Source organism: Cinclus cinclus, chromosome 24, assembly GCF_963662255.1.
Source record: "Cinclus cinclus chromosome 24, bCinCin1.1, whole genome shotgun sequence".
Taxonomy (NCBI): Eukaryota; Metazoa; Chordata; class Aves; order Passeriformes; family Cinclidae; genus Cinclus; species Cinclus cinclus.
The window spans coordinates 1,572,832-1,629,259 of NC_085069.1; the positions used below are offsets into that span (position 1 = coordinate 1,572,832).

At 59.8% G+C, this 56,428-nt stretch overlaps 4 protein-coding genes across 11 annotated transcripts; all 4 read right to left on the reverse strand.

The window, feature by feature from the left end:
* Positions 1 to 1,580: 1,580 nt before the first annotated feature.
* On the reverse strand, positions 1,581 to 20,501 carry FMNL1 (formin like 1). Of its 2 annotated transcripts, none has more exons than XM_062507900.1 (26): positions 19,298 to 20,501; positions 13,486 to 13,569; positions 13,151 to 13,234; positions 12,989 to 13,062; positions 12,364 to 12,447; positions 12,011 to 12,142; positions 10,702 to 10,810; positions 10,402 to 10,478; positions 10,208 to 10,301; positions 9,793 to 9,867; positions 9,207 to 9,317; positions 8,984 to 9,133; positions 8,791 to 8,892; positions 8,447 to 8,684; positions 7,934 to 8,239; positions 7,697 to 7,818; positions 7,038 to 7,240; positions 6,255 to 6,489; positions 6,104 to 6,172; positions 5,912 to 5,992; positions 5,186 to 5,315; positions 4,935 to 5,098; positions 4,600 to 4,701; positions 4,243 to 4,335; positions 3,944 to 4,067; positions 1,581 to 2,974 (listed from the first exon to the last, which is right to left on the reverse strand). In XM_062507900.1, exons 1-26 carry the CDS (start codon positions 19,460 to 19,462, stop codon positions 2,871 to 2,873), a joined length of 3,312 nt encoding a protein of 1,103 aa, XP_062363884.1. In that variant the 5' UTR covers positions 19,463 to 20,501; the 3' UTR covers positions 1,581 to 2,870. The 2 variants fall into 2 exon arrangements, with proteins under 2 accessions (XP_062363884.1, XP_062363883.1); XM_062507899.1 differs by having other exon boundaries at positions 4,237 to 4,335.
* A 1,431-nt stretch (positions 20,502 to 21,932) lies between these two features.
* LOC134053418 (myosin light chain kinase, smooth muscle-like) lies at positions 21,933 to 32,277 on the reverse strand. The gene is made up of 14 exons (XM_062508441.1): positions 32,064 to 32,277; positions 31,559 to 31,708; positions 31,347 to 31,391; positions 31,114 to 31,204; positions 30,789 to 30,992; positions 30,338 to 30,555; positions 29,820 to 29,943; positions 29,589 to 29,741; positions 29,313 to 29,433; positions 29,197 to 29,240; positions 25,321 to 25,375; positions 24,805 to 24,909; positions 23,110 to 23,219; positions 21,933 to 22,068 (listed from the first exon to the last, which is right to left on the reverse strand). Exons 2-14 carry the CDS (start codon positions 31,572 to 31,574, stop codon positions 21,933 to 21,935), a joined length of 1,422 nt encoding a protein of 473 aa, XP_062364425.1. The 5' UTR covers positions 31,575 to 31,708; positions 32,064 to 32,277.
* A 10,082-nt stretch (positions 32,278 to 42,359) lies between these two features.
* On the reverse strand, positions 42,360 to 43,883 carry HEXIM1 (HEXIM P-TEFb complex subunit 1). The gene has a single exon (XM_062508006.1). The coding sequence runs from the start codon at positions 43,704 to 43,706 to the stop codon at positions 42,792 to 42,794; it is 915 nt and encodes a 304-aa protein (XP_062363990.1). The 5' UTR covers positions 43,707 to 43,883; the 3' UTR covers positions 42,360 to 42,791.
* A 1,450-nt stretch (positions 43,884 to 45,333) lies between these two features.
* Positions 45,334 to 52,506, reverse strand: ACBD4 (acyl-CoA binding domain containing 4). Of its 7 annotated transcripts, none has more exons than XM_062508161.1 (10): positions 52,389 to 52,506; positions 52,194 to 52,314; positions 52,018 to 52,102; positions 51,827 to 51,947; positions 49,572 to 49,685; positions 48,595 to 48,701; positions 47,863 to 48,013; positions 46,538 to 46,701; positions 46,130 to 46,409; positions 45,339 to 45,856 (listed from the first exon to the last, which is right to left on the reverse strand). In XM_062508161.1, the coding sequence occupies exons 1-10, from the start codon at positions 52,456 to 52,458 to the stop codon at positions 45,408 to 45,410; spliced, it is 1,662 nt and encodes a 553-aa protein (XP_062364145.1). In that variant the 5' UTR covers positions 52,459 to 52,506; the 3' UTR covers positions 45,339 to 45,407. The 7 variants fall into 7 exon arrangements, with proteins under 7 accessions (XP_062364146.1, XP_062364145.1, XP_062364150.1 ...); XM_062508166.1 differs by having other exon boundaries at positions 45,612 to 45,856; positions 46,130 to 46,174; XM_062508165.1 differs by having other exon boundaries at positions 45,684 to 45,987; positions 46,130 to 46,174.
* Positions 52,507 to 56,428: the final 3,922 nt, after the last annotated feature.

The window sequence follows — 56,428 nt, forward strand, 5'->3', positions numbered from 1 at the left end:
TCAGCTGGGGTTCTCCTCTGGGATGATCTCCAGGCTGTGCTGCCAGCCAGCCTGAGCTCTCCCTGGCTCTGTCCTGCTGCCAGGACAGTTTCCTCTTCCCTTGGCTCGTCACTTGGCTGTGACAGGAACAAACAACCTGGCTTCCATATGAAGGCAATACTGACAGCAGAAAGTTGGGGAAGATTTGCATTATCCTCGTTCAAATTTGGCTGGAACTGTCAGGTTTCATAACGAGTGTTTAGGACAGAACCCCAGCTCAGGGAGGACAAGTAGGAGTGATAAACACAGATGGCTCTTGTCATGCAGCTCCTTCCGGAAGTCTGGAAAAATTGCTGCGGGTGAGGCGAGGTGGAGCTGAGGATCTCTTTGGGATGGGCAGTGGGGGAAGGTGCTGGAACGAGGAGCTTGCATGGAACAAATGACACTTTATAAAACTGTGATTTCTTGAAGTTTATGTTTTTGACCTGCATTTTCACAGGGAAAAAAAAATAAAGCTAAAAAGATTTTATTTGTAGTCGTTGCTGGTGGTTTGATATGTTGTTCCAGAGAACAAAATGATGATGCCAAATAAGACATTTTCCAGAAAGAGGAGCCTGGTCTGATTAAACTCTGCTACATAATAATTACCCTTGGGTTTGGGGGATGCAGGGGAAGGGGTTTTGGGCACTTCCCAGGCTCCCCAGGGAGTGGTCCCCAGCCCTGAGGCTGTCAGAGCTCCAGAAATGTTTGGACAGCTCTGCCAGGGATGCACAGGGTGGGATTGTTGGGGTGTCTGTGCAGGGCAGGAACTGGACTGGCTGATCCTTGAGGATTCCTTCCAGCCCAGGATATTCTAGGATTCTGTGATTTCTGGGGCTAAAGAGCACTAACTGATGGATCTAAGCCCAGGCTTTGCTGAATATCCTGGCATTTCTCTCCTTCCAAGCAGACAGTCCCTTGTCCTCCCTCTGTCCCATTGTAGGGGATTTTCTGCACTGGGAGCTGCTCAGTCTTGCCTTGGGAGGTGCAGGGGTGAGGCAGGTGGAGCTCTGGGGATCCCCCCACACCTCCCAGTGCTGCAGCCCCTCTGCTGCTGCAGGAGCCGTTTGCACGGAGCTGAATCCTTCTGGTAAATGAGCCCAAGAGGCTGGGGGGCTGTGGCCCGACTGCTGGGTGAGGACAGTTATCCTGAAACACTTTTTTGTGCTGTCATGCACCCACTTGTCTATGCTGTGAACAGACCTCAGATCTCTTGTCCTCAAAAAAATGATGGGTGGTTTATGCTAGAGTTCCAGAATGGTGTGTGTTGGAAGGGACCCTAAAGATCGTCTCGTTCCATCTTCTCACCTCCCATGGTCCCAGGTTGCTCCCACACCCCATCCAACCTGGCTGTGGATGTTACCAGGGATGGGGCAGCCACTCCTTCCATCTTTCCATCCCTCCCTTCATCTTCCCCCCTTCCTCCCCTCCTTCCTCCTTCCCTCTCTTCCTTCCTCCCTCTATCCTTCCCTCACTCCACCTTTCCTTCCTTTTTCTCCCTCCACGACAGCATCAAGCCCCCATGAAAACCCTTCTCCCAGACAAGTCCTTTATCTGCTGAGATATTTTATTACCAGTTCTGCTTTAGATTAAACAGGCCTTCAGTATATAAAAATAATGTATACAAATGAGCAGTTAATGGTTTACATTTCTGGCTTAAAGGCATTTATAAGTTACACATTCATTTCCCATCCCTCCCCGGACACGGAGCCGGCGCTGAAGCAGCTTAAATACAGCAGGAAGCAGCGGCTGCTCTGGCTAAAGCTGTGACGAGCGAGAAAGGACGGGAGAAGAGGGAGGAGCGTCCTCTCATCGCGACGAGCGGGGGCCGTTCGATGAAGTAAATGCACCGAGGTTTAATCGCGGCACGGCGGGGTCGGGGTTACTCAGCAGCAGCGGGGCAGGGCGGGGAGCGACGGTCGGGTCCGGTGCGGTACCGAGAGGCTCGTGCGGCTCTGCAGGGACCCCGCAGCCTTGGGATCGCGGGTGCTGCGGGGCTGTGGGCTGCCGGCATCTCCTGCGTGTCCCACCCCACAAAACGGGCTGTCAGTCCCGGTTTGTCCCAGGGGCTCTAGCCCCGACAGCGCAGGTGGATGCTGCGGATGCGGGTGGGCGGAGGTGCCACCACCTCGCAGAAATTTGTCCCTGCTGCTGATTGCCACAGCCTTGGGGACACCCTGTGTGGGGGCGTTCCAGTCCCTGCTGCCGCAGCACAGAGAAATTTGAAGGAAGACCTATAAAATCATGTAAAATAGCACCGCTGCCAGCCCCTGGCTCCGGGAGGTGCCCGGGGTGGGAGCTTTGCAGCAGCTCCTCGCTGGCTCTGCAGCGCAGGAGGACGCGGGTCTGGGGGGCTCTGCGGGGCCGGGGAAGGGAGAGGGGATGTGCGGGGAGCGCCGTGTCCCTGGCTGACACCTCCTCCCCTCCCGCAGCGGCAATCAAAGGCACCAGCAAGCTCAGGGGTGGCACACACCAGAGCGCAGGGCTGGCCTCGCGGCCAGTGTGCGACGGAGCAGCGCCGGGGTAGGGATGGGGCAGCCCCTCTTTTCCTTCCAGAACAAGCTGGGGCCCATTCTGTGCTTCCCCCTCCTGTCCGTAGCCAGGAGGGTCCCCCAGCCCTGCCAGCCTGGGGAGAGGAGCTCAAGGACGTGGCCAAGCTAGCGCCGGGGGTGCCCGTGCCCTGCCCCAGGCAGGCAAGACGGAGCTGGCACATTAAGCGGCTGGAGCAGCTCGGAGCGGGCACTGTCCCTCCACCACGCCGAGCCCCGGGCTGAGGGACTGACATCCTGCGGTCCCATCTGCGCCGGGAGGATGGTCGTGCCCCGGTGCTGGAGCTGCAGGGACGGCGCCGGTCACAGCGCGATGTCCGGCGTCGCCTGCAGGCTCTGCCCCGCCGCCCTTTTCTTGGCACTGCCGCGGGCCTTGTCTCCCCGCCGGTACGGTTTGTTCCGCAGATCTGCACCGGGGGAAGTGCAGGGGCCGCGTGAGCTTCACTGCCCACCCGGGACGGCCCGGGTCTGCCACCCACCACGTTAACATGGAATGGTTTGGGTTGAAGGGTCCTTAAAGACCATCCAGCGCCCCTCCTGCCAAGGGCAGGGACACCTTCCACTGTCCCAGGCTGCTCCAAGCCCTGTCCAGCCTGGCCTTGGGCACTGCCAGGGCTGGGGCAGCCACAGCTTCTCTGGCAAACTTGTGCCAGTGTTCACCCTCACAGGGATGAAGTTTTTCCGAACCTTCAACCTAAAACTCTCCTTCGTTCGTTTAAAACCCTTGCCCCTTGTCCTGTCTCTCTGGCCGGTGTCGCCCCTCAGGCTATGAGGACACTCAGGAGGAGCCAAGGGCCACCCACAAGGACGCGGGAGGAGCAGCAGCTACCAACTATCAGCCTGTGAGACTCCGACCGTCGGCTCTCGGAGCCCAGCACCGCATCGGGGGCTGATCCCGGGTGCCCCCGTGGTTGGGGTTCAGCGTGGGGCAAATCCGGCCACGGACCTGGAGAAGTCCCGGCGGGGAGGGGGGGGAAGCCCGGCAGCCCCCGCCCACCTGCACCGGCCCCGCTGCCCCACGTTACCTACAGAGGACTCTCCTCGTTGAAGCTCACGTCGCAGAAGAGCCGGGACGAGCGTTTGCCCGTCCGGGCCGTGAAAGGAACAGTTTTGAGAGCTGAGCAGAGCGATCCAGAGACAGCGAGGAGGAGCAGGAAGACGAGAGAGGAGGAAGAAGCAAAAGAGGAGGCAGAGATATGAGACAGGGGAGGGAGCACTCAGCAGCTTTGCCATGTGGTTTGTGAAGGTGCTTGCAGGTAGGTTTGGTCCCTGTGATGGGGCTTGGTGACCCTCCAGCTCCTGTGACAGCCCCTGCAGCCCCCAGCCCAGTCTGTGATGTGGGGACACCAGGGTGCTCACCTGAAATCATCTCTTACCTGAAATTATATCCTCAATGGCCCCATCTTTGCCTTCATAGATAAGTGGCTCTTTCACCATCTGCCTTTTCTTCAGCTCAGCAATCATGTCCATCTGCTGCCTCCTGGCCTTCTGGACAGGAAGCTGGGGAGGGGACAGGGTGCTTGAGTGGCCAGATCACACCCCAGAGGAGATGGGGTACCCTCACCTTCACCTCCCACACAGCTCTCCCTCCCCAGGACCTGTTTAGTCCTTCTCCACTCAGCCACTCAGGGCTGGGGCTGCGACCCCACCAGGACAGATATGAAGGCACCTTCACCTCGGGCTGCTGCTCACTGACAGGGGAGCAGGATTCCACCTCTTTGGCTGCAGCCTCTTGTTTCTTCCACAGCTCGATGTCCTGCTCTGCTTGCTTGGGAGAGGGGCAGGAAGAGTATGCTGAGCCAGAGGTGTCCAGGACTGCAGCCTCCTTCCTTTCTCCTCTCACAGCCCCCAGCTCACCCCAACACAGTTCCAAAATCTCTGACCATCCCAAAAGGTCATTCCTGAGCCCCAGGGCCTCCTGGACCCACAAGCCCCAGCCTTGCCTGTGACTTCTGGTGACTGCTCCAAAATGGGGTCAAGTGCCCCAAATCTCCCAGCCCTCAGAAACAGAGAACCTCAAGGCCCCTCCTACCTTGTAGGCTTTGATGAAGCGCATGAACATGGGGAAGAAGGTGGTGGGGGGACTGGTCTTGGGGTTCTCCCCGAAGTACTCCACAGCTGACTCATACGCTTCCTGTGGGCAGAGACACCTGATCTGGAGACTGGGGCTGAGCAGTGGTGCCCATTGCCCACCACCTCCTTCCAGCCTCTCCCACCTCCCCATCCTGCCCCATATCCCTCCTGCCTGTCCCACTGGAGCCACATCCCAAGTAGGAGCATCTCCAACAGGGCAGAGGTGTGAGCAGAGGGCACCCCAGGGTGTCCCTATGCAGAGGACTGTGCCCATGACCCCACCCCAGCACCCACCTTGGCAGTTTTGCTGTCAGCCTGCAGCTTCTCCATCACCTCTGAGTTGACCTTGAGGAAGTCCTTGAGCACGGGGCTGTCGTCCTGTCTCATGAACTCCCTGCGGGTCAGCTCCATGCCCTGCTGCAGGCTCCGCACGTCTTGCAGGACACCATCCAGGGACACTGCAGGAGGTGAGCAGTGCGGGCTCAGGGCAGGCTGGAAGTGCCAGGGGCTGCCTCGATGCCCAGGCCAGGGCCTGAGGGCACTACCTGTGCCTGCCTTGTCGAGGAAGTGCAGCTCGGTGTGGAAGCCAGTGAGCTCCGGGTACTTCTCCATGATCACCCGCACCAGGTAATGCAGCAGCGTCTGCTTGCGGTCTGTTGACTTCATCTCCAGGAGCTGTGTCAGGGCAGAGTCAGCCCTGACCTGCAGCCACCCCCCCGTCACCCTGCCTCTGGTGGCCCTTTATCCATGTGGCTGCACCCATCTCTCCACTCCCACAGCTGGATCTGCATCACTCCATCCCCCAGCCAGGTCTGCATCCCTCCATTCCCATGGATGATTCCCATCTTTCTCCATCCCCATGGCTGGGTCTGCATCACTCTGTCCCTGCAGCTGGATAGTCATCCCCACATTCCCATGTGTGACCTTCCTCCCTCTCTCCCCGCAGCTGGTTCCCATCTTCCTTCATCAAGGTCCTTGAATCCTTTAACCTCTCCGTATCAGGTCTCCATCCTTCTGGCCCCATTCCCATGTATCACCATCCCTTTGTCTATTGGGTTGGAGAGGCAAGGGGAGGAGGCAATCTCTTTATCCCTCTGTCCTCACAGCTAAAACTCATGTCCCTCCATCCCTACTGCTGGTCCTTGCATCCCTCTATCCCCACAGCAGGTTCCTGCATCCTCCTATCTCTGCAGCTGGTCCTTGTGTCCCTTTGTCCCCAGGGCTGGTCCCTGGCAGTGACAGTGCCCCGCTCACCCCCACACCAACCCTACCGCATCAAGGCTCTGCAGCCGGAAGCCATAGGCAGCTCCACGCTTGCTGCTGTTCATGTAGTTCCCAAAGGCCAGGACAATCTGCAGGGACAACAGAGCTTGGGGACACGAGGCCAGGAAGGCACAATGCCCACAGACACTGCCAGTACTCTGTGTGCACCCATCGGGGCCACCTCCCCACGAAGCCCTCACCTCGAGGATGTGACGGAGTTTGCTGGAAGACTTGAGGGACATGGAGGCGGCGATGATGGCGTTGAGTTGCTGTGCGAGGGAGGGAAGGGGGTGAGTGTGACCGCAGGAGCCGCCCCCGCACAGCCCCCGGCCCACCCGTCCCCGCACACACCGGCATGAGCAGCTGCGCCGTGTCGCCGAAGCTGCCCAGGAAGATCATGACGTTCATGCGCTCGGCCAGGCGGGGGATCTTGCTGAAGTGGATCATGAACTGGTCCTCGTCCGAGAGCTCCTCTGGCGGCTGCTGGTCCCGCTCGAACTTCCCGATCAGAGTCCGCTCGTACTCGGTGGGCAGGAAGCGCAGCAGCAGCTCCAGGAAGTCGAGACTCAAGGCTTGCTGGTCGTACCTGCGGGGAGGGGACACTCCTGGCACTGTCACGCCCTGCCACAAGTCCCGAAGCCCCCCCTGTAACCCCCAGCTGGTTTCTTCATCCCTCCACCTGCACAGCTGGTTCCTGCATCACTCCATCTTTCTACATCTGGACCCTGCATCTCTCTATCTCTTTATATGGATCCCTCCATCTCTCTGTCTTTGGTCCCCACATCCCTTCTTTTCATATCTGATTCCTGCATCCCTCCGTCCCCACAACTGGTCTCTGCATCTGCCTGTGTCTCTGTGTCTGACCCTCACAGCCCTCTGTCTCATATCTCATTCCTGCATTTCTCCATCCCCAAAGCTAGTGCCTGCATCCTTTCACCTCTCCACATCTGATCCCTCCACTCTCCATCTCCCCACCTCTAACCCCTCCATCACTCCATCTCTCTGTATCTTGTCCCTGCATCCCCATACCAATCCCTGCATCCCATCACATCCTCCACCATCCCAGCCCCTGAGTCCTGCTGGCTATGTCTGACCTTATTCCTCCCTTGCCCCACCCCAGCGGGGAGCACTCACGTCTCGATGGCCGTGCAGATGTCCTGGACGCTGCGGCCGCCCTTGCGCAGGGTGATGGCCAAGTTCTTGGCCCGGTTGGACTCCATGAGGGTCACCTTGCTGGGGGCCTTGTGCGTGGCCTTGGCCTTGAGGGCGCTGATGTCCAGGGCGGGGCCCTGCGCCTTGGTCTTGAACTGCTCCTCAAAGTCACTCATGTCCAGCTCCTGTGGGGACAAAGGGCTGTGGGCACGGTGGGGAGGTGGCACGGGACAACTGGGGTGAGGACAGGGCCAGAGAACCAGGATAAGGGTGAGGAGAGAGGTTCAAGATGAAGCAAGGGGATGAGGATGGAACAAGGGGACAAGTACAGGGAGAGGCAAGAGGACAGGGAGGGGCAAGGAGGGGGTGAGGGGACCAGAGGATGGAGATGAGGAAGAAGAAAAGGACAGGATGTGAGGATGTGGATGAAACACAGGGACAAGGACAGGGTGAGAGGAGAAGCAGGCCTGATCCCATGTCCCTCTCCATGGTGCTAAGGAGTTCTCCTGACCTCCAGCTCCTCCTGCAGCCCTGTGACACCGCGGGTGGGTGCAGGGTGGGCACGAGGCAACCTCAGCATGGCCTGGGGCACTGAGTCCCCAAGGCACCCTGTGCCCGGCCCCTTGTCCCTGTGTGCTCACCTGCAGCACCTTCTCATCGTTGAGCTCGGTGAAGACGGTGCCGTCGATCTGGCTCGGCTTCAGGGCCACCCAGTTGAAGACGGGCATGCGGAACTTGGTCTGGATCGGCTTCTTCACCTTCACTGCAGGGTGACGGGGCAGAGGGGAACGTCACAGGGTGGGGGCTCCCAAACTCACCCCAGGGTGACCCCAGACCCCTCCCAGGGAACATGTCCACCATCCCTGGGCCACACTCACCTGAACTGTTGGCAGTAGGGGGTGCACCTGGCCCGGCTGGGGGCTCCCCACCGAGGGGTGGGGGTGGTGGAGGGGGGGGCACGGAGCCCTCTGGCCCCCCCGGGAGTGGTGGGGGGGGTGGTGGCACTGGGGCACCCGGGAGGGGGGGAGCTGGGGGAGGAGTGGTGCCTGCAGGCAGAGGGGGTGCAGGGGGTGGGGGAGGGATGGGCTCAGCCCCTGGCAGAGGTGGGGGGGGTGGAGGGGGTGGAGGCGGGGGGACAGCAGATGCTGGTGGGGGAGGTGGGGCTGGAGCCAGAGCCGGAGCATCTGCAAGGGAAAGAAGAGGTGGGTGAGATGGTGACACAGCAGGGCATGGTGCCACCGCCACGCTCCCTCTGCCACCGCATTTCCCCGGGTCCCCGGGCACGTTCCCACACCCCCGCTTCAGCTTCTGTGCCCAGAGACTTGCAGCCACCCCCTCTTGGTGCCAGGTGTCCCCACCGGGATGGGGACATCCCCTTGCACCCACGGTACCTGTGCAAGTGATGGTGGTATCAGTGGTGGTGGTGGCCTCTCCAGAAACCACGGGGGCTGCGGGGGTTTCTATGACAACAGGGACAATTTCGATGGCGACGTCTCCGTCAGGCCCACGCAGGATCTGCACCAGCCCCTTCTCCTCGAGCTCCACCAGCCGCCGCTCCAGTGCCAGCCGGTAGCACTCCTGGGGCTGCGGGGACGGCGGGCTGGGTGGCCGGGGGGGGCTCAGCTGCTCCTGGAGAGGTGACAACCCCCGGCAGGTCACCAGTGTCCCACTGCACCCCTCAGAGCCCGGTCCCTCAGTCCCAGCCTTCCCTTGCACCGCGGCACCCCCAGCTCACCCGCAGCGCCTCCAACTCCCGCCGTGCCTGGCTCAGCTGCTTCTCCAACTCCGCTATCTTGGCCATGGAGTCGTTCTCTGCATCCTTCAGCTTCTCTGTCAACTGTGGGGGACGAGGCGCCGCCGCTCAGCCCCATCCTCATCCCTCCCTCGGGGCTTGCGTCAGCAGCTCTGCCCACGCGCCCACAGCCCACCTGGCTGACGTGCTCCTGCAGCTCCTCCATGTGCTCCAGCACTGCCGTCTTGGTCTCTGAGTCCTCCAGCATGGCCCCCACGTCGAAGACGTTGTCCAGGTAGGCTTGGATCTGCACCTGCAGCTTGTCGCTCTCAGTGAGGCGCAGAGTCTGCCGATGGACAGCCGGTGTCACCGCCAGCGCCGGCAGCACCCCCGGCGCCCCCACCCTCGGGATCACCCACCTCCAGGTACTGGTCCAGCCCCAGGTGGGTGAACTCATACTGCAGGAACACACGGAAGTTCATGTTCTCCACAGAGTGCACCACGATGTTGATGAACTGCATGCAGGCCACCTGCGGGGACACGGCTCAGTGTGGCCACGGCACAGCACAGGGCCAGGGTGGCCCTTGGGGATATTGCCCCAGGGGCTGCATGGGGGGGTGGTGGCCTTCAGGGACACGGTGCCCCTGGGGAGTGCATGGTGGTTTACACAGTCCTGGGGACGTGGTGGCTGGGGGTCAGCACAGCAGCCTTGGGGACATGATGACCTGGGGACAGTTCAGTGGCTTAGAAGCCCTTGGGGACAGCAGAACAGTCTCGTGGCCCTTGGGACATGCCACCCCCAGGACAGTATGGTGGCTCAGCAGCCCCTGAGGACATGGTGGCCTGGGGAGAGTTTTGGTGGCTCAGCATCCCTTGGGATATGATGCCATAGGGACAGTGTGGTGGCTTAGGAGCTCTTGGGGCATAATGGCCTGGGGACAGTGCAGCAGCCTCAGTGACATGACACCCTGGGGACAGCAGAGCATGGGCCCTGCAGCCACTTACCATGAAGTCAATATTGGTGTCCTCATTTCGGAAATACTCCATCAGCTTCTCGAAGCGGTTCTTCTCTCCGCAGACCTGGGGGGGAGAGCAGAGGGCTGAAGGTCAGGGAGCAGGATATGGCCAGGGGACACCCAGGAGGGTGGCAGGACAGGAAGTATCTATTGGTGACACCATCCCAACCCTGACCAGCGTTGCCAGGCACCCAGCCAGCTGGGACATGGCCCTGGGGACACATGGTGGCGTAGGGACATCAATCCCAGTGAGTGGAACATCCCTAAGTAAGGAAAAGATTTGAGGGTGGTGCAGGGCTCTATCACACACAAGGAAACTGGGGCACAAACCCAGCTGGGCACAGATGTTATTGTGGGGACTGGGTGTCCCTGCTGGGGACTGGGTGTCACTGCTGGGGACTCACCTCCTTGAAGTTGTCAAAGGCAGCCAGGATGATGTCGTGGCCACCTCGGACCAGGCAGACAGCGGCCAGCAGCTCCAGCACCAGAGCCTTGGTCCTGCAGAGACATGAGGTGTGAGGGGGCTGGGACCGTGGGGCAGGTGAGGGGCTGGGGGACAAGGGACAACCCTTGTTGGGCAGGGCAGAGCAGCTCCTACCTGGCGTTCTTGTTGTTGAGGCTCAGGGTGATCTCGTTGACACAGGCTGGGTGGTTCATCACCAGGCTAAAGCCAGACTTGCGGGGGGGGGGGAGGGAAGGAACATTAATGGGGTCGTGTGTCCCCCTGGAGACGCTCCAGGACCGTGGGACACCCCCATGCCACGTCCCCAGCAGGCCGGAGGTTGACATCTCAGAGCCAGGGGATGCAGACCCGGTCCCACCCCGAAGCTGCGGCCGCAGGCGCGGGGGATCCCGGGGGAGCCCCAGGCGGATCCCCGCGGATGCCACCCACTCCCACCTGGTAGTTCATGATGGCGCGGAGGCACATGATGCACACGTGGACATCGTCCTTCTGGCTGACGAGCCGCGAGTTGCGCAGCGTCTTCCTGCTGTGCGAGGGGTTCAGCCTGGGCGGGGAGAGCGCGGCTGAGCGGGGCACGGGGAAGCCGCGGGCGCAGCGAAAAGCGGGGAGGGGACAGCGCAGGGGGGTGGCAGCGGGGGCGGGGGGCACTGGGGCGCTCGGGCGGCTGCACCCTACGGGAGAAATCCTCGTGCCCATCTGGAAGCCTGGGACTGGGGGGGGGTGATGTGGGGTGGGATGGGTTTTGGGGGCCCCTTCGTGCACACGGGTGGTCTCGGAGGCTCACCGGGGCGGGCAGGAGCTGCCGGGTGACCTGGGGGCACTGTCCCCATCGCTGCCCGGGGCACCGCAGGGGACGCTGGGGTGGACGTGGCGGAGGAGGGTGTGGATGTGCTGGTTCGAGAGACAGCAGCTGGAGGCGCGTTAGAGCCTGCAGGACAGGAGGGAGAAACGGGGCTCCCGCGCCGCCCCGGGGACACCCGGGCTCGGGGACAAGGGATGGGACCCCGTGCGGATGCCACATCCCTCCTGACCTGTCCCTGGGGCTGGGAGGGACACCCCGGCTCCTCCAGAGCTGCTGGCAGGCGGCGAGGGACCCCCAGCGCTCCCCGGGGTGCTCCCTTACAGCTCCCGGGGTGACCGCGGTGGGATGTCCCTGGGACTCCCCTGCCCACCGGGGATGCTCCGCAGGCCCTGTCCCCAGTATCGGTGACCGGCAGCGGGGTCCCGTGGGGTGTCCCCGTCCCGCCAGTGCCCCGTCACCTACCGTCAGCGCGTCCCCGGCAGCGTGCAAGAGAAGAGCGGGGTTAGACGGGGCTGCGGGCGAGCGGCACCAAGCGAGAGCCTCCAGCCACCAGGACCGACTTGGGGTTGGGGGACACAGGCCCGTCCCTCCGCCCCGGGCTTAAACCGGGGGGCTGCGATTTGATCCCCCCAAATCTCCAACACCCCCGGTTTTTGTGTATTCCTGGGGTTTAACCAGAGCACCCCAGGACGGTCGCAGTGTCGGGGTGGGGACATGGATCCAGCCCAGCCCCAGGCAGGGCTTAGCCCCTGAGGGCACGCAGGGGGTTGGGGCTTTGTCCCCACCCTCAAACCAGAAATGGGCACCCATTTTTAGGATCGGGCCTGCGTCTCCCTTCCAAGCCCCTCTCCAAGCGCGGCGCGGCCGGGGGTGCAGCGAGGCGAGAGCGGGGGACACGGCGCAGGGACAGGGGGACAGTTTGGGGTCGGGACCACACGTTACCTTACAGTGAGAGGCCGCGTTTTGGAGGAGCCCTGCGGGGGGGACGAGGAGGTACTTTTGTTCAGGTCCTCCAGTGACCGATCCTTGCCCTTGTCAGAGCCGGGGCTGTTCTCTGTGCTCTCCATGTCATACCTGGTGGCCCGTGGGGACATGGGCATGGGTGAGAAGTGGCACCCCAATACGGGCAGATGCCCTTCAGGGATGTTGGAGATGTTCTGCTCAGCCCAAGCCATGGAGCATAGCTCTGATGACAAGGGAGGGCACCCCCAGGGACCGCCCCCACCCCCAGCCCTGCTGAGCCCCAGGGGAGGCTGATCCCAGCCTTGGGGACAGGACACCCTGTGGGGACATACGCGACAGAGCACTGGGCAAAGGCGAGGTACTCCAGCAGCACATCCAGCCCTTTGTTCTCCTCGCTGAGGAACTCCTGGACCCAGCTGGAGGGTGCAGAGGGTTAGTGGGCTCTGCCAACCCCCACATCCTCTCTCATTATCCCTGCCCCCAGACACTCAGAGGAGCCACCCCCTGGTCAAAGGTCCCCAGCAAGGTGGAACATGTTGGGGACATGAGGTGGCACCATGAGCTGTCATTTCTCTGAGGCCAGGTGAGTGCCACGGTGAACCTGATAAATGTGGGACACGGCCCAAGGGCTCTCCTGTCACTACTGCCACCATGCTGCCATGACGGGACAGCCTGGCCCTGGGGACTGTGGGCACCCACCACCCCACAAGGGGTCAGAACAGCCAGGGTCCCTCCTGGCACTCAGGGGGTGCCAGAGAGCCAAAATGGGGTTCAGGCCCACAGCACCCCCAGCTGCCTCAGCACCCTCAGCCTCCCATCAGAGCCCTCCTAAGGGGGCAGGATGAGGCCACAGCCTCCACCTCCTGCTGTCACCCTCCAGCCAGAACCAGCAGTACATCCATCCCCACCCCGGAGACAGTGGCAGCGGCTGGGTGACAATGCCACCCCCGCCCTCACCCGATGTAGTTGGTCCTCAGGGAAATCTCCAGCTCTCGGAGCACCTGCGTCGACTCCTGCACTCGCCTCTTGAACTGTGGGACAGTGACAGCCATTGGCACCATCCCTGTTCCCAGCCTAGGATGGGGACCAGGGGATTGGGGTGCAACAGGGACCCCTCACCTTCCTGCTGACACCACCCGTGTCCAAGTAGCTCTTTAGCTTCTGGATGTAGGCGGATGGAGGGTTCTTCACCTGGAAACGCTCCTACAAGCCCCAGAAAGAGGCTGAAACTGGGCCACTGCTGTGGCACGCTGACATGCCACTGTCCCCACAGCAACCACGGTGTCCCTGTCCCCACCCCAGCTGTATCAATGCTTAATGAGGTTAATAAGGGGCTGTGTCAGGAACAAGATGAATGTCAGTGCTTGGTACAGCTAGATTGATGGCCAAACCATTCCACGAGTGGCACTTGGGGACAGGGACAGCACTGCGGATGCTGTGAGCTTGGACCTCACCTGGTCACAGATCAGCTCCCACTTCTTCTCGTTGTCATACTGGTTAAGCAGCTTCATCTTATCCGGGGGCAGGTTCATGGAATTCTGTGGGTGAAGGGTTTCAATGCTGGGGTTCACCCCAAAAACACCCGTGGGATGTAACACCCCCCGCTCACCCAGCACGGGGTGTCCTTGCACAGCAGTGGGACATGGGGACACCAGTGGGATATAGAGATACCCATGGGAGGATGGGCATGCTGATGGGAGAGCAAGGACGCTGGTGGGACATGAAGATTCCAGTGAGAAGATGGGGACACGAGTGGGACAATGAAGACAGAGGATGGGATCATGGTGGAAAAATGACAACAGCTTTCTGAGGATGGGGACACTGATGGGATGATGGGGACAACAGTGGGAGGTTGGGAACACCACTGTTCCCAGAATGTGAGCATCCCATGGACCCATCAGTAATGTCCCCACCTAAGGGTCCCCAAGGGGAGGGCAGGGGGTCTTGGTGGGGGATGGGAGGAAGAACTGGACACATCCATCCATGTCATGAGTGCACCATGTGCCTGGCCTCAGCCAGCCCAGTCCCAGCAGGGCCACACAGGCTGAGGGATGGGGACACTGCCTGGTGACACAGCTGAGGGACGCAGGAGCATAGGCTGTGCTTGAGGGGTCAGCCCTAAGTCCCCCCCTGCACAGGTGAGTGATGAGTCTGGGGAAATCAGTGTTTATTGAGAGACAATGATGTCAGGCCTGGCATGTCCCCATGTCCCTCCGTGCCACCGTTGCACAACCCCAGCCCCCACGGTCACCACAGGACGTGACGTGGTTTCCGCTCTCGGCACCAGGCGCTGCCGAAACCGCTCCTGCCACGAGCTCCTCCTGCCCCTGGGCTGCTCTGCTGAGGGACACCATGGGGTGACTTCATGGGACACCCACCATGGCCTGGGCCAGGCTGCAGTTCATCTCGGCTCATAAGTGATTTATTTTGCTAAAAGACCCGATTTTTGGTGCACCAGCTTACCTAGAGAGCACCTGCAGGCTGGCACAATGGCACGCGGAGCAATGCACAGCCCCAAGCCACCCCTAAATCCCAGTCTTGGGGTTCCCTAACTAGGAGGATGGGGACGTGGGGTGCATGCCATGCTGGAACAGCCACTCCTTGGAGGAAGGCATCTCCCAGGGCTCTGGTTGTTCACAGAAGAGCAGGTCCAAGGGGAGAGGTGCCACTGTGGTGAGCAGGAACAGAAACCTCTCCACCACCTCCAGGGAGGACCTGTCAAGCTGCTTTCACAAGAAGCCAAAACCTGGAGCTGTGGGTGGGGAGGAGCTGGGTTTGGCTGGGGCTGGCCAGCACAGAGAGGTGGGTAGGGGGTACAGTCAGGCTGCAGGGTCAGAAATGGCCTCATTGTGAAGACACTGGAGCTGCTGGGTGGGTTCTGGGATGGGCAAGGTGACAGCAGCACCTGGCTGTCCCCATTTCTGGTCCCCAAGCTGTCATCCTTGAGATGGATGAAGGTCAGACCAAGGGACAGGGCTGTGCCAAGAGGGGCCACATTCCCACAGACCCCACCCAGGGCTCTGTCACACCCGTGGCACCCTCTGTGGGACACTGTTGGGTGCCCTTGGCAGGGAGCGGATGGTGGCACCTGCCACCGTGGACCAGCTTTAAGCCATCAGGTGTGGGACCTGGACAAGGGACGACCCTGCACCGGCGGTGGGACAGGACCCAGCACGAGGGTGGGGCAGGGGATGCTGGGCTGTCCCTGCGGAGGTGGCTCTGCCCCAAGCCCCGCTGTCCCTCCCTTGCGGGCAGGATGTGGCACAGGTCGGGTACAAACTGGGTGGTGGCTGTGTCCCGGGTGGGCTTGTGGTGCCGGGGAGGAAGCGACTCCGCTGAGGAGCCCCAGCTGGCAGCACAAAGAAACCGGTTTTCATTTCCTGCCGGGGAGGGGAGACCAGTGTATGGGAGGTGGAGCAGGGCGGGTGATACGGGGCAGAGTGGGTGATGTGGGGCAGAGCAGCAGCCAAGCACCCCACAGGAGTCAGAGGAAGGACTTGGTCCTCCTCCTGTTCCACCTTTGGGGACAAGGATGGAGGAGCCACAGCGACTTGCACCCAGCAGCCACAACCCACCTGCCGTCATCCAGCACCCAGCACCCTCATCCCGCCCTTGCCTGGGGCTTCCCAGCAGCCTCACAGCCCATCACGTCACTGAGTGGGTGCCACTGAACGTCCCCCAACAGCTCTGCTGTGGCACAAAGTGTCAGAGCCTGAGTGCTGTCCCAGCCATGCTTAAGCACCAGGGTGAGGCTTGCTGGGACCCAGCAGCAGCTCTGGGGTGAGGCCAGGTTTTGCCCTACACTGAAACCAAGGCCGGGGAGGTGAACTAGCACCATTATCATTTTCTGATACAAAACAATCTTTTCCTATCATGGCTGGCAGGGACTCAGCTATTTTGGGTGTCAGACACCTCTTTTTGTTCCACGTGTGAACGGGCAGCACTGAGCAGAGCAGGGCTGAGCCGAGCTCTGCACCAAACCTGGCACAGAATGTTCCGGCATCCTCCGGGGAAGCGTTTGTGCTGCAAACCCCGCCAGGCTGAGTGTGAACTGGGCTGAACCCTGGCAGGGCCGTTTCTGGGGCACGGGGAATGTGCATCCACAGAGGGAAAGCCTTGGCAGCATGCGGGATGGGACAACATCCCAATCCAGACACCAGGCACAAAATCCTGCCACAGAGAAGGGGACAGGGCAGCGAGCTGCCCCAGATGGTGGCTTAGGGGGTCTCTCCAGCTGCATGAGGGACCAACATGCCCAGGTACCCTGATGACTGACAGACCATGCCACTCCCGGGATGCTCCATCCCTCGTGGCCACAGAGCACCCGTGAGGTGGTTGGGACATGCCCAGTCCTGCAGGGCAGTTGTCCCATGGTGTTCCATCCAGTGCCCCTGACTGACACTGAACTTGTTCTCCTGCCTCTTCCCAGGGCTCAGTGCAGGGCACAGAGCAGGACCAGGCCCACCCAGGGCTCCCTGACCTCCCTCATGCAGTGAACTGGGCTGGGGGATGCTGCCAGAACCAGTTCATCCCATCAGGGACTCCCTGGATCCAGCCAGACCCAAAGCCACCAAGTGTCATGCAGGGATGGGGAGTGGAGGAGCAGAAGTGTCCCCAGGATGGCCGGGGGGGTGGCGGCAGGCTGGGGTGGTGCTGCCTGCAGCTCCAACTCTATTTTAAGAACAAGCAGAAGCTGCTGTAGCTCAAACCAGGGAGAGGAGCCTGATCCTGCCAGAGTGCCCTTATCCCTGCTGGGTGCCTATCTGCCCACCCTGCACTGGGATATCCTCCTGGTTCAGCCAGGGCTGGATCCAGCTGCACAGGGGGGCTCCTGCACCAGGACACTCTCCAGGCCCTGCTCCAGCAGCTCGTGGCTCACATGCAACTTCCCACTCAGGACATTCATCCCTCATGGGGACACCCAACTGCAGCCCCCTGTCCCCCAGCCAGCCTTGGCCACCGTGCTGGAGCCAGGCTGGAGATGGATCCCACAAGGAAGCTGAGGACCAGTTTTGTTTCCTGGTCGAGCTGGGGCTGACACATGGCCAGGGCTCGCTGGTGACCTGTCCTGCTGCTGGAGTCAACAGCACATCTGGAAACATCTGCAAACATCTGCAACAGTGACGATGGCCTTGCACTCCCCCCAGGGCCTGGGAGAAGCAGCAGCAAAGCCCCCATCAGGCAAAGCTCCTGTCTGAAGCAGCCCCTGTCCCAGTCAGCCATTGGCTGATTTTGACACCACCTCAGCTCACAATTCCATTTATACATTCCCAATTAATGCCTCTTGACATGCAAAGGGGAGAAAATCCTGATTGCTCCAAGTAGGAGTATCTGAGCATCCCTATCCCCACAGCAAAGATGCTCTTCCTCTGCTCCATCCCAAAAATCCACCTCATCATATCCCAAACCACTTGGCACAGTACAACCCTCCCATCGCTCTGCCAAAGTGGCAGCTGCCACAGTGCCCCAGCTGGGAAGAAGCCAATTTTTGAGAATAAAGTTTTGGGAAACTAAATTCCGATCTCTTGGCACAGAATGGGTGTATCTGCCCCCTTCCTGGCAGCCATTTGGATCCCCTAGGCTCCTGCCTGGGCTTTTCTGCCAAGGCTTTGTGCCACCAGCTCTCCCAGGTTGGGATGTCCAGCCCAAAACTAATCTGCACTGAGCTCTCATGGCATCACTGTAACCATGGCAATGTATGAGGTCTGGATTATGTCCCACCAGGAGATTCCCAGCTCATCCCCACCTGCTCCCATCACTGAGCTCAGGAGGTAGAAAAGTTGAACGCATCAGGGAATGCATTTGTGGTGGGTGAGGGCAGAGGGACCCCCTTCCCCATCCCCCCGGGGCTCTGCTGCCCCCATAGCCACGAGAATGGGGAAGGGACTGTGGAAAGAGGAAGTGGGATTGGGACAGCCGCTTTCACAAGACACCCGCTTCCCGTCGGGGCGTATCCAGCCCCTCGGGTGCCCCTTGTCCTGGAGAAGGGCTTTCCCTCGGGATGAAGGCAGAGGTGGTGCTGAGGGCCTGGAGCAGCGCTTGCCCCTTTTCTGACCATTTTTTTTTTGGTTTAGAATTTTCAACCTCCTAGGCCCAGCCTGGCTGAAAGTCCTGCTTCCTGCGGCCTCGCAGCAGAAACACCCCGAGGTCTCTTCCTGCCACCGCTGCTGTGACAGCCGGAGCCATCACAGGCACCACCACGCCAACCAACCTCTTGCCACCATGGCTGTCCCATGGCAAACCCCTCCCTGGCCGTCCCACGGGGGTCCCGCCAGGCAGAGCCCCTCACCACCACCACTGCAGCTGCAGGGGCTCCAGCTGCCATGGTCATCCCCAAATAATCCATCCCATCAACTCCACGAGATAACAAAGCTCCCAAGTAATTTGTGCTCGGGGCTGGGATGGGGGACCCCGCCGAGCAGATCCCGGAGTGCCCGCATCGTGGAAGCTGCGCCCGCGGCTGCTCCCGGCACGGGATCGGTAAAGCGGCTCCATCTCCCGCCGGGGGCTCGCGGGATTAAGGCAGCACTTCTTTCTTCTCGGAGAATTTTTGGGGAGGGCATGGATGGGCGCTGGAGCGGGTGGCGCGGTGGCGGGACCCGGCCCTCCTGACGCGAAGGTCACGGCCGGAACAGCCCGCTCAAGGACGGAGGGAGCGAGCGGGAGCCGCTCTCCCGCAGTTCCGAGCGTCTCCAGGAGCTGCCATCCATGCCATGGGAACGCCGCTCCGGCATCGCCCGCTGCCCACCGGCGGGAGGCCGGGAGCTGTGCCGGGGGCTTCCCCGGCTCCGGGGAGGAGGAGGAGGAAGAGGAGGCGAGCGAAGCATCGCCATCCGCAGCACCGGCTGCCTGCGGCGCTCTCCGGCCCTGCCGCCGACCCCGCCATAGCGGAGTCTGCCCGGGATCCGGGACTCGGGGTCACCCCAAGAATTTGGGGAGTGATCCCTCCAAAGCGAGAGCGACGAGGGGAGGGGAGCGGCTGGGGGTCATCCCGGGGCAGGGCTGAGCGTCCCCGGGGAAACGAGGTGACAGCAGGGCAGTCATCATTATTAATTAGAACATCAATTGAATAATAAATGAAATAATTAATAGAACGATGCAATAGTAACAATACGATCATTACAAGGACGATAATGGTGGTAACGCTGCTAACGATGCTGATGCCTGCAGGGATTCTGAGGGACCCCCGGGCGGCTCCCCCTGACCCCCGTTATGTCCGGCCCGGCGCCCCCCCCCCCCTCCCCGCTGCCGCCCGTCCCCGCTCACCAGGACGCGGCCGAATCTCTCCTCCAGCTCGGCGGCCCCGGGCATGGGCTGCCGGGGGGTCGGCGGGGCCGCGGCGGTGGCGGGGGGCGGCCCGGGCTGCGGGCGGTGGTCGCGGGGCTCCCGCGGGGCCGCGCCCCCCTCCAGCCCCCCGGCCGCGTTGCCCATGGCGGGCGCTGCGGGGCGGCCCCGGCTCCGAGCCGAGCTTCGTCCTCGCCCGTGCCCGCCGCCGCTCGCCGGCGTTTGCAACTTGTGCGGGGCGTTATCGAGCTATAAACGCCCCGCCCGCCCCCCGGCCCCCGCCCCGGCCGCAGCCAGAGGCGGCCCCGGCACCTGCTCGGCTGCAGGGAGGGAGCGGAGCGGCGCTGCCCCGGCAGGGCTTGATGCAGCCTATTTGTTTTGTTTTATTTCATTTCATTTCATCTTATTTATTTTATTTTATTTTATTTTATTTTATTTTATTTTATTTTATTTTATATTTTATTTATTGTATTTTATTTATCTTATATTTATTTTATTTTATCTTATATTTTATTTATTTTATTTTATATTATTTCATTACATTTCATTTTATTTCATTTTATTTTATCTTGTTTTATTTCATCTTATTTTTTATTTTATTTTAAGTTTCATTTTATTTTTAAAAACTTGTTCTTAATTATTTTTTTGTTTTTTGACTTAATTTTACTCCTGTTTTCCTTTTATTTTGTCCTGCCTCATTTATTTAATTTAATTTTATTGTTATTTTTAAATTTACATTCATTCTATTTATTTAATCAAATTTTGCTTTCATTTTTATGTTCTATGTATGTATTATTTCATTACATTTTATTTAACTATTTTATTTCAGTCTTATTTCATTCTATTATTAATTTTATTTTAAAGTTGTAATGCATTTATTTATTTATTTATATTTTTGTTTGGCTTTCCTTTTATCTTACAGTAATTTATTGCTGTATATATATAATATATATAATATATATAATATATTTTTATTTAATTTTATATTTTCATTATATTTATTTCTTATTTTATTCACTCTTTGATTTCTTACTCTTTATTTATTTTATTTTAACTGATTTTCCTGACTTTTTTTACCTTATTAATTGAATTAATTTATTTATCTATTTACTTTTAAATGTCATTCTGTTCCATCACTCAGTTTTTAAAGGCAGTGGGAGAAGGGAGGGCACTCAGGAGGTGCTGGGCTCCCTCTCCCACCTCAGCCAGCACAGGAGGGGCACTGAGCCCCAGAAAACACATCACAGCCTGGGCAGGGCCTTGGGCTCCTGGGGTGGGGACACACGATAAGGGGCAACTCCCAACATTTGGGATTCTCCTGCCGTGTCACAGGTCATGGGGACGGGGCCAGAGCTGGGATGGCACCCTCAGTGTCCCCCAGCTGTCCCAGAGGGGCCACAGCACCCATGCCCCCAGCAGAGCACCCTGGGCACAGGGATGGGGACGTGGCACCGGATTCACCCCTTGGGCACAGGGATGGAGACGTGGCACGGGATTCACCCGTGGGCACTGGGATGGGGACGTGGCACCGGATTCACCCCGTGGGCACTGGGATGGGGACGTGGCGCCGGATTCACCCCTTGGGCACAGGGATGGGGACGTGGCGCCGGATTCACCCCTTGGGCACAGGGATGGGGACGTGGCGCCGGATTCACCCCTTGGGCACTGGGATGGGGACGTGGCACCGGATTCACCCCGTGGGCACAGGGATGGGGACGTGGCGCCGGATTCACCCGTGGGCACTGGGATGGGGACGTGGCACCGGATTCACCCCTTGGGCACTGGGATGGGGACGTGGCACGGGATTCACCCGTGGGCACAGGGATGGGGACGTGGCGCCGGATTCACCCCTTGGGCACAGGGATGGGGACGTGGCACCGGATTCACCCCTTGGGCACTGGGATGGGGACGTGGCGCCGGATTCACCCCTTGGGCACAGGGATGGGGACGTGGCGCCGGATTCACCCCTTGGGCACAGGGATGGGGACGTGGCGCCGGATTCACCCCGTGGGCACTGGGATGGGGATGTGGCGCCGGATTCACCCCGTGGGCACAGGGATGGGGACGTGGCACGGGATTCACCCGTGGGCACTGGGATGGGGACGTGGCGCCGGATTCACCCCGTGGGCACAGGGATGGGGACGTGGCACGGGATTCACCCGTGGGCACTGGGATGGGGACGTGGCGCCGGATTCACCCCTTGGGCACAGGGATGGGGACGTGGCGCCGGATTCACCCCTTGGGCACCGGGATGGGGACGTGGCGCCGGATTCACCCCTTGGGCACCGGGATGGGGACGTGGCGCCGGATTCACCCGTGGGCACTGGGATGGGGACGTGGCGCCGGATTCACCCCTTGGGCACTGGGATGGGGACGTGGCGCCGGATTCACCCCGTGGGCACTGGGATGGGGATGTGGCACTGAATTCACCCGTGGGCACTGGGATGGGGATGTGGCGCCGAATTCACCCCGTGGGCACAGGGATGGGGACGTGGCACGGGATTCACCCGTGGGCACTGGGATGGGGATGTGGCGCTGAATTCACCCGTGGGCACTGGGATGGGGACGTGGCACGGGATTCACCCGTGGGCACTGGGATGGGGATGTGGCGCTGAATTCACCCGTGGGCACGCAGCTCTTGCCCACACAGAGCGTGGCACATCCCGGCATCCTGAAGTGACCAGAGATCCTGCCAGGAGCCCTGCCAGGACTGCAGGGCATCGCACAGATCAGCTCGGCTGAGATTCAGTGAACTTCGGTGACAAACACTGCAATTTGGTGAGATCCGGGGAGATTCTTCAAAATTTGGTGAGATTTGGTGAGATTTAGTGCTATTTAGTGAGATTCAGTGAGACTCACCGAGGCTGGGTGAGACTTGGTGAGATTCACTGAGTTTTGGTGAAATTTGCTACAACCTAAGATTTGAGGAGAGAGGTGCTGAGGGATGGGGATGGATCCAGAAGGGATCCCGGCAGCCCCAGGACCTGCCGTGCTCTGAACCCCCCGCCCAGCCCCAGGCATCCGTCCGGCTCCCGCAGCATCTCCAGTCCGGCAGGACCTGCCAGGTGTCACCCACGGCACCGCAGGGACCGGGGGAACGCGCTGGGCCTGTTCTGCCAACCTCCCCCGCCCTCTGCAAACCCCAAATTCTGGGCAGGGGACATGCGAGGACAGCAGGCATCGATTCCCTCGGAGCAATGTTTTGTCCATCCCATTGTCCCTGGGGATTTGGGAGCTGGGAGAGGACCCGTGGACAGCTCAGCAGCACCAGAATTGGAGTCACCCATATTTGGGGTTGTTTTCATATTCCAAGGCTCAATTTTGCAGTCAAAATCTCTTTAATTAAATATTTCAGCTTATCATTAAATATTTTATATTTCATTTCTGGATCCAGGTTTTTAAGGGAAGGCATTGCAGTCGTCTGTGGGTGCAGGGGCAGCACATCCTGGTGCGGTCCCAGAAGTGTGTCCAGGGGAGAATATTGTCCCCTGGACCACGTGTGGGACCAGGGCTTCCATCCCTGGGGACAGGCTCTGCTGTGGGACAGGACACTGTGGGGACTCCGAGGTCTGGGACCTCCATGAGCATGTTGCTGCATGCCAGGATCATGGAATGGTTTGGTTTGGAATGGCCCTTAGCATGCAGTCCCACCCCCTGCCATGGGCAGGGACATCTTTCCACCAGACCGGGTTGCTCCAAGCCCTGTCCTTGGACACTTCCAGGGATGGGGCACCCACAGCTGCTCTGGGCAGCCGGTTTGGGGTGAACCCGAGAGCTGTCATCACCTTCCTGACCTCGGCTGGAAAAGAGTGCAAGGACTTCGGCGCGGGGGCTGGCTGAAGTTCTGAAGCCGCAGCAGAAGCAAGGCCAGACCAACAGTTCCATCTCCTGGCCGCGGGGAGGGCTGCGAGGGCGGGGAGGGCTGGGAAAGCCGGCTGTGAAACGGTGTGACTCGGTGTGTGATACAGTGTGTGACACGGTGTGTGACACGGTGTGTGACATGCTGTGTGACACGGTGTGACATGGTGTGTGATACGGTGTGTGACATGGTGTGACACAGTGTGACGTGTGACACGCTGTGTGACACAGTGTGACACGGTGTGTGACATGCTGTGTGATATGGTGTGTGGCACAGTGTGACATGGTGTGTGATACGGTGTGTGACATGGTGTGTGTTACAGTGTGTGACATGGTGTGACACAGTGTGACGTGTGACATGCTGGGTGACACGGTGTGTGACACGGTGTGTGACACGGTGTGTGACATGGTGTGTGACACGGTGTGACATGGTGTGTGACACGGTGTGTGACATGGTGTGTGATATGGTGTGTGACATGGTGTGACACAGTGTGACGTGTGACACGCTGTGTGACACGGTGTGACACGGTGTGACACGGTGTGTGACATGGTGTGTGACACGGTGTGACACGGTGTGACACGGTGTGACACGGTGTGTGACACGGTGTGTGACATGGTGTGTGATATGGTGTGTGACATGGTGTGACACAGTGTGACGTGTGACACGCTGTGTGACACGGTGTGACACGGTGTGACACGGTGTGACACGGTGTGTGACATGGTGTGTGACACGGTGTGTGACATGGTGTGACACAGTGTGTGACACGGTGTGTGACACGGTGTGACACGTGTGACATGGTGTGACACGGTGTGTGACACGGTGTGACACGTGTGACATGGTGTGACACGGTGTGTGACATGGTGTGTGACACGGTGTGACATGGTGTGACACGTGCGACATGGTGTGTGACATGGTGCGTGATACGGTGTGTGACACAGTGTGACACGGTGTGTGACACGGTGTGTGATACAGTGTGCGACACGGTGTGTGGCACGGTGTGACACGGAGTGACGTGTGACACGGTGTGACACGGTGTGACACGGTGTGTGACATGGTGTGTGATACGGTGTGTGACACAGTGTGACACGGTGTGTGGCACAGTGTGTGACACAGCGTGACACGGGCCGTGCGCGGGCAGGGACGGGGATCCCGCGCCCTTTGCAGGGGGAGGCGTTCCAGGAGGGGCTGGGATTCTGTTGATCCCCACGGGCGAGGAACCGAGCTGCAGACAGTGAGCCCAGGCTGGCTTCTGGGCTGCTGGAGGTGTTTGGTGCCGCTGGGACAGGGCAGTCCTTGCAGCAGTGCCACCGGGAGGATGAGCTGCGGGAGCGTCCCAAGCATCCCAGCCCCAAGCACTGCGATGTCTCTGGAGATGGGAAACCACCCACACCACCCGTGGTTGGTGGGGAGACTTCACTGCTCTTCTGCTGGGTGCTGCAGCTTGGGTGATTGTTCTTGAGCTCCTGTTACCTCCAAGAGCCTCCTGACTCCTCAGAACCTGGCTGGGACCCTTGGGAAGTGAGGACACCCCACCGGGTGAGCTTTGCTGGGAGGTGAGTGCATCCCAGCTCAGGTTTTCCTGATGTTCCCTCAGTATGCACAGCTTCTCCCTCCACCGGGCCACCCTCACCTCTGGCTTGTCCATGTGTCCCTTGCACCACATCCTTGTCACCACCCTGGCCTCATATTCCCGTGTCTTCTCTCCTTTCATATGTGGTGCATGAGGGTGTTTTTTCTGACAAATTAGCCCAGGGTTGGTCACTTCCTGTGACAAAAGTCCTTTAAAAACCATTCTACAGACATCACATTCAAATGGCCTTCTTCAGTGTGTGCCCAGGGCTACATTTTTTACATTAAGGGTGATTTCAGACACATAAATTTATTTTCTTAATTAATTTCAATTCCCTGGAAAACACAAGCAGGAATGGATTTCCTCTCCCCCCCCCCCCCCCCCCACCTGCCCCGAATTTGCAGGTCTACAAAAAAAAACAACCCTATTTCTTGATGTTAGAGCTACCCAGGCAATACTCCCTCATCCAAACAAGCATTCCTAGGTTTAGATTTTGCAGCCCCGAGGTTATCTGATCCCCTGGCACTGAAGGATAAAGCTCCAGAAACTTAAGGGTATTTGGGCAGCTGACCCCACCTCGTTCTTCAAAGAGCTGGACCTGGGGGCACCTGAAATACCTGAGATAAGATACCTGAGATAAGGTAGGAACCATTTCTCAAAATTCCCCAGGGGACATCACTCATCCTTTCTGCCCCCATGGAGGATTCCTGAGGATTTGAGGACATTCTCTGGGGTTGTGTGGCTGAAGTGAAGGTCAACCCAGGAGTCTGTCTTGATGGAAGGACAAGATCTTTCCTTTGCCTCTGAGATCTTGAGATTAGACTTCTATTTTCAGCACTGCTGAATTTCTCAGTAGCTGTAATGAGTTCTAGGTATAATTCACTCTTCATTCCTTCCTGAATTGCAGAGTTTAATGTGTTAAGACATAACAAGCAGCAGAAGGAGAAGGAACACGTCTTCTGTCAGTAAATAAGCTTCTTCTGTAGGTAAATCAGATTTTTATGGTATAAATATAGGTTAAGAGAGAAAAAGTTCATGCCTGGAGTCCTGGGACTTGGACTTTCAGGGCCACAAGGAGTCTGGAAAACAGAGGGAGACAAACATCGTTCCCAACCAGAAATATTTTGGTAATGTCACATGGTAAATAGCTCATCCAGGGGATTGATCATATGCAACTTGGTGTTTGCTTATCATCTGCAGCTTGAGCACATTCAGCACCATTCTCAAGGGAAGGGTTTGGAATCTATGTAACGAGGAAAACATGGAATAGATAGCGGGTAAAACCTGGGGTGTGATGTGTGGGAAAGGGGTTCCTCAGCCTCCCTCTGCTACTCTGGGATGGGAAATACTGTAGGCAGAATACGGAATATTTTGGTTTGTTTATTTGTTTCTAAGGAGTTTCGTCTCCAACTAGAAGCAGGGAATCCAGGGCTCTTGCTGAAAACAGGGAGGAAGAGGAAGCAGGTGAGTTCTGTCAGGATATCTGCCACAGCTGCTGGATCCTGTGAGGAATCACGGAGTCATTCAGGTTGGAAAAGCCCTCTGAGATCAAGTCCAGCCATTCCCCAGCACTGCCAATGCCACCACTGACCCATGTCCCCAAGTGCCACACCCTCAGGGCTTTTAAACCCCAGCACTGTCCTGAGCAGCTGTGCCAGGGGTGGACAATCCTTTGAGGGAAGGAATTTTCCCTAATACACAATCTAATCCTCCTCTGGCCCAGCCTGAGGCTGTTCCCTCTCCTCCTGTCCCTGTTCCCTGGAGCAGAGCCTGACCCCCTCACTGCCCCTCCTGTCAGGGAGTTGTGCAGAGCCACAAGGTCCCCCCTGAGCCTCTTCTTTTCCAGGCTGAGCCCCCCCAAACCCTTCAGCTGCTCCTGGTGCTCCCGACCCATCCCCCAGCTCCGTTCCTTTCTCTGGAATGCTTTCCCTGGAAGATGAACTGTCTGCAGTTCTTTGAGGAAAACCCCTGAGCATACTTTTCTCCAGGGAACATTGGGGATTTCCAAAAGGGCTCCCCCTTCTCCAGCAGCAGGCCCATACACAAGTTTACAAATAAGAGTTCCTTCTTAAATTTCATGCTCAATTTCCACAAGAGATAAGACCACCAAGCCCCAGGCAGGGCATGGGACAATCTACCACCCCCCAGTGCTCTCCTGCTTCCTGTGATCAAATGGACCCATCAGCCATGGACATTGTAAAGAGGAAAAGCTTTTGCCACAAAAATTCAAGTCAGGCCTGGGTGTTGATAAAGCCCTGGCAGCTGGGAGTCTGTCTCACAACAAGGGGACAGAGAGGTGACACATCCCTCCCCATGAGCCCAAGAGAAGTGCCACAGTGCCCCCAGCCAAGGGGTGCAGTCACTGGTGCTGCTCTACCATCTCTGGAGGCTTCAGGGTGCCAAATCCTGCTGTGAATCCTCCTACTGTGATGGCCACCAGCTTCCAGAGGGTTCAGCAAACTGTCCAACACAGGTTTGTCATCACTGCTCCAGCAGCAGCTCCCAGGGTTGGTGTCCCTTTCAGTTGTGTCCCTTTCAGTTGCGTGAGCGGCTCCAGACAGAGCTCTCAGACGTGCCCCTCCCCCTGGAGTGGGTGGACTCAGTTCTGTTTAATAAAAATAGCAATTTCCTCCTCACCCCTGCTCCAGGAAGAAGAGGAGGAAGGGTTGAAGCTGTGCATTATTTGGCACATCTGGACCCTGGCACTGGGCACAGGTCCGGGCTCCAACCAGGGCACCCCCAGGAGACAGGTGCTGGAGGAGAGCAGCCCCCAGCCCGGATTCAGCAGGAGGAGGGCTTTCATGGAATCACGCAGTAGTTAATACTGGAAGGAGCCTCTGGAGGGCACCTGGTCCACATCTCTGCTCCAGCAGGTGCCCCAGGACTCTGCCTAGACAGATTTTAAATATCTGCAAGGATGAAGAACACACGAACTCCCTGGGTAACCTGTGGCAGTCCTCCAGCAGCAGTGAAGTGTGTTGCTGAGGTTCAGGTGGAGCCTATGGACTTCGGGCACTGCTGGGAGGATTCTGGTTTCATCCTCCCTTCAGGTATTAATGTGAAGCGATGAGTTACCTCTGAGTCTTCTCTTCCCTAAACAATCCCAGCTCTCCCAGACATTCCTTGTGGGTGAGGGACTCCATGATCCTGTCCCTTTCCCTCATCCTCCACCAGCCTGTCCCTTGTCTGTCCACGTCACTGTTGTAGTAGGCCCCCCCAAGCATTACTGAATTTGGGAATGATCCCTCCTTCCTCCTGCAGCCCAGAGTCCCATTCACCACCTTTTATCAAGGGTACACTGATGGTTCATGGCCACCCCAGTGCCCAGCAAGGACCCCAACCCAATCTCTGTCCCAGCTGGGTGTCCCCCAGCACATCCTGGTGCCTGGGCTTATTCTTCCCCAGGGCTCCCAGACACTGAGTTCTGCCTCCTTAGGCCAAGGCTGGAGATCCCACAGCAGTTTCCAGCCCTACCACTGCCAGAGTTGGCCCAGAACTGAAGACACCAGAGGCCTAAAGGCTCATCCTGGCTCATGTGAGCTGAGGACATAATGCAAAGCCCCCTGATAAAGGATTACTGTTCTGAGCAAGGGAATGCTGTGCCCAGGGCCAGATTCACACCTGGAGAGGACAAGGCTGGTGGCCCAGGTGGGCAAGAGCCTGACCCCAGCTCCCAAAAGGTGGGCACAGCTTAAGCAGCTCTTTCCTACCTCTGCCAGTGAATTTGGAAGAACTAGGACCAGCACAGGGAGTGCAGAGAGTGTCAGTGCTTTATTAGGGGCAGGTCCTTGCAGGGACTGCAGCACAGGGACACCACAGGACACCAGAGCTCACCCCCAGGGAGGGTCTGGGTATGCCCCAAGCTGGACAGGTCACTGGGGAAGCTGCTGGAGGCATCATCCCCACCTCCCAGGTGGTCCAGGTGGGGGTGACAGGGCCAGGCTGTCACTGCCCTGAGGCTGCAATGCTCCCACCATCCTCCTCTTCCTGGTCCGTCAACAGCTCCGAGAGGTTGGGACCTGGCTGGGGCAGAGCCCCAGAGGGCTGTTCCTTCTCCAGGCTGCAGCCCAGGCCTGCAGTAGATGGGCAGAGGGAATGGTGAGGAGTTGGCTGGATCCAACCTCTCCTTGTGCTGGAGGTGCAGGAGGAACCCGTGGGGATCAGCTCTGGGTCACACAGAGTGGGATAAGCCTGTCCAAGGCTGCACCAGAGACCGCTCCACAGGGATGAGATGGACCCTGAGCAGAAATGGCCCTGGAGCAGAAATGCCATGGTGGGGCATTCCCGGGTGTTTAGTGGCACCCAGGGTGGAGCAAAAAGAGGAGGAGGCTGCCCAGGAGCACAAGGTGAAGATAGCAAAGCATGGGGGGGAATGTATTGGGAATGGTGCCTCAGGGACCATCACCTTCCTCATCCTGAGCCTCAGATGGCTTCCCCTCCAGGCTCTGGGACAGCAGGGTCAGCCTCTTGAGAGCCAGCACGGCTTTCCCTGTTTTCTGGGGGAAGAGAATGGGCACTGAGTCCTTCAGCCAGAGCCACCCCCTCATCCCCCTCATCCCCCCAGGTACCTGCCACTTCCGACGTGCCAGGAACTGCCTGATCCTCTCCTTGGACAGCACCTTGGGGCTGCTGGGCTGGGGCTGCTGCAGCCAGGGGTGCAGCAGAGCCCCTGCACTGGGGAGCCGCCGGCTGCAGCACACAGAGGGGGATCACAGAGGGGCTGCTCCACCCTCAGACCCTCATCTGGAGCGTCCCCTCCACCAAACAGGCAGAGCCTTCCCCTGCCCACTCCCTCCACAATCCAAAATCTAGCTGAGCAGCCCACAGCCACCCCCAGGCCCTACCGGGGGTCCTTCTGCAGCAGTTGGCTGATGAAGTCCTTGGCTTGCTGGGAGATCTCTGAGAAGGTCTCCTCCTCAAAGTCCCACTGGGCAGCTGTGACATTGCTCAGTGTCTCCATGTCAGTGTCCCCCTGGAAGGGCGACTCCCCACTCAGCCTGAAGAGGTGAGCCCAGGGCATCAGTGACAGCTCAGCCCCCTCCAGCCCAGCCTGCTCTGCTCAGGAAGGCACTCACAGGATGTAGCAGATGACACCAACACTCCACATGTCTGTGGAGAAGTTCACAGGCTCAAAGGCGACTACTTCTGGAGCCATGAACTCAGGGGTGCCGTGCAACACCTTCACAGGAGTGTCTGGAGCTGCAGAGAGGATGCAGGAGGCCAGCTGGGATCTCCCTGGGACAGGTGTCCCAGCTGGGAGTACCCTGGGACAGGTGTCTGGGACAAGACACACCAACACACCCCAGGTGGATGAGCCCCTGCACCCAGGTGGGGCTGCCACCCTCCAAGGCCAATTGCAGGTCTTGGTGCTCTCCTAGAGCATCTCTGTGTGCCAAACACCCACAGGCACCTCAGCAGCAGGACTGGGGACACACAGCTTTCCCCAGAGCATCGTGTGCTTATCAAGAAGGGCTCTGGTTTGGTGTCCCAGGCAGGAGGACCCCAAGCTCCTCACTGCTGTGCCAGGCCAGATCCTGTCCCTGAGACAGTGACAGTCCCTGCCCAGCATGTCCAGGAGCCCCTTCTTGCTTACCCAGCTTCTGTGCCAAGCCAAAGTCGATGATCTTGATCCAGTGGCTGCTGGGGCTGACGCAGACGATGTTCTCAGGTTTGAGGTCGAGGTGGACGATGGCCTGGCCATGCATGAACTGCAGCCCCTCCAGGATCTGCTGCACATACTGGGCACTGCTGGGCTCTGTGTGCTCAAAGTCATCGTCCACAATGCGCTCAAAGAGCTCCCCACCTGCCACGCTGGGGACAAGGAGGTGCTGGGGACCCCTTTGGGATCTACCAGCCCTGAGGAGAGGCAGTCCCACCAGAGAACCCAGACTCTGGGAGGACCTCACCACTCATACCTCCAGAGCCACCAGGTTCCCCATCTATCCCACACCCACAGCACAGGGATCCCTCCCCACCTTCAGTGCTCACCCTGGCAGAGCCCAGAACTGCCCCACCATCCCCAAACCTGACTGCCCCCCACTCACTACTCCATCACCATCACCAGCTCGGCGGGGCCCTGGAAGGCTGCAAGGCACTGCACAAGGCGTGGATGATGCAGGAGGTTCATCAGCTCCACCTCGGCCTGAGCTGCCTGCTTCTCCTTTGCTGTGCGTGTCCGGAAATATTTCCCAGCCCGGATTTTGCTGGTGGCCTTTTCCTGCAGCCTGTAGACTGTCCCGAATTTCCCCCTGGGACAGAGGGAGGATGAGGGATGGAGGAGCCACCACCACTCACCTGCATCCCAGCAGGGCTGCTCACGGACAGCCACGGGCCATCCCCAGGTGGTGGGGACACAGGACCCTCACTTACTCCCCCAGCTTCTCCAGCTGTGTATACACATCTGAAACCTTGTCCTGGCTGTTGATGACCACGTCACAGTGTTCAAAGGCCTCCTCAGCTCCTGGGGATGGATTAAGGTGAGCCATGCAGGGATTCCCCATGCTCTGGGGACAAGGGGCCTGTCTTCCCCTCTAGAGCTAATTTCTGTATCCCCCCTGCTCCATCTGGGACCTACCCCCCTCCCCACACAGTGTGGATGGTACCTGGGGAGAACATGGGGACAGGAGCTCCTGGGGCAGCCCAGCACCCTGCACGTCAGGTTTGGGGTAAAAGGTGCTTTTAGGATCAAAAAGCCAAGAGAAATGGGGCCAGGATGGGATGGAGATTGGTGATGATAGGGGGAATGGACAAGGGGTCACACCATTGCTGGGGTCCCCTGTGCCTCCCTGGGAAGAGAACCAGGGCTCCACTGTACCTCCTGCCTGGGACATGGTGGTGCCACCAGCTCCTCACAGGGTGCTGGCACAGTCAGGACAGGCGCTGGATGTGTCCCCCAGGCTCTGGCAGCCCAGAGCTGGGACAGAGGTGCTGGGGCAGGTGATGGCTGAGTCTCTGCACCTTCTTCCTGCCGCGGGAGACCACTGGCATTGCTCCACTGGTACCCACACTCCCCATCCCCCCTGAGGCGTCCCTCTTGATGGACCCAAAGGGACCAAGCCAGATTTTAAAGCAAGGACTCTTTTTGGATAGGGACAATGCCTTCCCGGAGCCCCTTAGGCTCCAAGCTGATGTTTTTCCCACACACTGTCTTACATCAGCCGGGAAATCCCCAGGAAAACCACACTTGTAGGGCAAAGGACCTGTTTCCTTATACATTCCCTCCAATCTCTGTCCCCAGAAAGGCTTAGAGGACAGACAATGACACCAAAGGGTGTCCGGCAGCAGCACCCAAACCCCAACCCGAGAGCCACAGCACTGACCTGTTACTGTTCTTTCCCTCCTGTCCCAGGCCACCTGCAGGTCCCTGACCTTTCCCAGTCACTACAGAGCCACAAGGGAGCTGGGGAGGGAAGGAAGGAACGATGCTGGGTGTTGGGGACAACTGGGACCACACGTATGGGGAATGTCTCAGGGTACAGCTGGGAGCAGCTCTCCCACTCCGATGCTGGGCACAGCCCTGATTCTCCCCTCCCTTTCCTTCCCAGAGCACTTCCGTACTTGGGGGATAAACAACCCCCACCACTCGTGAGTTATGTCCCAGCACCCCATTTAGCACCATGCAGGGCCACGGGTTTGCAACACAGAGCTAATGCAGAGGAAGCCCAGGGTAGGGGGGAGACTGCAGAGACCTGGTACACCTCATTACACAGTAGAGACCCCCACTCCTCCCTCTCAGCCCCTATGCAGAATCTGGCGCCTCTCACGGGTTAAATCCGCAGCCAACTCAGCCCCGGCCAACCCCCGCCTCCGTCCCACCCCAGGGGTGGGTTCCTGCAGAGGGGTTGAGAACCCACACCTGCCCCCCCCCCCCGCCCCTGCTCCACCTGCAGCTGAAATCCCAGAGGAGCCATCGCTCTCTCCAACACAAGCCCTGGGCTTCGGCTTCCCAGGAGAGCTCGGCCCCGGTTTCAGGGAAGAGGGGGTGAAGGTGAGTGGGGAGTTGCAAAACTCCGGGCCTCCAAAGCAGGTGGTTTGGAGGAAAAATGTATTTCCCGGCTTTTATTCCCCAAAAGCAGGAGCGCGCAGCCAGTCTGGTGCCCGGTGCTGCCCTTGGCTCAGATTTAACATGGGAAGAAGACCGAGATTTCCTCCCGGCGCTGACTCCAGACCCGGGGATCAGGCAGTGGCGCTGCACAGGGACCTGAAATCCCTGGGGAGCCCGGTGGCACAACAGCTGAGGTAGAGGGCTTGTCACCTGGGGTTACCTGCTGTCCGGAGCCAGGTCTCGGGGAGATTTGGGGCAGTGCCAGCGCTGCCAGACACGTCCCAGTGCCGCTCCCAGGCTCGGCACAAAGTCCACGGCCTCTGGCAGGGAGTAGGGGACAAATGTCCCCAGGGCAGTGGCGAGGTCACTACGACCTCGCCGTGCCTGTGTCGCCGCGACTTTGCCAGCGGCGGGGCAGAGCTGGGGCCGGGGGTGCCGTGGCCAGGGGTCCCTCCCGGCTCGTGGGGCTTCGGGATGGATGCTCCGGGCTCGGCGATGCCGCCAGCGCTCGGCTCGACCCCGCTGGGATATCGACTGCCGGGGACAGGATAGGACACGGGGGTGGCCTGGCTGGGGTCAGGCAGATGGAGCGCGGCTGGATGCATCCCGCCCGCACGGAGAGCGGCCATGAACACCCCGCACCTGCGGCTCTGAGCCGCTCGGTCCCTGTCCGGGGCAGGATGAGGCGCTGGGCAGCTCCCGGCGCACGGAAAGAGGACAGCCTAGGGATGCGAGGGATCCCGGCAGCCGCTTGATGTCAGTGTTGGCCTGACGCTGGTCCCGATGACAGCGGGAAAAGGAGCAGAAAAAGGCCAGGAGGGGACAGAGATTTGGGGTCTGGGGGATCTGTGGAGAGCTGGCAGCACCCACGTCCTTGCGGGATGCGCCGGCATCGAGCGCTTCGCTGGAGGGTGAATCCGTCGGGAACTGCATTCCCTCTGGACGGTGCATCACATCTCTGGGACGACAACAGCAGGAAAAGCTGGCTGCTGGTGCAGGGATCGACGAGCAGATCAATGCATCCTTTGGGATTGTCTCGTTACCGACAGTACTTCATTTACCGGCCACCGACCTGGCCCTGTCTCACCTTTGCCTTCGGATTTGGGAAGGTGGCCCGTCCAAAATGTCCAGTGGTACCTCATCCACCCTGGACACCCTCTCCTCGTGCCTTATAAAATTAAGTAATTAATTAATCATTAGTAGTCGCACCCAGGCAGCCATGTGTTCCTGCTTTGGGAATCAAGTTGTCCCAGTCTGCCCAGGGGGATCTTCCACCACGGCTGGGATGGGATTCCCAGGTGACTCCCCCAGTCCCAAACCCTCTTGTGCTGCCCATGGGGTGCCCACCAGATCCCCTTGGCTCACCCTGACCACCGATGCAGCCCCTCACCTCCCACTTTGGCCTGAGTCAGGACCCTCTGTGCAGATTCAGCTGCCTCTGCTTTATGTAAGTCCGACAAAGGGTGTCACTGCAGGGCTCAGCTGCAGGCCTTGGTGCTGAGAGACAGCACAGGGGGACGGGGTCATGTCAATGGGCCCTGGGTGTCCATCTGTCCTTGAACCCTTGTGCCTGAGGGAAGGGCTCAATGACCTCACAGGGACACAGTCCCTGCTCGCTGTTATCCCAGGGGGCATGGCCCCTCTTCCCATCACCCAGGGAGGACACAGTCCATGCTCCCCATTTTCCTGGGAAGAAAGTCTCAGCACATGTACCAGCCATGTGTGGGGACACGGGTGACATGGGGACATGGAGAGCACTGAGGACTTGGGAGGCACAGAGAACACAGAGATCATGGGGGACATGAGGACAGGGGACACCACGGACATGGGGACACAGGGCTCAGAGGCCTTGTGGGGACCGGGGAACATGAAGCAGACACTGGGGATGAGGGGGACATGGAAAGTACAACGGCCCACAGGGCCCACAAAAGTCATGGAGCAGATAGGGGGATGTAGAAGACATGTGGGGGACAGGGGACACGGTGGGGTACGGGGGGATTCCAGAGACACAAGGACAGCAACGATGGGGGCACCGGGGACACCACGGATAGAGGCACACGGAAGCACAGGGGACCTGGGAAGGTCTGGGGACACCTGGGGACACGGAGGGGCGGGGCCAACCGCCCGGAGAGCCGCTCATGGGCGGGGCCGACCGCGCACGCTCTGGGGGCGGAGCTACTGCAGGGGCGGGGACGCTCGGAGCTTTACTTCCGGGATTGGGCGGGGCCGTGCCCTTATTGGGGCGGTGGGCGGGGCCAGGCGGGGCGCACGTGCTTGGCTCTGGCGCCCCGCAGCGCTCGCGGGCGGGGGGAGCGGCCGGGGACTGGGAGCACTGGGAGCTGGATGCGGAGTGCTGGGAGATGGGCGTAGAGAGCTGGGTGCGCTGGAAGCTTGGGAGATGGGTGGAGAGAGCTGGGAGCTGGAAGCAGTGGCTGATGCGTGCTGGGAGTGCTGTAACAGTGAGACCCGGGGCGTGGGGAGTTGGGGGTGCTGGGAGATGGGGACATGGAATGCTGGGTGATGGATGCGGGAGGCCGGGCTGGAGATCTAGGATATGGGTGCTGGGGAGCTGGGTGTAGGGCACTGGGAGGCGGGAGTTGGGATGGTGGGAGCTGGGTCCTGGTTGCTTAGTGCTGGGGTCAAACCCAATTCTGTAGGATCAGGGTTGTGCAAACATCGATTGCCCCAAAATTATTCCTGAGAGCGTGGAAACGGTTGTGGCAGCCTGGCTTTGGAATGCCATGAGGCGTGGTAAGATCAGAGGTGGCAGTCGGAGGTAGTGGTGCTCAGCCAGACACACCAGGGTGTCGAGGAGCTAAAATATGGCTGGAAAAGACCCAAATACATAGAAAATAAATCAGTCTGGATCTATAAACCACAGTATCTCTGGCACCAGCTTGGGAATCAGCCTGTCTCTGTGTCGGGTTGGCTGATCCAGTTCCTCCAGGCCAGACTAAGGACCTTGGACCTTTTCCTCTAGCCCTGGGAAGGTGCAGCAAGTCAGGGACAGTTCCATGGGCAGGAAGCACCCTGGGGAGTGGGACTGCCTCTGGACCCTGACAACAACTCCATACAATGACAAATAATGGTCCATGGGACCTCAAAGAGCCTCACCGTGGCTAAAGGCACCACGGGACAGTGACGTAAGGGCTGGAGCTGGGCTCACAGATAAGTCCAACACCCGGAGGGGTTATCAGCACCCCAGGCTGCTCCTGGCTCCTCCAAAGCTCTCCATGCTCCCCTTGTGCTCTGCTTTGAATAGCAGGCGTGGAAGGACAGGGACAGGCAGGTAAGGACAGAGACAGGCAGGGGATCCCATGATTAAGGAGGCCATCATCAGGCTCTGTCCCACTGACAGCACAAAATCCCAGGAAATGGGATATGCCAGGAGTCAAATCCGTCCTGCACTAGCTGGGGACTGATGTGGCCTTGAGCACTGATGTCACAGTTCCTGATACAGAAATCCCCCCAATATGGGTGTTTTCTAGCTGGTAGGGATGGGTCACCACAGGGAGAACATCTGACAGCTCAGGGGATGCCAGGAACAAGCCCCATGTCCCAGAATCATCCCAGAGCACCCAGCTCTGCCTCCCTGCTGTCTCCCGGGAAGATCCCAACAGACCGGGGTGGGGGACAGGGACAAACCCTCTGGAGGGGCTATGCCAGGGCCAGTGCCCCTGGGGCACTGTGGGGACAGGAACAGTCCCCAAGGGCTGGGGGTATGTGGTTCCACGCCAGGGTGATGACTGAACGCCCCTTCCTGGGATGTGGTACCAATGTCACCAGTGCCCCAAGCTCTGCAAAAAGGGTTCTGCCCCCCATACTACTGGTCATACTGGGACAGTCCAAGGGGAAGTGGATTTGTCCCCATCCTTTCCTCCCCACCCAATTCCCAAGATTTGGCCCATTTTACACTCCCCATCCCCTTTCCCACTAAGGAATAGCCAGGCTATATCCAAGACCAGCTCTCTAGCTGGAAAACATTTGGCACAATTAACCCCCACTGATTAGAATCACATAATGGGGAAGAGAATTTATGATTAGGGATTTAGCAGCCCAGAAAAAAAACCAAAACAAACAAAAACCCACAAACAAACCTATTTTGTCATCAGAACTTAATTCAAAATGCTTCAAGTAGCTGCTCAGGCTCATTCCCTAAACTGTTCTTCCCAAACATCTCACAGGGACAGCCTGGGCCCAGCCTGCTCCAGAAAATGAGAGTTCAAAATGACCAACTTTGAAGGGAGAGACTTTTTAGGTTTGTAGTGAGGGGTCCTTTTTTTTTTTTTTTTAGTTTTATTTGCAAAATGTATTGCTTATTTTTGCCTTTTATGGACACATTATTCCCTAAAATTCTTGCTGACTGAACCCCCTGTCCACACCCCACAGGGCTCAGCCAGCAAGTAGGTTACCAGTGGGGAAAAATCCCCGCGAAACCTTTGGGAAAGCTCATGGACTTTGCCCTTTGGGTCACTCCTCTCCTTGAGATCTGAGATGGCGTCCAGATAACCCTGGGAGGAGCCCTTGGCAGAGCTGGAATTGGGCAGATGGGTGATCTAGGGACAGAACTGTCACCTGCTGAGTTTACTGAGCTCCCACCGTGCTGAGGGGACACGCGTCTGCTAATTATGGTCTGTGTATGCTAATTGTGATCTATCTAATTGTGATCTGTATGTGCCAGTTGTGATCCTGATCTGTGCCCGCTGCTGCCCCGGAACGGTTCTGGAGAAGGACACAGGCATTAGGTAGTTAAACGCAAGACGGCTGAAGAGAAAGCCTGCCCTAAAGCCAGCCAACCGCATCCGGGGCTGAAGTCCCCCCCTTGAGCGCTGGGGTCTCCTCCTCGATCCAGGCCCCTCCCTGGAGCATCCCCCGCCCCCGCACAGGCAGCCTGAGCAAGGCCTCGCCGCTCTGGGCCGACCTGGCCGAGCAGCTCTCAGGGCCGGCTTTCGGTGTCGCCATCCCGGCCAAAACCCTCCTCTCGGAGCCCCACGCACCCTGCCCGCCCCGCCGAGAGACTCCGGGGACTCTGGGCCCCGTAAGACACCCTTCGGCCTGCGGGAGGCCTCAGTATGGGCTATTCCGCCCCCGCGGCACGACCCGGCCCAGCCACACCAGGGCCCGGCCCGTCTCCTCCGCCCACCGCCGTGACACAGCGCCCTCCACGTGGGGCCGCGGGGAGTCCTGGGACGGCGAGTCCGTAATCTCCCCGGCCCCGCAGCCACAACGCGTAGGTGAACTACAACCCCCACAATGCCTCACTGCAGATACACGCACCGCCTCTTCCTCTGTGATTCGCGTTTCTACTGGCTCCGCAGAGCCGTCACGCAGCGGTACGGCGGGTTCTGATTGGCTGGAGGACGGCGGAGCCGGGACGGCGGCTATGGCGGCCGGGCGGGCGAAGCGGGAGCGGTGCCGTCGTCGCCATTTTGTGTGTGAGGGGCCGGGCCGGGCCCACTCCCGTCGCGGAGCCGGCCGGGGCTCTGTCCTGCGAATGGAACGTGGGGCCCCCCGCCGGGCCTAATGGGGCGGTGCCGCGGCGCCACCGGCCGCTCTCCCGTCAGCGCTCCGGGACCGGAGCTCAGCGGTGCCAGGCGCCTCTTGGAGCTGCGCGGCCTCCCCAGCGTCTGAGCCGGTGGGGTGGAGGAGCCCGGAGGGCTCCGGCTGCACCTGCATTACTGGGCGGGGGCTGGGGCTGTTTTTCTGTCAGAATTAGCCTTAAACGGTATTTTAACGTTTCTCGACAGCCGCAGCCCAATTTCGAGCGGGGCAAACCCCCGTGAAGAGCACCGAGGGGACGAAGAGCGCAATTTTTATGGAAACTGGGGCTGGGAAGCACCTCCGGAAGGCTGGATCTGCCGGTGTCCCCGTCCCGCAATTCCCTCATACACCGCGTTTTGGGTGGGGGGAAATAATCCCTGACATTTAATCCTTTGTTTCACACATTTCAGCCAAACCCCGCGGGGTTCCCGGAGGGATCCTGCCCGGATCCAGTGGATCTCAGCTAACGTGGCCTCCCCGCCGGGGAGCTCGGAAATTTAAAAACAAAAGCGTTTGGCTGTTGCCAGGGCCCGGGGGGACTTCTCGGGCGGTAACAAGCCCGAGCGACCCCGGGTTCGGAGGGAGCAATGCCCCTCCGAGGCTGGAGAAGCATCTGCGGCGTTGCTTTCCCCGTGCAAAGTCAAACCCCGTCTGTTTAAAAACTAAAAGTGGCATTTTTTTGGACGTGCTCAGCGCTAGGGAGGGATTGAGCTGGCCCAGCCTCCCCACGGCTCCTCAATGGAGCTCCAGTTCCCAACCCCGTTCTTTCCTCGGCAAAGGCCGATAACACCAGCTCATCCCCTGGTGTTTGTGGGGCTGGGTTTAGGTTTAAAACAGGGAAATTTGGGAGGCTTCCACTCTAAGTGCGGATTGTGCTGTCAGACGTGGGTTAGCCAGTTAAAACCAGATTATTTTACATTTAGGCACTTGGCTATTTTTTAAAATTATATTTGTTATGATTCTATGGATGTTGCTTTAGCAGGTCCTGAATGCCAAAGCTTCATATGGAAAGGTGATGGCTGCCCCAGCCCTTGAACTGTTCAAGGCCGGGTTGGACACAGCTTGGAGCAACCTGGGACAGTGGAAGGTGTCCCTGTCCATGGCAGTGGAGTCGAACTGGTTTTTAAGGTTCCTCAAACCAAATCTGTTCTCTGATTCCATTATATTTTATATCCCAGCTGCATTTCCAGGGCTGGGAGGTTTATTGTGTGTATTTTCTAATGCTTGTGAGAGCTAAAAATTATTTTGTCAGACTAATGAGGGTCACACTTGGTTTGAGCTGTGAGCTTTGCACCTGCCCAGGCGTTCCAGGGTTTATGGGGAGCAGAAGGTTTGTGGGCAGCCAGGGTTTGCTCAGTTGTAGATGCACCAAGAGCTCCAAGAGCTACAGGTTTTTGGTGATGGTCCCACTGGCTGCAGATTCTCCTGTTGCTTCACCAAAATGCCACTTGAGTGACCCAGAGTCACCAGGAAATTCCCAGCGCCTTCATGAATGTATCCTGGGAAGGTGAAGCCAGCGAAGGGGAGCACAGTTAGTGCAGGTGAAGTGTCACAGCAGGCACAGTGGGGCTGCTAGAGCTGTGTCCCTGGGTATAACCCTGGCATGGGGTCGGGGAGCCACCTGGATTTACCAGGCTTAGACCTGGAGTGCCACGGAAGGAGCACTGGCAGCAACTCCAAGGGGCTGCTGTGTCACCAGGCAGGGTTTTGGACTCGCCTCACCCCTGTAGCATTAACAGACCCTTCTTTCTTGGATTTACAGTGTTTCCAGGGAACTGCTCTGTCCCTGCATTGCTTCTGTCCAAGGGGAAAGGCCATTTCTGCATATGGGATGGAGCAGTCTCCATTTTTTTTTTTTTTGTGGTGGTGCTCTAATTTCTGCTTCTTCCCAGGAAAGAATTTCAGCCCTTCCTTCCCCTTGGGAGGGGAGTAGCTGGGAAAGCCTTTTGCCAGAGGGTCTCCCAATGCTCTGTGTTTTCAAGTGCCCCAAATTCAGTGTTGGTGTTGCCCTTCCAGAGCCATGGAGCCCTGGGGAGGTGATTCCTGCCTGGCATCCCTGTCCAGAGAATCATGGAATAGTTTGGGTGGGAAAAAACCCTAAAGCCCATCTCATTCCACCCCCTGCCATGGCAGCAACACTAGGTACTCATGCTCCAGGTTGCTCCAGGCCCCATCCAGCCTGGCCTCGGACACTTCCAGGGAGCCAGTGACAGCCACAGCTGCTCTGGGCAACCTGTGCCAGGGCCCCACTACCATGGCAGAGGTTGGCACTGGATGGTCAGCTCCTCTGCTCCAAACCAGCTCTGGAGCTTGTGGGAACACTTGGGATGGGGAGCTCTCCTCACAGCCAGGGAGGAGCATGTAGGAGCTCTCTGTCCATTACTGATCCACTTGGAGGTTTCAAAGGTCCCACAATGGCACTGGTCTGTGTCTGCAGAGTTGGGCACAGGAGCTGCAGCGAGCCCTTGGGATCAGGATAACCTGGTTCCTAGGGAAGGTCACAGAATAAAGCAGGAGGAGTTCATGGGGGGAAGAACAGGTTGGAGAGTTGATCATTATGGTCCTTTTAGTTGGTTCGTTTGGTTTGGGTTATTTTAAGTTGTATTTTATAAAAGCATTTGCAGAGAAAACATTTCTTCCAGGGAGTTGAACCTGATGGGTGTGGGGTAAGTGGATGAGGGCAAAACCTGGCTGAGAACATCACTTTAGATCAAAGTTTCCCCACGAAGCTGGTACCAGGAGCTGCATTTCACGGAATTAGGACCATGAGGGACCTCCGTCGGTGCTATCGGACACATGTCCTGCCCCGGCAGAAAACGCCTCTTGTGAAAATCGCGGAGAGGGAATCTCTGGGCAGCGGGAAAGCAGCGCCCGGGCCGGAGGAGGACGCGGGGCTCGGCCCCATCCCGGGCCGCAGGATCCCGCAGGATCATCACCCCCTCCCCCGGCGCTGCGGTGATGTCATGGCACAGGGAAGGAGCCGCTGGCTCCCGGGCTCTTGAGCAAGTGGCCCTGGCTCGTTTCCTTCCCCCCGCCGGTGCCCCAGAGAGGGGGGTGGGGCGGGAGGGAGTAGGGGACACGACAAAATCTGTGTGATCCCCCTGGAGCGGCTCGCTCGGCCGCTTTAACCCTCGATTTTACAGCACTCTAGCTGCGCCGCTAGCGCTGGGGACGTCCCTGTGCTCTCCCCCCCAACCCCCTGAACTCCCTGTTCCCTGATAAAAGGCTGTTTTTCCCCCGTGGAGTGGCAGGGGTTTGGCCGGGCTAGGGTTAAACCTGGTGGGACATATCCAGCACCTAGGTGCTGTCGCTTTACCCCCGATCTGGTCCCACCGCACCTACGCTGGAAGCGCTGGGACAGCTCTGTCCCTTGTTTCCCCCCCCCTCCCCCCCCCCCCCCCATTCCTGCGGGCAGCTGCCCAGGCCCATCCCGGCTCCCTGCCTCAATCCCAGCTCCTGCCTCGCCAGGTACAGCTTTCACCACCTCCAATTCTGATCCCGACTTCTGCCTGCATCTCGGCCTCGGCCAGAGCAGCCTCCGCCCCTCGCCTGCTTCACCCCTCCCTGTACCTGTTTTCCCCCAAAAAAAGCGCCAGCGCTCGGAGCTTCTCCTGCTTTTCCCTCCTCCTCCCCCTCTCAGGTGCAGCAGGAGGGAGGTTGAGCCATCGCCTTTCCCCGCTCCCTCGTCAGCCATGTCAGAGGCCAAGTGCTGACTACCAAAACTTTTCCTTGGGCTGCTCCAAAACTTTAAGGATTTTCCTCTCACTTGTAGCTTGAAGTCGATTTTTAAGGCAGTTTTCTGCCCAGATTTCAGTTAACGACCTGGATTCCTACGGAGCTGCAGGGAAACAAGAGTCAAGTTTAAGGGAGCCTTAGGCAAACAGACTTGAGGCTACTCCTCCCTCAGTGAGCTGCCCTCTGTATCCATCATACACCATTTTACCCCCTTTCCAGGTACCTTTAACTATTTCAGCTCATTAAGCAGGATTACATTCGAAAACAAATTGGGGGAAAATAATAACAAAAAAGGTTAAGCAGGGAATTAAAACTAAGTTTAATCGAACAACAGTCATAACATGATGAAAGTAATCCAGGATGTATTCCCTGGTGGGATGCCATTCTGATTATTTTCGAGAAACCACACCAAAACTATTACAGTTACAAGTAATTAAATTTATTAGACCTCTCTATTTTATAGTCAGTTTTGGCCAATTTACAGCTTTCTTGGGTTTTTTTTTTTCAGTTTAGACACAAAAAAAAAATAAAACCATAAACCAGATACCACCAATACATCAACCCCCTCCCCCCCTCGCCCCGTCACAGCCACCTAAAAAAGGGGGAGCCCTCGGCCCCTCCAGCTGCAGTTTAGCCCATAAAAAGGGTCCGCGGCGACTCTGTACAAGGACCGAATGTTCCACCCAGCACTGTAAAACCCGCCCCCCCCGCGTCCCCCTGTCCAGTGTCACTCCCCCGGCTTGCAGGGGCCTTTTTCCTGCCGGGGCAGCTCTTGCTCCCGCAGCAGCCGCAGGTTCTCGGCTCGCAGCCTGTCCACCTCCCGCTCCAGCGCCTGCACCCGCGCCGGGTCCGCCGCCTCCCCCCCGGCTTTTTTGCTCTCCATCCTCAGCCGGTTGTTCTCCTCCTCCATGCGTGAGAGGCACTTCTCCAGCTCCAGGTACTCCTTCACCAGCTCCTGCTTGCTCATGTTCTGCAGGCTCTCCACATGGTACCGCTCGTACGTCTCCGAGAAGTCCCTCTGCAGAAACTCGCTGCCGTCCCCCCCCATCCCGTCGCTGCCCCCGTCCTCATCCGCCGCGTCGTCCAGGAAATCCTCCTCGCTCGTGTCGTCCGACTTGGCGGCCGCTCGCCGCGGGTAGAGCCCGGTTTTCAGGTCGGGCTCCTCCTGGTCATGGTCCTCCATGAGGAACTGCGTGGTGTTGTAGGGAGCCACCGGCTGCCCCTTGGCGAACATCTCCGCCCGCAGCCGGGAGGCGCGGAGGCTCTGCCGCTCGTCGAACTGCTGCTTCTCCTCCCAGCTCAGCTTCGAGTACGGCTTCCAACGCCGTTTCTTCTTCGACGGCCGCCGACGGTGCTTCTTCTTCACCGGCCACTCCTCGGTGCGTCCGACGGCCCGGTACCGCGGGCCCAGGCCAGGACGCCCCGCTCCACCCGCCGGCGGCCGCCCCTCGGCGCCGCCCGCCGCCGCCTCCGCCCCGGGGGGCGGCAGCAGCCCGGCATCGCCGTCCTCCGCCGGCGCTTCCCCGCGCTCGGACTGCGGCTCGGGCTCAGACCGCGACTCCGGCCGCGCCTCGGGCTCGGAGCGAAGCTCCGGCTCGCACTGGGGCTCCGGCCCCGGTTCAGCGGGCGCCGCGTCGGCCATAGCGTTGCGCCCGGCTACGCTCGCTGACGGGCGCTACCGGGGCCGCATGGGGCCGGCCCCGCTCAGGCCGACCGAGACATGGCCCGGGGGAGGTTTAACGCCGCCGGGCCCGCCTCCCCGCGCGCACTGCACGCGCCGCCGCCGCTCCCACCGCAATCCCACTCCACACCCCAACTAGCGCCCACCGCTGCCCGCTCCCGACTGCCTCTCCTCGGCCGCCGCCGCCCCCTTTATACCCGCGCGCGCCCCGCCCCGCCCCGCGCAGGCGCCCTATGCGCCCCGCCCCGCCTCGCGTCGGACCCCGCCCCCGCCGCGCGCCCCTCGCCGCCGCCACGGCCCCGCTCGCGCGGGCGGTGCCGCCTCGCGGCCAATCGGCGGGTGCGGGGGGCGGGCCCGCCCGCCGGGACACGCCTCTGGCCGTTGCAGGCACTGGTCGCCATTGATCGGGATGGGCGTCACTCGTGCGCGGTGCCACCAATCGAGAGGGGGCGAGGGCGGGATCGGGCCGTACCACGCAGCGGGGGTGTCGCCGTACGCGGGGCCGCGCGCGACCCGCGACCTTCAGGCCCGCGCCGAGGGCAGCGCGCGCGGCCCCCCCCTACGGCGGAGCTGTGGCACGGTCCAAAAAGAGTCCCCCGCGCGGTGGAGGCGCCGCTGGCCGTGCTGCGGCCCCGGGAGCGAGGGGGGTTATACAGGGCCGGGCCGGGCCGGGCCGGGCCGGGCTCAGCTCGGGGGGTCCGGGAGGAGTTTCGGGGTTGCGCCGGCCCGGGGGCAAGGGGGCGAGCGGAAGGATCCCGGCTCCGTGCGAATGCAGCGGTGCTGCCGTCGGCGGAGGGAGATGTAAACAAACCGAAGCGGAAAGAAGCCCTTTCTTAAAGGCGCCGCGCGCCTTCTTGTAGGGGCGGTGCGGAGCTGCGGTCCCGAAGCTCGTGGGGGGGGGTGTGGGGGGGAGGGGGAAGGGGGGGATGGGAATGGGGAGGTCCAGGGCCTTGTGCTAGTCCCAGTAATGGTTCCGTTCCTGGTTCTGCCACACCCCACTCACAGTGGCGATATCCCCCTTGGGCCCCACTTTCGGGAGCGAGGGGGGCCCCCGGCCTAGGGGGGGGGTTGGAGGGGTTTGGGGGGCCCCGTTGAGGGACACACGCCATGGGGACACACGGCTGGGGAGAGCCATGGACGGGCCGGGGAGCGGGCCTGGGGGTGCTACTGGGGCTTCGTGTCTGAAGGGTGAACAGTACCCGGGGTCCCCTGTGGGACCCACGGCCCGGAGCCTCACGGCCGGGCGGGGCACAGCCCGCGGAAGGAGGGGGTGGTCTGTGTCACCGCTGTCACCAGCGGGGGGAACCTACCCTGCCCTGCCCAGCCCCCACACCGCGGGGTCCCTGTGCCGTCCCCGGAACACGGTGGGGGTGGCACAGGGGGGGCACTGCCACCCCCTGGCGCGGGGAAGACTCTCGGGGTGGGCATGGACCCAGCCGGGGGGACAGGCCGGGGCCTGGAGACAGACTGCCTGCATGGGGGACATGGCAGCCACGGCCAGCACACCCCTCTAGGCACGAGAGGTAACCAGGCAGAGATAGGGGGTGACCGCGTAGGGACAGTGGCTAGGCCGGAGCAGGTGACCAGGCCGGAGCATTTCGCTGAAGTCCCCTCCCCTAGCAGGGCACAGGCAGCGGGCTGCTGTGAACTGAAAAGGCAACTTTAATTGAGGCTGGTTCCGTGATTTCCCAGCACTCCACGGCCCTGGTGGCCAGGATGGGCCCGTGGCCGTCCCTGCCACCGGCGGGGCTGCAGCTGGTCCTGGTTCGTCTGTGCGTGGCAGCAGCGAGGTGGCTGCCCGGGGTCTATGCAGGGCGATGCCACCCCTGCTCCCGGTGCTGGCCCTGAGGGTCGGTGGCCGTGCCTGGGGATGCCCCGCCAGGGCAGGCCTGGCTCGCAGAGCCCTATGGCTGGTGAGGTGATTCCTGCATGGCTCCGTGGCGCTTCATGCGAAGTGGGGTGGGGAAGGAGGGGTGGCGATGGCAGCAGGGATCGGGTGGTCACCTCTTCTTGCCTTGCCAGTGGCGCAGCAGCCACTGGGTGATGAAGGGCCAAGTGACCAGGAAGAGCAGCGTTCGCGGGTACATGGTCAGGTGCCACAGAGACATCGCCTTCGAGGGGACAGAGGTGTCACCAATGTCACCAAACATCCCCTCAGCCCTCTGCTGAAAGGAACTACTGCCATTGCTCGGTGGTCCTGGTCACTCCCCTCCTCCTCTGGAGATGCATCACACCGCCATACCTGGGGCCACGTCCTCACAGATGTTACCTGCTCCCCAGCTGAGGGTCCCTTCCCTGACCTCCCCTAGCTGTGTCCCCAGGCCCCAGTGGAGACAGAGGGAGAGCAGGGCCACCCCGCAGCACTTCCTCCTCCCCCATCTCACCTGTGGAGCAAGTGCTGGACCCGGGTCTATCCCACCTGCATCCCCCTGCAAGACAGGAAAGGATTTGGGGTGCAGGTGGGGCTGGCATCCCCCCTTCCAGCCTCTGTGCCCTTGTGAGAGGGAGGGAATGGCCTGGGGAGTCCATGCAGGGCTCCTGCAAAGGATCCAGATCATGCAGCTGGGCCAGGACCCCGGGGGCAGTGGAGTAAGGGAGGCAACGGCAGCGAAGGGCAGCACCTTTCCATACTGTGGGCCGGATCGGGCAGCACCAGCCTTGGTCCTGCCAAGATGTCACCAACCACCGTGGGGGACCCCATACCGGGGCCAGCCCTGTCCCAGAGCCCGGAGCTGAGCCCCGCTGTCCCGGCCAGGCCGGTGCAGTGTCCCAGTCCTGCCCCCGGCCCATACCTGGGCAGCACCGAGTGTCTCCAGCCGGCTCAGCCGCTCCCGCGCTCGCCGCAGCTCCTCCTGCAGTGCCCACACCGTGCTGGCCACGTGGGCCTCCAGCTCCGCCGCCAGCCCTGGGGCCAGCTCGGGGGTGCTCCCGGGGTCCTCCCCTGCCAGCTGGACATCTATGGGCACAGGGACAGGCACACAGGTGGCAGGGCAGGCTGACCACCACCCAAGGAGCCCAGAGGATGGCACTGCCCATCCCGTGCTGTCACCCACCGGTGAGCAGTGACTCCCACAGGGCACCAGCTGTGGGCTGCCCACACCACAGCTGTTCCAACCACGCCTAGCTGCACTCAGGCTGTCCCCAGGGCCATGCACCACTGTGTCGCTCCAGAGCCGTGGTGGTGGCAGTGGGTGGCCAGCCCACCAATGGGATGGGTGCTGTGGTGTGTGTGGGTCACCTTGTGACACCTGGTAAAGGTGCCACCAACTGGACAGGACACCCAGGGCCAGGGCAACTCCTCCCTGCCCTCCTCCGGGGCAGCCCAGCAAAAGCTCCAGCCAGCCCGGAAAACACCTGGATAATCCAGGCTGTGAGCAGAACACAGGCAGGGACTTACTGCCAGCCCCTGGGGACAGCCCAGACTGTTGTGATTGGCCTGGGGACAAGTTCACTGCCAAGGTCAATCAGCCCGGAAGGGAACAGTAACAGGGGAAAGGGTGAGACACGTGGGCTGTGCCCAGGTGAGGCAATAGCACCAGTCCCATGGATGAGGGTGGCAATGCCAGCTCAGGGCAGCCCAATGTGTCTGGGGACAGCACAGAGGGCAGCAGGAGGCTCCTCCCTGCAGTGGCAAAGGTAGAGGCCAAGTGGTCCCCAGACAGCAGCAGCAGTGGTGGTGGTGAGGGGCATCAGATGAATGGCACAGCTGTCCCCAAGGCCTCCAGGGCACAGGGCCCAGCTTCACCCCCTGCCCTCCTGGGCAGAGCTCACCCCTGGCACCACCCACATCCAAAGGCACCACTGATGTGGTTGGAGCAGGGACAGGAGCTGGGCACGGGGAGCCAGGAACCAAGCATTCCCTGCTTGGCTGCTGAGGGGCCAGCAGAGCATCCTCCAAATCAGGCAAGTTTGTACCACTGCAAGAAATGGGCAAAGGAAGGGCTGTGTCCTAAAGGACTAAAGTCACTGAACTGCTTGAGGATCAAGGGGTGCAGAGACAGGACACGACTTCCTTCAGCTACTAATGCCGGGGGTGGCGGCAGCCCCCACCCCCAGCCCAGCCCATGGGAGGTGAGGCAGCAGCAGGAAGGGGTGCTGGGACAAGCTCTGCACCCACCTCTCTCGGAACCCAGGGCTGTGAGGTCAGTGCTGCTGCTCCCCTCGGCTCTTCTGCCTTCGCTCCGCTCGCCCTGCCCAGCACTGTGGGGCACTGTGGGCTCAGTTCCAGCCTGGACCCCATTTGGGGTGAGCCCCCGCACCTGCCCAGCCTAGGAGATGGGAGAGATGGGCCCTGAGACCCTTGCTCCCTTCCCCAGGGCAGGAAGGGAGGGTGCAGGGCAGCAGTGCAGTCCTCTGCCTTATGGTGTCATTTTTGGGGGTGGAGAGTGTGTGGAACTGAGTGAAGCTGAAGCCCAGTGGTAACACCAGCCAGCACCTGGCTTAAGAAGGAAGTGCCCAGACTTGAGGTGGCAAAAGAGGGGGAGGTTCCTCCCTCATTCCACCAGATCTGCCAGGCCTCACCATAGCATGCCAAGTGCCAAATGTGGCAGCAGCAAGCAGGGAGAAGTGGCAGGGGAACAATCCAGCTGGTGGCACCCATGTAGAGCTGCTCGTCTTGCCCAGCCCCAACAGCCCCCAGTGCCCCATCAGAGCCACACCACAAGAATGGGGGCGCTGGGGAGGCTCCGCAGCATTCCCTCTGTGACAGGGACCAGGCTCCAGGAGTGACACAAGGCACAGAGATGTGCAGGAGGGTGGCCCTGTAGGTTTTGTGAGCCTCCCAGGCTGGTGGTGCTGCGTAGTGCAGGTAGGGCAGGGATGGCAAAGCCTCCAGCACTTCCTCTGTTACCTTCTCAGGCTCCATCTGCTCCAGGGTGTCACAAAACGTGTCCCCTTCAGAGTCACTTGTCACCTGGCTCCCCTTGAATGCTTCGGGGGCAGGAGCCAGCCCAGCTCCTGGAAGGGAAGCAAAGGGCTGAACCCTGGGCAGGGCAGGGGTGCCCAGCTGTGTCCAGAGAGCACCAGGTGAAGCAAGGGATGTGCATGCTCAGGGCAAGGCAGAAGAGGGAAAGTGAGGCACTGCGGGGGTGGAAGCAGCTCTGTTAACATGGCCCAGACCGTGGCCATGAATTCAAGGACTGAACTTCCCCTTCTGCCACCCATGGTGTTCCATTGGCACAATACCCACAGCCCTGGGGCAGCAGTGGCACAGGCAGGGAAACTGCCCAGCTCCCTGGGCACTGCCAGCCTCACCACTCGAGGCTGGCATGGCTGGGACACTGGCACTCACTCTGTGACCATATTTGCTCCTGGGGGAAGGCTAGAGCGGCAGCAGGAGGAGGAACCTCCCTGCAGCACCCTGCCCAGCCCAGGGCACAGCCAGGGGGCCCTCGAGGGAAGCAGAGGGTGGGAGGGGGTGACTGCAAAAGGGGCTGTGAAAGAAAAGCCAGGGCTGATGCGTCCCCAGGGCTCGGCACTGTGAATCCCAATGCCAAGGAAGCAGCAAATGTGGCTTGAGCCAAGGGAGAACATCCTCTCATGGATCACGGACCTTCCAGGGTGATATTTTCCCAGTCCATGGGGCAACAGCCTCCCCTCATCCCCGCAGTTTAGCAGAGTCAGGCCCCTTTGCACAGGCAGGAGTGAAGCAGAGCCAACCCCACATGTCCAAGGTTACCCCAGTGAGAGCTGGACCCATGAACAGCCCAGTGATGAGGGTGGGGCTGCAGCAGAAGTGCCTGGAGTCAACAGTTGGGTGGGTGGAAGGAGCCTCATGCCTACTCCATGGGGTCTCTGCCAGGTGTCGGCCACACCAGGGACACCAACCTGGCCCATGCTGCCCGTCCTGCTGCTCCCCAGGCACGGTGTCTCTGGGGCTCTCCCGAGCTGGGCTGCTCGCTAGGACATCCTGGCTGGGGCCATCTGGCCTCCCCTGGCTCTCTGCATGGAGGGGAGAGGCAGAGCAGGGTCATTTTGTGGGGTCACAGTTGTGTTGTCCTTGCAGTGCTGGCTCCCTGTGGTTGGGCTGCCCTGCCAGCACAGCTGGAGGACACACAGATGTCAGGGACCAGCAGCCTCTGGAGGTGCCAGCAGCTAGAAGGGAAGGAGAGGAGCCAGCTTTGTTTGCTGGCAGCCCAGGAATTCATGTGAACTCATGTGGGTTTGCCCTGTGCAGACCACCTTGCTCACCCAGGGGTCGCTGGGGTGTTCCTGTCCCCAAGCCCCTGTGACAGGAGGCAGAAAGATCAGCACTGGTCAGTGACAGTGACAGTCCTGTCCCCTGGCAGTGCCCACGGCAACAAAGAGCCCAATGCAAGAAGCGTTAGCTGGAAGAGTCTTGTGTGGGCAGCAGCACCCCGAGGACCTGGGGCAGCAGCACCCTAGAAGGTCTGATGGGGCCCCAGCCCACCCCAGCACCCCGTGGAGCCCATGGGGTTAATCCCAGCCAGATTTCCAGGGACTTTGCTCCCTGCTTCAGGGCAGGCAGGTGTGTGGCAATGCTGCCCTGCTGCTCCTTGCCTGCACCTCTCTGCTGTCCCCAGCCTGCCTTCAGCATCCCAGGACACCCACTGATGGGGACAAGGCTGCACCTCACATGGAGATAGGGCCAGGACTGCCCTGCTCTGGGATCCTCCTCATTCCCAAACCCTCCTCAGGGTGTGCTGTGACCCAGAGTGGTGGATGCAGGCAGGTGTCACCTCACACAGCACCCGGACATATCAGCCACGTTCACAAGGCTCTGGTGAAAAGTGCCATGCACTGGAGACCTGTTGGGACCTGAAACCATCTGTGATTTGGGTTCCAAGCTCCACTTTATAATGCGTTGTCTTTGTAAATAAACAAAACCAAAGCTTCCCAGACTCCCAGCTCTGTGCCCAAAAGCCACCGGAGGCACCTGCCACGCTCCACACTCTGAAATCCAGTGTCTGCTCTGGTAAAGACCAACCAAAGCTGTGATTGCAGTGTCTGAAGGCAGATTTGGGAACCTTTAACACAAATTACTCAACACCTTCAGGAGCTCAGTGCTCTGCACCTCAGTCAGTTCCAGCCACCTTGGGCTAGCCAGGTTTAGAATTAAGAGACAGTGTCACCTGTAAGTGACACTCCCAAGTGGATTATGACCAGTTTAGAAACAGCTCTTAAATTTCAAAGAAAAACTAAGTCTGCCTTTTAAAGGTTTTCAGCATCAAACTGGAGAACAAAGCACCTGGGTACCACAGGAAGGAGCAGGTGCCTTGGGGCCAAGCCTTACAGACAACAGGTATCCCTCTTGGAAGCAGGGGGTGACAGGCACAGGACAGATGCCTTGGGAGTGAGTCTGTTTGCCAGGGCTCTCCCAAACCACCGATAGGTCCCACAGCTGCTGTGAATAAGCCCTGGAGGCCCCTATGCTGCTGAGCTGATCCACTGGTGGTGCCTTTATGACCCCCTTGCCCCCTGGGTGCTCCTCACCAGTCAGACACACCCAGGACAGCCCAGCACGGCAGGTGGGACAGGTCCCCAGGCCCCTCCCAGCACCAGACATGGAAAGGGCTGGGAAGGATTCCCCTCTAGCACAAACCGGTGCAAATAATCCCATTTCTCAAGCCCTGTTTCTCCACATCCCCTCCAAGCAGGAGCTGGCTGGCCTGTCCAGATGTTTACAGCAGCTGAGTCGGAGCCCTGCCCGGAGCGGGCCAGCGCCAAGGGGAAGCACAGCCTCCCTGGGAGCTCATCCCTGCCCCTCTGCACACACGGACTGCGGCCAAGGGCCACTTGGAAGCCAAATCTCAAACACTCGCCTCAAAGTTTTGCAGCGAGAAAAGCCCAGAATGTGCCACACAAAGGGACACTTGTGTCACACAAAGGGACACCGGGCTGCCCAAAGAGCCCCTCGGCAGCAGCGGTGGCCCGGCAGGGTCGGTGGCATGTGGTGCGTCCATCCCGTGCCTGCTCAGGGAGCAGCAGCAGGACGTGCCCTGCGGACGAACCGGACCCGGAGGCGGTGCCGGTGCAGCTGCAAGCCGGGGACAGCGGGAGCGTCGTGCCAGGAGGGCAGCCCCGAGGGCAGGGATGCGCCGGGCACAGCGGCCCCCACTCACCCCCTTTCCTCTTGAAGAAGGACTCGGGGGGCCGGGGCATGTCGTGGATCACCTCGTAGAGCGGCTCGAAGTAGCGGAACATGTCCTCGGTGGTGTCGTCCATGGGCACGGTGTCAATGACCTGCGGAGAGCCGCGGCTGGACACGGGCACCGCGCAGCGCCCGGCCCGGCCCCGCCGCCCGCCCCGTTACCTTCTGGGCCACCTTCTTCATCTCCGCCACGTACGCGGCCATCGCCTCCTCCTTGGACATCCTGCCCAGGCTGTGCCAGGCGTCCCTGCGGGGCCGGCGGCCGTGAGCGGGTCTGGGGGAACCGGAACCGAGCCCGAACAGGAGCGGAACCGGGACCCTGCCCCCCCCGCTCTTACCACTTGTACCGGCCGATGGGGTCCCAGAAGCCGGGCCGCGGGCCCTGGCAGCACCCCGCCGTCGCCTGCTTGTAGTAGCTGTAGAAGCGCAGCATCTCCTCGTAGGAGGGCCGGTACGCACCTGCGGGACACGGTCAGCGGGGCCGTCGGCGCCGCGGCTGCCTGGCCCTTGTCCCGGTCCCGGTCCCTACTCACCGCTCCGCGGCAGCCCCTGGATCACCTGCACGGCGGCGCGGAACTGCGCCCCGCAGCCCGGCTCCTCCATGGCGGGACCGGCTCCGCACCGGCCCCGGCCCGGCCCGGCGCGGGTCCCCCTGCGTGCGGGGACAGCGCGGGGCCAATCAGCGCCTGTCTTCCATGGGCCCCTCCTCACCGCGCCCAATCAACACCCGTCTTCCATCGGCCCCGCCTCACCGCGCCCAATCAGCGCCCATCTTCCATCGCCCCCCTCGCACCGCGCCCAATCAGCGCGCGGCTCTCGGAACGGGCCCCTCCCGCCCCTGAGCACCCGGAGCCGAGCGTGGCGCGCGCGCCCCCTGCCGGCCTCACGGTGCAGTGCGCAGTGCGCGGGGTCTGGAGCGCCGCCTGGCGGGAATGGGGGGGACTGCAGCGCTCGGAACACGGCTCGACAGGGACAGGGAGAGTGGGACAGGGAGAGTGGGACAGTGACAGTGGGACAGGGACAGGGGAACAGGGACAGGGGGACAGGGACAGGGACAGGGACAGGGACAGGGACAGGGGGACAGTGACAGTGGGACAGGGACAGGGACAGGGACAGTGGGACAGTGGGACAGTGGGACAGTGACAGTGGGACAGGGACAGTGGGACAACGACAGTGGGACAGGGACAGGCCGACAGGGACAGGGGGACAGCGGGACAGGGACGGGGACAGTGGGAGAGCAGGACAAGGACAGTGGGACAGCGACAGCGGGACAGGGACAGGAGGACAAGGACAGGGACAGTGGGACAGGGACAGTGGGACAGGGACAGGGGGACAGGGACAGGGACAGTGGGACAGGGACAGTGGAACAGCGACAGTGGGACATGGACAAGGACAGGGACAGGGACAGTGGGACAGGGACAGGGACAGTGGGACAGGGACAGCGGGACAGGGACAGTGGGACAAGGACAGGGACAGCAGGACAGGGACAGGAACAGAGGGACAGTGGGACAGGGGGACAATGGAATGTGGAGAGGGACAGTGGGACAGGGACATGGACAGCAGGACAGGGACAGTAGAACAGTGGGACAGTGGAACAGGGATAGTGAGCCAGGACAATGAGAGTGCACAGGTACAGTGGGACAATGTGAGACAGGACAGGGACACTGCACCAGGGCAGTGAAAAAGGACACGGGGACAGAGAAACTGTGCACCAGGATAGGTGCACCCAGACAGGCAATTGGGACAGGGACAGGGAGGCTGCACTGGGACAGGGCATAGGGACAGTGAGATGGTGTCTAAGGACACCCCCAGGATGTGGGTGATGCTCCAGCACCCCAGAGCAGTGAAGCTGTGCCCTTGGCCAGAGCCCAGGTATGGGGCACTGGGACAGAGCCTCAGGAGAACACTTTGGGACAGTTCTCTGATGCACCAGGACAGTGCAGTGACACTGCAGCTATGTCCTAGGACAGGACCACTGTGTAAGAGGACAGAGCTCCATGACACTGCCCCAGGTACAGGGACAGTGTTTAGTGTGCCAGAAGGTTCTACCCACCTGGGCTGTGCAGCAGGACAAGGCAGGCAGGAAGTGCCAGAGCACAGGGATGCTCTGAGACAGTGGCACAGGATGCCCAGAGCAGCAGTGGCTGTCCCTGGATCCCTGGAAGTGTCCCAGGCCAGGCTGGACAGGCCTTGTAGCAGCCTGGGATGGTAGAAGGTGTCCCTGCCATGGCGGGGGGGGGGGGGGGGGGCACTGGATGGACTTCAAGGTTTCTTCCAACCCAAACCATTCTGGTATTCTGTAATAATCATCTAGGATTCTGGGATCATGCATGGGGACACTGGGGCCATGCACTGTGACACCAGAACAAATGAACCAGGCATGGGGACAATGCAATGGAGCCACATACAGGGGAATGGACCAGGAGACTGGGACACTGCACTGGGAGAGTTGGATACTGCACTGGGACAGTGTCACTGGGGATCTGGAGGATGGCACTGGGACAGCATCACTGGGCCATGGGGCAGGAGCAGGGTCCTATTGCATAGGGAGGGGACAGATGGGTCAGGCAGAACAATTGTTAATTATTATCCAACTTTATCCACTGATCTTTTATTCAGTATATACTTTTATCCACTGTTAATTATATCCAACTTAATTAATTATAATAATAAGGAAGGGACAGAATTTGGGGTCTCTGAGCCCCCCAAGGTGAAGCTCCTTCCCCTCTGCTCCAAGGGTTTTCCTTGAAGGCAGGGAGCTGTGGGGACATGGGGACATGTGTGTCCTGGCAGAACAAGGTGACCTGGGGAGGTGGGAGGTTCTGGGGTGCCATGGGGACCACTGGGATCCAGCCCTGGCCCGAGGCTGGATGCTGGGATTTGGATACAGAGCAACTTTCAGCATCCCTGTGCTGGCTTCATCCTTGTCTCACACTCTGGTTTTCTCAAATCCAAATCCCAAACAACACCCCCCCGCCCCCCCTTCTAAATCTCATCCACATCGCCTGGGGAAACATTTTCTTTGCCAATTGAAGATAAGTAAAACGAAATAAATAATAAATATATTAAATAAACGTAGTAAAGCCTTTTAAACCTCCGGCCATTTCCAAGCTCTGACTCAGGATTCCTGCTCAGAACAGGGACAGGGCCTCGCTGGCTCCGGCTGCCGGCAGAGCCAGCCCCGAATGAATCCCGAGCGCTGATTCACGGGACACGTGCTGTGCTATAAGCGGCCGGGAATGCGAGCTGCTGCTTTCCATGGGATCCCTTCCAACCTGCTGGCGGGCAGGAGAAAATAGCAACGCCGCGGGACAAGAGGAATTGCACATGGATTTGTTCGTGCTGCGGGTTTTGCAGTCAGAGGTGTTTATCCCGGTCATCCCACAGGGTCGAGGCATCTGTTACTGAATTCCTGTGAACACAGTTTCAATGGGAGGAAGAGAACTTGGAGCAGAGCCTGGTTATGTGAGTTGCAAGTGAATTTTTGGGGTGACTCTGGTGTCCCTCCTTCCTCTAAGTATTCAGGAAGAACTTTATCCCCCACAAACTCAGCCCAGGGACTGCACAGATGTGTCCCCAACTGTCCAGATGTTGCAGGAGCTGCCCAGGTCTTGAACCACAGCACTAAAATACTGTCCCAGGCTGCTCAGACGCTGTCCAGATGTCTCCCTGCATGTACAGATGTTGCTGTGGGATAACCAGAGATTGTCCCAGGAGTGCCCATTTGTTGCTCAGGACACACAGATATCACCCAAGATGCCCAGATGTTGCCACAGATGCCCCAGTGTTCGCTCAGTATATTCCAGTATCCCTCAGAGTACCCAGATGCTGCCCTAAGTGTCCAGATGTCAGCCCTGGATATTCAGGTATCATTCAAGGTGCCCAGATGTTGCTCCAGTCTGCCCTGCTCTCACCCATCTGTCCCACCCAGGAGCTGGCAGCATCCTTGCAGACCTGGCACTGGGGTAAGTCAACTCCTCTTCCTGTCTTGTAGCTCCTGGTCCTCACAGCCCAGCCTAGGCCTGTGATGGCCTCCCTGTTCCCCTGGACACTCTGGATTTTTGGAAGAAGCCTGCAGTCACCCATCCCTTCCTGCCCCACCCACCCTTGGTGGTGGCTGTGGGAAAACAGCAACTAGGGAGGGACAGAGCAAGAGGAAATGGCCTCAAGCTGTGTCAGGGGAGGCTCAGGTTGGACATCAGGAGGAATTTCTCCATGGAAAGGGTGGTCAGGCCTTGGAAGAACCTGCCCAGGGATGTGGTGGAGTCCCCATCCCTGGAGGTGCCCAAAAACAGCTGAACATGACACTCAGTCTCTGGGCTGGTGACATGGCTGGGGAGGGGCACAGTCTGGACTCGATGATCCTGGGGGTCTTTCCCACTCTAAACAATTCTGGGTTCTGTGTGTACGTGGCTGCACACGCCCACGTACGTGGGGCTCTGGGACTGGCACTTCCCAGCTCATGCTGCTGCCCCTCCCCGGGTGTCCCACCAGTGGGGACAGTCACCTGGAGGTGCCAGCACCTGCCTGTGGCTCCCCAGCCTGGTGCCACCCAGCCCACGAGCTGGGGACA

What these genes read in the sequence shown, in the direction of transcription:
- HEXIM1 (XM_062508006.1), bottom strand. Translation starts at nt 43,706, where the DNA reads ATGGCCGACGCGGCGCCCGCTGAACCGGGGCCGGAGCCCCAGTGCGAG.
- LOC134053418 (XM_062508441.1), bottom strand. An exon ending in GGTGTCATCTGCTACATCCT is followed by an intron (nt 29,742 to 29,819) that starts GTGAGTGCCTTC and finishes TCACCTCTTCAG; the next exon opens with GCTGAGTGGGGAGTCGCCCT. An exon ending in CTCAAGAGGCTGACCCTGCT is followed by an intron (nt 25,376 to 29,196) that starts GTCCCAGAGCCT and finishes ACCTTATCTCAG; the next exon opens with GTATCTTATCTCAGGTATTT.
- ACBD4 (XM_062508161.1), bottom strand. Translation starts at nt 52,458, where the DNA reads ATGGAGGAGCCGGGCTGCGGGGCGCAGTTCCGCGCCGCCGTGCAGGTG. An exon ending in CCAGGGGCTGCCGCGGAGCG is followed by an intron (nt 52,315 to 52,388) that starts GTGAGTAGGGAC and finishes CGTGTCCCGCAG; the next exon opens with GTGCGTACCGGCCCTCCTAC. An exon ending in AGACACTCGGTGCTGCCCAG is followed by an intron (nt 46,410 to 46,537) that starts GTATGGGCCGGG and finishes ACATCTTGGCAG; the next exon opens with GACCAAGGCTGGTGCTGCCC.
- FMNL1 (XM_062507899.1), bottom strand. Translation starts at nt 19,462, where the DNA reads ATGGGCAACGCGGCCGGGGGGCTGGAGGGGGGCGCGGCCCCGCGGGAG. An exon ending in ACGCGGCCTCTCACTGTAAG is followed by an intron (nt 10,811 to 12,010) that starts GTAACGTGTGGT and finishes CTCCCCGCCCAG; the next exon opens with GCTGAACCCCTCGCACAGCA. An exon ending in CCTTTGACAACTTCAAGGAG is followed by an intron (nt 9,868 to 10,207) that starts GTGAGTCCCCAG and finishes TCTCCCCCCCAG; the next exon opens with GTCTGCGGAGAGAAGAACCG.